The sequence below is a fragment of the Lemur catta genome, chromosome 5, assembly GCF_020740605.2.
Source record: "Lemur catta isolate mLemCat1 chromosome 5, mLemCat1.pri, whole genome shotgun sequence".
NCBI classification, from domain to species: domain Eukaryota; kingdom Metazoa; phylum Chordata; class Mammalia; order Primates; family Lemuridae; genus Lemur; species Lemur catta.
The window spans coordinates 108,443,152-108,509,179 of record NC_059132.1 but is presented as its reverse complement, the minus strand read 5'-3'; the positions used below and the strand labels follow the sequence as shown (position 1 = coordinate 108,509,179).

Below are 66,028 nucleotides of genomic sequence, written 5' to 3'. Positions count from 1 at the left end.
CCTGTGTACATGAAATGGCCGTAATTAATTGAGAGGCAGACCGATCCCTCTCACGTACTTGCCATATGTTATTTCCATTCTACTTCATCCATGTGTCCCAGTAGCCCCTTTATACAACTTCCTATGTGACCACAGGATTTTGACAAGGATATAATGTTTCCCAGGTGATTTCTCTCTATTGTTCAGAAACCCTATTGCCTTAGGTGCAATTATTTCAATCCCTTTTCCTGATTTTTTTTTTTTTTTTTTAAATCTGATTGCCATTCACTGATGCAGGAACACTGTGTGGTGAAGAGAAGGAACCTCAGGGTTTGGACCCTGTTTGATGGCCTCTTGCACTAAAATATAGCCCTCTCCTCTTTTCATATTTAATTCATTAATATGGACATTACAAAAGAGGCAACTTTATCCAGGTGTAAAAATATATTAGTTTAGAAAACATGGGAGCTGATGTTTGCAGACTTGAGGTAGCTTTGCTGTTACTATTGACTTACTACAGATGTCTTCATGTTCCCAGAGCTTGATGTTAAACTATTTAGTAAATAACTACATCACAGAACCAAATTTAATTCATTCTCTTAAAAGCTTAATGCAATTTCAACTGGTAATTGTACATTTACAGAGAGAATCACGTGCCTTGTTTCAGGGAAATGAAATTAAAGAGTTAAGTCAAAACAGATGATTTTAATTACCAATAAAGCAAGTTAGAACTTCTTTAAATATCTAGTGAAACAAGAACAAATAATTTTTAAATGACTTTTAATTTCATCATTGAGTATTCAATATTCCTTGATTCCATCCACAGATTTATTTTATGATATATAGAAAACCACTTCTGCAAAATCCAGAAGCCGAGTGACTTCTTAATGTGATTTTCATTGTCATCAAAAGGGACAGATTTTTGACAAACTCAGTGTTAGCTTTAAACAGTTATAGCAGTTTATTTTCCAACAGCAAGTAATTCCAACTCAACACAATGGTTGACAGGAACATCTAGTTCATGAGCTAAATCTAAACCCCTAACTGTTACATTTGCTTCATGTAGGGAAGTCTCAGGGTCAACCTGTAGCCGTTTCTTACAGCAAAGAAACAGAACTCTTGCCGTACTTTGAACTCCCAGATAAATAAGAGACATAAAATTGATGTGTTTCTGATGTTCCACTTCAAGACAGTAACAATGGAGCTATTCTTAAAGAAGTACATAAAGCTTAAGCTACAAAGTTTCTACGAAGAGGATACATTTGGAGACCAGTTGTTTGAGGTGCTGATGTGCTGTCCATATGTCTCAATCTGCTGTCACGGGCCACCGAGGCCACATAATACAACACTTTTTCCTCTTCGGACTTTCTGTAATCCTTTTCCTTTCTGTGTCGAAGGCAGATGAGACATCATCCTACAACAAGGCTTTGCACTTGAACATGTTAGCCTCAATGGCCAGAGTTGTTAATCAGCTGCCATAAATTTGCCTTCTCTTATAATCATTCCAAGGCAGGAGAATAATCAGCCTCATTCTGTATCTTAGAACATACAGGTCGGGATTAGGCCGATTGTAAAACTGCCTGTGTGGGAAGGAAAGAGTATAGCAACTTGCTTCCTGCCAGAGAAGCCCTCAGAAGGACAATTTATCCTGGTATCATGCTTGTCTTTTCCTGCGTTGAAAAGAGGTATTCAAATACAATGATAAACAAAATCAACAACGGAATCCTACTCCGGATTGTTTTTTCCTACTTGTCTTCAGAGAGGGCTGCTCTCCCTGAGCACCCTGGAGAACGCTGGCTGTGCCTTGGGGACAGGCAGCGATGTGCGGAGGGTGTGCTTTGTCCCCTGTGCTGTGGGCCGTGTAGGAGTGTTCTAGTGGACAGCCTGTTTTCATCACCTACCCTGCAACTCTTGTAATTTAGCCCAGGACACCAGGTGGAGGATAAGAAACCTGCTTGTCATCTCGTTGGCCCTGACTGCCGCCATGCACCTGAGTGGCCAAGGTGCCGTCAGGTGCTCTGCACAGTGACGGAGATTACACAGAGCCCCTCTGAGGGAACTCAATAGCCACATCTCTCCACCGTGGACACCTGTTGGCGAGTGTTCACTGATAAGAAGCCTGGAGTTAAAATTAAGAAATCTAGCTGCCATTAAAAATTATAAATCAGGCCAGGTGCAGTGGCTCACGCCTGTAATCCTAGCACTCTGGGAGGCCGAGGCGGGTGGATCATTTGAGCTCAGGAGTTCGAGACCAGCCTGAGCAAGAGCGAGACCCCATCTCTACTAAAAATAGAAAGAAATTATATGGACAGCTAAAAACATACATAGAAAAATTAGCCGGGCATGGTGGTGCATGCATGTAGTCCCAGCTACTCGGGAGGCTGAGGCAGGAGGATCGCTTAAGCCCAGGAGTTTGAGGTTGCTGTGAGCTAGGCTGATGCCACGCCACTCACTCTAGCCCGGGCAACAGAGTGAGACTCTGTCTCAAAAAAAAAAAAAAAAAAAACCTTCATTTCTTTAACCAATTATTAATACAAATCAAAGACTCTTTAAACCCACCTATACCTGTAATTCCCGCTTGAGATGTCCCATCTTTTGGGGCCAAACCAATGTATGCCGTTCATGTGTTAATTTATCACTTTACGTGTCATTCCTGTCTCCTTGAAATGTATAAAACCAACCACAGGGAGACCACTTGCTCATGGCTTTTTGGGCATGGCTGCAGACCACGGTCACTCGTATTCAGCTCAGAATAAACCTCTTTAAATTATTTTACAGAGTTTGGGTTCTTTTCCGTTAACATTGTCAGGGTGGGAGTCTGCCCTCGGTTCTTGGTGTGCTCTTGGCCAAAGAATGACCAGACACACCAAAGTGTCAAGTCCAGACCGTTATCCTGGTCCTGGCTTAGAAAAATCACCAGCAGGGCCAATCCCATGGAGTAAACTCAGGCAGGAAGTAGTTTAACACGAGCTGCTCTTTATTGTAGAATAAAACAGGTCTGTCTCCTCGAGTGGAGAGAGACAGACCGACTGACCAACTAATCGACTGACTCACTCACTCACCCACTCTCTCTGAATACTTAGATAGTTTCCTTTTATTGGCTCAGTCTGGGGAAGGGCTCTCCTCTGGGAGGTGTGGGATGTTAGCAAATGATCAACAGGTGTCCTCAAACTCCCATCTGCATATACAAGCTCCCTCTCAGAAAGCCCACCTAGGGGCGTGTGAACCACAATGCAGATTCAACCTACTGGCATAATAATTACCCTTAGGTTACTCTAGGTCACTTTCTAAATCCTTTCATGCCTGGGCTGGGGAATTCCGGGGTTGATAAAGGGTTTCTTCCTTCCCCAGGTGTAGCAGTTGCTCGGGATAGGATTAAGGGTGGGGCAACACTAAAAGGGAGCACCAGCCCTTATCCTTCTTCCCAGGTGGAGCAAATGCTCGAGACAGCACCAACGCAGGCACCGTTGTCCCTAGGAGAGCGGGAGATCCTAACTATCTACCCAACAACAAGAGCATTATTTTGATAATCACTGTGCGATGGTTGTGGGAGAGAAAGGAAAACGTCCCCTTTGCCCTCTAAAGTTTCACTGGAAGATCAACGCACAATAAGGCAGATTAACAAGAGGAAGAGATTACAAATTTATTTACCATGTGCATGGGGAGAATCACCGAGTGATCACCTAATATCCCACTGGGGTCTAGAAATTTATATACCCTCATTCTAGAGGGGAAAGGGAGATGGGGAATATAGGTAATTCTGTTGAGGGGCAATAAATGGTTAGAAGGTAGGATGAATAGATACTTGGGAGAATGAAAGGATGGGGGAAGCAGACTGATTTGTAAATGAGTCTCTTTGGAAATTAAATTAACCTGAGAGACGGGATCATCTTTAACATGGGTTGGGCCAGGACTGGGTGCTTTCTTGATCTTCTCTCCTGTAATCTATTGAGATAACAGGGAAAGGAAGGAAAGGCAATTGTTCTTTTTGATGGGTTCATCTGGTCTTTATGCAGATAGAGGGAGAGCTCCTTCCAACTCCTGTTGATCTCTAAGGGCCTTTCATTGAAGGTACTCTTTATACCAAGGAGTCAGATTTCAGGGTGAAATTTCCTGAGCTTCTTCATAGTTTAAGCATCTCACTTTATTTCTCTGGGTTACATGTCAAGGAAACAATTGTTAAAATAAGTTATTCTAGTCTAACCAACACAGATAGCTTTTGTGGCTGTGGGAACATACGCAAGAATATCAGAGAAAAGCTATTACTGGTTGAGTATCCCTAATCAGAAAATCCAAAATCCAAAATGCTCCAAAATATCTGAAACTTTTTGAATGACAATACAATTATTAAAAATAGTGTATAAAATTACCTTCAGGCTATGTGTATAAGGTGTATGTATACAAAACATAAAAAAATTAGTGTTTAAATGTGGGTCTCATCCCCAAGATAGTGTAAGACTATAAAACATTTAGGAAAAAAGCAACAAGAGGATATCTTCAGAATTTAGAGCTAGGCAAAGAGTTAGAGATGACATCAAAAGCATGATACATATTAATGAAATTTTTTTTTTTTATAAATTGGACCTCATAATAAAAAGCTTTTGCTTTGTGAGAAATCCTATTAAAAGAATGAAAAGACAAGTTACACGGTGGTGGACAATATTTGCCTCTCTGACAAAGAAATTGTATCTAGAATATATGAAGAACTCTTTTAAGTCAACAGTTAAAACACGAAAAAGCAAATAGGCAAAAGACAGACATTTCCCAAAGAGAAGATGGGGGTGGGAACAAGCACATGAAAAGGGGTTCAGAGTCATTAGCCATTAGGGGATGAACGGCACATTAAAACCACAATGAGATATCACTACACACCTGTCAGAATGGTTAAAATTAAAAATAGTAACACAAAATGCTGGCAAAATTATTGAGAAACGAAATCTCTCATACACTGCTGGTGGGAATCTGAAATGATACAACCACTTGGAAAGTAGTTTGCCAGTTTCTTCATAAAAATTTATGTACTATTTTTGAAACTTCCTGTGAATCTCTAATTATTTCAGATGAAAAGTTAAAGCAATCCCATGTCAAGCATAGTAAGATGGAAAAAGGTTGTTATTGTATTCATTTTGTTGCACTAGTAAAAATAACATTATTGATAATCTACTAATACATATAATAGACATATATAGTTTATTTTTAAGGCTTTTGTCTGAAGTTGGTTCATATTAAAATATCCAAAACACTGTAGCAATTTAAGAAAGAAAAATCCCCTTTAAAATGTCAGTCATGGCTTGCCGTAGCCAAAAAAAAATGTTTTAGTTGAAAAATTCATAGGAACCACTGGGTGGCAGCAGAGGTTCAGGTTTTTGTTCACTTCGGCGTTTTCCAGAAAGCTGAGAAAATAAGGTACTAATTTGGTTCTTAGCAAATAAAAAATCTGTAATGATAGACATTATTGGTGATTGGCAAGGTTTAAACTGCAAATACAATCATTAAAAAAATTAGTATTGTTGTAAGTTAAAACTCACAATAAAAACACATGCTGCCAGGGACCACATGCAGAGAATAACTTTGTAAAAATAAACCTTGGGCTAACAGTCTGAGGTGAAAATGGACAATTTTAGAGAAATAACAGTTTGGCATTGAGCTATGTAATGGCATTTGGGATTTTCTGATTTGATTTTTTTTTTTTTTTTTTTGAAGAGACAGGGTCTTGCTCTTGTGCAGGGGCAAGATCGTACCTCCCTACAGCCTCCAATTCATGGGCTTAAGTGATCCTCCCGCCTCAGCCTCCCGAGTAGCTGCAAAATTTTAATGGCTTTCAGAAATTCCAAGCAACCTTTTTATTTCTCTGCCTCCTGCCACTAATAATTATACAAAATTCAGCTGCTCCTTTTCTTGTTTGGGAAAAAGGTTTCCTCTTTTATATTATAAAGTAACCCAGTATATGGGGCAGAGGAACAAAATCCTGTTGTTTTTGTGATATCACATTTCAAAAATACTTAATGTCTTTTCATCTTCATAAAACTGAGAGAAAATCTTTATACAATTTGCTGGGTTTTTCATAAAATTTACTTGTTAGGGGCAAATTGAGACATTGACTTTAACATCAAAGTGGAAGAACTCCCAGGCTTTTCTTCACAGCTTAATCTCATTAATGCATCTCGTTCTAAATATATATATGGCCAAGGATATTTCGGAGGCATTTATTTGCATATGTTACTGTTCTTTTGTGTCATCCTACTGTCAGATGGAATAAAAAAAAATGGATATTAGGTCTGGCACTGCCTATATAGGAGACACATATTCAAAATCTCTGCTGAATATTCCCAGTGGTATTGTCAAACCAGATTTCCACATGGCCAGGCATCAAAACAAGTTTTACAACCAAATAGTCCAATTTTTAGCCTGCCTTCTCTGGTGTCGTCTAAAACTCATGGATGCTGGACAATGAGCAGAATGTCTATAATGAGACACCATGGAGCGGTTGAGATGGTAATTAATGCATTATGTCATTGTTGTGTGTTTGAGTGTGATGGCGCCACGAAAAAGCTTGGCCCTGTGCCTGCCTGCGAGCAGATGCCAGATAAATCCTGTCTGCCGTGAGAACAGGGGTGGCATCAGAAGATATTAATGCACAGTAGAGTCCTAAACAGCAGACAGTTTAAAACTAAAGAGCTAATACTAATGCCTTAGTATTAATAGAATATCATATTTCCTTGTTTTTATTCTCATTCACTTTATTCACATCAGCAACCCTTAAAGGAAAATGATTTTCATAACGTACTTGTACTTACGTAAATCTACTTTTTATGTAAATAGCAAAACAAGCTTTCTGAGGACGATGGATGTCTGTAAGGTCTGTTTTACACTAGAAGAATAAGATTGTCTATTTTCTCTTTGGTTCTCTGAGCCAATAGTAAAATAGTTAATTCATGAATAATTGGAGTAAGTTTGCTGTAATTGGTAATCAGATGAAAAAATTAAAATGTCCTCACCCCTTTCAATATTTATCAACTTTCTACTTTTCCCTTAGCTTTGAAAACAAACATTCTCTTGGAGTTCAAGATTTAAGTTTCCTGAAAAAAATTCTCTGGGGATACCAAGACTAATGGAAGAGATATCGATGTGTAATAGTGTTTCTTAAAAGTCCTATGGGATATGCTCTTTATCATGTCTCCCATTAGGCTTTTTTCCTCCCTCAAAAACCTGTTAAGGCACTTGAAAACCTTGTATAAAATGCATTTTTTTGTTCCTCTTCACTCTACTGCCTTCTATCCTTACCTTTTCAACCACTGCATTTTTCTGTTTGTCTTCTGCTTGTGAATTTTCCACTTAAAAATCTATCCTTGATTGTGAGTCTTTTAGAGTGTGCATGTGGCACAGACAGCCACAAACAGGCTTCAGAGAATTTGGCCCTGGAACTCAAAATATAGTGTAACTTTTCTGAAGAGGAATATATACGACTATCATATTTATCTTATTTTTTTTTAATTATTTATTTTTTAGAAGTAGTTTTAGTTTACAGCAAAATTGAGGGAAAAGTACCAATTCTTCCCACATACAGAGTATGCCCCCCATAGCCTTTTCCATTATCAACATCTGCCATATTTAAATAAAGCTTTGACATTGCCCAGATGATTAGAAGCTGCATTTTTTTTCTTGAAGTTGGTTTCTACAATCTCCTAGCAACCATTCTCAAGTGAATTTTTTTAAATACATTTTGGAAAAGTGCCAGGGGAATAGATTAATATTTTACTGAAGAAGTTAATTTGATTCACGTGTACAGCATCTGACCCCAAAGCAGCACATTCCTGAGAAACTGCCGGAATCTTTGCATGAAAGAAATTGCCCACGACATCATAAAGAAGAGCCCCTTTGAAACTAACCTTGCAGCAAATTTCAATACTTTATTCCTTAAAATAATAGTGTAGTAGATAAGTCAGAGCATTCTCCTCCAAGACTCCCACACCAGTGACCTGATTACCATGACTTGTCACTTACATGCAACCTGCCCTTCAGCGCTCAGACTGTTTCCTGAGCAGCACTTGCGATCATCCTCATCTTGGCCCCACAGCAAAGTAGCCAGAGGTGTCACTCCATTTTTATTAATGACAACATTAAAGCAGAGAGTCAGAATATGCTGGAAGAAATTGTCCCCAAACCTTTTTAGAGGTCTTTCACCACATATACCAAATAAACACCATGTACTTTTGTGAGCAGATGAGTAATCAATCTATGCTACTGAATTCACAACTGAGTGGAAATCCGGCAAGGTAGAAGAACAAGAAAAGATCCTAAATCATTTTAATAACTAGTACATAACTGACATTGAGCTAGCCACCATAAAACGGTTTCATCAGCAAATCTTTACAACCCTATGATGTAAACTTCTTTTTACACATGAGGGAGGGAGCCTTAATTCAGCAAGGTGAGAGGATTTAGATCACGCAGCCTGGAGCAAATGGAGCAAGATTTCAGGCCCTGATTTGCTTGCCTCACCGCCTGGCCATTTCCACCGTGAATAAGGAAAAGAGCTCAAGTGAAAAATCTCCTTCCCACCCAGAGGTGACCACACTAATGAACGCCCCAAAGCCATTCCCTGTTTGTTCTATTCCCTTTGGGGGGCATAGAGACCTTGGCATTTTAGGATCCAATGTCTGTGTTGGAGGCAATACAGCCTTAGAATCAGGCAGCTCTGCTAGTGTACGTAAAAGCCGTGTCGCTTATTTACACCTCAATGTCCTCATTTTTATTAAATCTATGTAATAATATTTATTAGGTTGTGGAGAGGATTAAACGAGAAAATGTACCTAAAATACTTGGCATAGTGCTTGTCATGAAGTAACTTACCATCTCTTACATACTGCTTTGTTTTTGAGATCGTTGTTGCTAAATTACTCATTTATGGCTTGCATCTGGGTCTAGATTACCATCACTACTTTGCCAAAGTGTGATCAGAAGGCATTATTATTATGTTACCATATATTATTAATATGTAATATAACAACATTATTAATAATTGTTCATTATTCACTAGGTGCTAGTGAATGATTATTCATCAGATAATTAATAATTAATATGTCAGTTATAATTAGTAATTATATATTATAATATTTTCTATTACATATTTCATGCATCATAATCATAGACTTAGGGATGGTTTTGGTTTTCTATTTCAAGATATAATAAAGCTTAAAGTTTTGGCTTTCCTTGCAGATACAATTGCCGGGTTGACAGTTCATCTGTTCTACAGCCTAATTTCTCATCCCGGAAGTACAGATTTTGCTATTTACCAAGAGGTCAGTACATAAATGCATTCCATGAAGTCTTCCAAAATGAGTAGGGCTGTGTCTCATATTGCATTGAAGCATGAAGTTTCCGGGTGTTTTAAAACCTCTAACATCCGAGAGGTAAGGAAGCCAATTTGCTATCCTGAGAAAAGTGACCTTTTGATGGGCTGAGGAACTTAGGGAGGCTGTCTTTGACCATGCATTGGTTAAGGTTTAGTGACTGCTTTACAGTTTGCATGTACTTTTGAATTGTGTGGATATTAAATTTTCCTTTCTCTTTAGAGCTATATTTTATTCATGGCAAAGCACAGGGCTATTTTGAGGAGCGTACTGACTGGTGAGCTCTGCTTTCTAGTGTCCAGGAATCCCACCTGGACACGGTACCACCACATGGGAGAAGTCCTTCCAAAAGCAGATGGTAGAGGTTTATTATTCCTATTTTTTAGATGAGGAAACTACAGCTCTGTAGTATTTATCACTTGAGCTTGTGATTAAATGGTTTACTCAAAAGAGGCTTCATAGACCAAACATTTAAATAGATCCAAGAAAGATTCACATAGATTGATTAATTACTCTTAGTCTGAAAATGTTGACGGGATGGCCTAGTTTTCTTTGGAAATATTTTATTCTACCACATTTTATTCTGCCGTACATGTTCTTAGACAGCATGGATGGGACAATTGTCTGCATCAGCACAGCACTGGAAATTTTTTTTTCATTTTTTTTACAGCAGATTTATCATACTATAACTTCCATACCACACAATTCACTCATTTAGAGAATGAAAGTCAATGTTATCCTAAATGTATCACTTTTATTTTTTCTTATTAATTTTAAATTTATAATTAACATATAATAATTGTACATATTTATGGGATACAGTCTAATGTTTCAATGCATGTATACATTGTATAATGCCCAAATCAGGGCAACTACCATGTCCATCACGTTAAACATTTACCACTTCCTCGTGACTATAACATTCAAAATCTCTTCTATCTTGAAATATCCACTAAGTTGTTATTTGCTATAGTCACCCTACTACATGACAGAACACCAGAACTTACTCTTCTTGTCCAACTATAACACTTATTTAGCTGTAACTGGCATTGAAAAATTTTAAGGGCTCCTGTTCTGATTTCATTTAGCCCTTGAACATGGAAGATGTTTTGTTTTCCTTTTAATTTTGATATAGTTTATTTTACTTTGACCTTTTATTACTTTACTAAAAGATAATCCACTTGTTATCTATGCAAACTGAGGCAGGTTACTTACTCACTTTGGGCCTCAATTTCCACATCTACAAAATGGGGGAAATAATAATAATACATACTTCATGGGGTTGTTAGAATGCATAATGGCTTGATTTTTTTTAAAAATGATTATAGCAATGCTTGGCACATAGTACGGGCTATGTGTTTGCCAAGAAAAAATTAAAGAAGGATAATATGTCCAGAGAAATAATTTTGTTCTAGTTAATTTCTAATCGACTTTCTTATGAGAAATTGAAATATAAAACATCAGTCCCTTAGTAGAAAAATCAGCATTTTGTTTTTAGAAGCGTTCCCATGGGTTTATTTGGAGTGTGCTAGAGGGCTTAGAGCTCTTCTTCTCTAGCCTGTAATTCTCCTACAAGATTGTCACTTATTCAAGGGCCAGCAACATATTTTACTCGATTTTACCCTTGGAGCAAAACAGAGAATCGGCCAGAAAGTTGGTATCTGATAAATGTTGGTTGAATTAATGAGGTTTTAATTCATTCTTAGTTATTTTCCTGGAATGTTCAGCTTAGTCAAACGCCTCCTCTTCCAGACAGTCCTAGTTAGTCTAGACTCCCGTGACTGTGGCAGTCGACCACAATGTTACTGCGGCAGGAGAATTCTCACAGCACCAGGAGTGCCTGGGAAAGCCGGAGGCTGATGGCACAGTAACTTCAAGAAACCGTGCCACCCACAGTTCTTCACCCTCCAGTTAAATAGTTTGAAATAAGTTTTGAATACATGACAATAGCATCCTTCTGTCCGTATCACCATGAAGGAGCACATCGAAGTAGCTCATGCAAAAAAAAAAAATTATTCATGATCATTGCCTGGAATTTTAAGCCATTTTGTCCAATGAGTGGAATAGCTTTTTAAGCTCTCTCTAGGGAAATTCCATACTTCAAAAATTGTTTAGCAAATGTTTATTGAACGATCTGGAAAGCAAAATAATCTCTTGACCTCATTCAAACCATATTTTGGAAGTTGTAGAAATGTATTTTTAAAATATTGTCGTTGTTTTTCAAAATATTTATTAATGTCCTGGGTTCTTAACCACATGGGTGTTTAATGAGTTTTAGTATCACTATTATTATTATTGTTGTTGGTATTAGCATCTTTAATACCTTCCACCCCTCACTCCTCCAATTCTCACCACCGTCCACTGCCCTTTTGGTCTACTCCTAACCTTCCTCAGGCTTGATTCCAGCCTGGCTTATGAACTCATTCTGCTTCCTATTCCCCTAAGTCCAGCAAGAGCTGTGGGTTGGGGTTTGCTACCAGAAACCAAGCCTACATCATCTTCCTCACCTCCTCCCACCCGTGGCCAGATGGGCGCAGCGAAACTAGCCTGACAGCCACTTGTGCAGATACTGTCCCCCCACTGCAGCCGGGACAGCTGTCCTCCAGCGGTGGGTAGCAGGGGGGACGGAAGAGAGCGGGAAGGACAGAGGAGGTGGAAAGTCGCCGGAGTCAGACGCGGAAGCAGAGTCCAGGCGGGCGGACGAGCAGGTAGAAGGAGGGCTCTGTTCGGACGAAGGTGTCAGTGATGGAGAAAAATACGTGGGTGAGTGAAAGTACCCGGTGAAGTTCCCATGGACACAGACTTTTCCGCGAGACTCTTTCAGTTCTCCTTTCCTTAAGTGTTTTTCTGTTTGATGATGTCATCTCCGAAAACTGTCTTTTTTCTTCACGACCTCCTCCTCGGGTCTCCAGGCCGGCAGCTGGCAGAGGGGCATAGTGAAGCAAGAGGAAAGAAACCCGGTGAGGCGCTTCCCGGTGACTGTCACCGCGCGGCTGCGCTCCGTGACGCAGGTAGACCGTCCCGCGGGCAGCGCGGGTTCGCAGCAGCAGAGCGCGCATTTGCCCGGTGCCGCGTCGGTTTGCGGGGCTGCCTTAGCAAAACACCGCGGACTGGGTGGCTCAGACCGCAGAAATTCGTTGTCCCAGGGCTCTGGAGGCTGCAAGGCCAAGTGCTGGCGAGTCTGTCCCGCTCCTCCCTCCTGGCTGCCGGTGGCTGCGGACAGGCATGGCCTTCCCGGGCGCGCAGAAGCAGGACCCCGGCCGCTGCCTTCGCCTTCACGTGGCGGCGTTCTCCCTGCGGGCGAGTCCGGGCCAGATGCCCGGCGCGTAAACACCAGGCATCCCGGGCAGGGCCGTCTCTTCCCCATCACGACTCCTTCTTAACCAGCTACATCTGCCACGGCCCTGCCTTCCAGCGGGTCACATCCCGAGGGAGTTCGGACTTCCACACGTGCATCTGGCCGTAGGGGACACAGTTCAACCCGTAACAGTGCCAGTGTGGGAGCATTTAGCTTAATTCTCTGTTATTGGAAAAGCATCATTTGGGAGGGTGTTCTTTTCTTGGCTAGGTCTTTTTAATGAATAAAACCCATGAACTTTAAGACCTCTAATTAACAAAGTGCGACTTCAAAGCTACCCAAATATAATAGAAACACATGTATCTCGCATGGAAAAACCTCTCTGTATGGAGTGAAAGGCGGGCATCCGGGTAAACTGGCAATGGGTAACGGGTGCAGTTGAACACGTTGGTCCAAGTTTTCTCTCCTGTAGGTCACAGAATCCCCCTCTTTCAAACTGAGTCCACGTTACCTGAAGGGATTTTTTTTTTAATAAACTGTTTCTATGCTGACCGGAATGAACTCTATCCAAGTCCATCTTCACCCCTTCTCCTGTAGGTTAAAGCAAACCCTTCATTAGGCTGTCTCCAATCTCTAGACGTGGGGGTCTAATAACGGAGAATCTACTCGTCCTTTCTGTATCACTCAGCCTTTAAGCAGCAGAGGAGGTAATTCCATTTCCGTTTTGTCTCTAGAATATTTTCACAAACGCTGTGCAAACATTTAGTTCAAACCAAATTTACTCCACACATATCACACCCTCCCTGCCCCTACATGTACGTGCACACTCTCTCGCTCTCTCTCTCTCTCTCCCTCTCCCCCTGTGCTGGGGGAAACTTTTAGGGGCAATTGCACATGGAGTCTTCATTAAAACACCCTGAGCAGTGGTAAGCTATTGGATTGAACTCGAAAATGAAGAGTGTCTTATTTTTAACAGTGAACTACTAGTACCTACAGGGAATTGGGAAGAAATGTGAGTCTGATTAAAAGGTGAAGATGAGAGAAAAGCTATAGGATTAATTAGCACAACGACAGTAAGAGAATCACAAAAATAATTTTATTTGGAGTTTCTGAATAATTGGAAGCTCAAATTTATTTTTTAGATATTTCCCCAACAGGGAAAATACTTTATGCAGGCTGCTTCCCCCCCTAAAAAAAGCTGATATCAGAAAGAAGTAAACATTGCATACATATCTTTTTCCGTTTATTGTAATTCTTATTGGAAAAGGACTTTCATTGTCCAAATAGAGATTTTGAATAACAACACATGTGCTTGCATGCTTGAGAGAAAATTCTTGAGTTTATTTTTTGTAAAAATACAAAATATGTGTATTTATAAAAGGGAAAGTTTAAGGAAGAAGATAAAGGAAAGTGTGATTATTGATTTTGAGCATAGTCTAGATTTTTTTCTTTCAAAAACAAGATTTAAAAAAATAGCATTTGTCCAAATATTTCAAGATTCCTTCCAATAGGTACCATCAAAGCACTTTTTTTTTTAAATTGGAGCTTGTCCCTCAGTTCCGTGGCACCAGGAGAGTGATTCCGGAGGGGCAAATGAACATTTACACACACACACACCACACACACAATTACTTGCTGGCATCCCTCTTTTCAAGTTTTATATCCTTAAAGTGTTGAGGATTGTGCTAGAAATAGTGGTGCTCACTCAACATTTCATCGCTGCTCATACTGTTTGGCTTCCTTGCAATTTTATAGGACCTTGTGACTAGTTTTGGTTAATGGTTGTGGTTGGAAATGATGTGTAATGTTTGTTACTTTAGCATAACAGTCTCTCCCAGATAGTACAAAGGTTTTGCACAATATACATCACAACACACTTTAATTTTTCAGAAATCAGCAATTTTATCTTCCTAGTGTAAAAAAGATGGAAAAGTTATATTCTGACAGTCATGGACTCTCAGTGCTGGGTCATCTCGCTAGCTGGGTATAAGGAGGAGCTGACACACCTTTCTAGCTGAGAGGTCTGGAATGTGTCTGAAGACACATCAGATTGTCCCATTTTAAAAGGACAAAGCAACCACTTGAGTAGAATTTTAGGGTGCTGATGCCTTTTTCACTTAGAGGACATCCAGGGCTACACAGAACATTAATCGACTTTGCATAATTTAAACACACTTTTAACTTCCATTTCAAATGTTCAAATGTTTGAATCTTTCTGCTACATTTTTTTTTTTTTTTTTTTTTTGAGACAGAGTCTCACTTTGTTACCCGGGCTAGAGTGAGTGCCGTGGCATCAGCCTAGCTCACAGCAACCTCAAACTCCTGGGCTTAAGCGATCCTACTGCCTCAGCCTCCCGAGTAGCTGGGACTACAGGCATGAGCCACCATGCCCGGCTAATTTTTTTGTATATATATTTTTAGTTGGCCAGATAATTTCTTTCTATTTTTAGTAGAGACGAGGTCTCACTCTTGCTCAGGCTGGTCTCGAACTCCTGACCTCGAGCGATCCACTCGCCTCGGCCTCCCAGAGCTAGGATTACAGGCGTGAGCCACCGCGCCCGGCCCTTTCTGCTACATTTTAAGTAGCAAATTCAACTCTGGCAGCCATTGCCTTATCTCAAAAGATAATACACCTTAAAAACATTTCAGCTCATTCCATTTGAATATTCAATTCATGATAAGAAAATTTAAATATTCTCTTCAAAATCAATTTTTAGCAATAATCAGGCCTACTAAAGTTATCTTTCAAGAAAGCAGTTGCCTAAAGAAGCAGTGCAAAAGGGAGCAACTGGCCCTCCAGGGACATTGTTCTAGGACAATCTACCTTCCTCTCTGTGCAGTGATATTTCTGCACAGATTATATAGAGATTGCAGCCTCTGTAACCCTCAATAATTGGGGATATAGTCAGTCCCATTTCCATTGCTGTAAACGGTGCATTGCAGAGTCCCCACCAGCTTTCTACTCCACCATCGGAGGTCCCAGTTAAAAATCACAGATGCAAGAGAGGACCTACCATTTGTAAGTTATCACATCGATGTTGCAAAAAAAATTTAATAGTTTTGTTCAAGTAAAACCAGCTGGAAGTAATTTTATAAAAGCTATTAAATAGAACTTTTTCCTTTAGCATTCTATAACACTTTCATGTCTCCTGCTCTGTTAACCATAGCAAATGTATCTAATATTTCAGAAAACTCCCAGTGCACATCATTAATATGGGAACACAGAGGGCATTTAATACCACCAATCCTTCTCCACAATTTTAAATATAGGATTAAAGATTAAATTTAAATTAAATTTTAAATATAGGATTAAATAGGATTAGAGATTAGGGCTATCTGCTTCAGAACCAGACATGTAATTCTATGTATCTCTTGGGTATTACAGTTAAAGAAAAGCAAAAACTTTGTGTTCTTAACAAAAGGAGGTGTTAAGAAGGAAAACCTACTGGCTCTCTGCATTTAAAAGGCTGACTACATATATTTCCTTTTATTAATAAATACTGATGTTCCTAGTTTGAAGTATCAAGATTTATATATTTGAACTGGCAAATTTGGAACTGTCTGCAATTTTGGATTTACAAATACTATGCTAGGCACTAGACAATATGAACAAAACTAAATATGACTCGTGTCACCATAGTGCTTGGGATAATAATGGAGATAGGGATTACACAAATCATGTAAAATTATATTTGTGATAAAGAAATTAAATGGATGGTATTTGGAGCTGTAAGATCATGTAGACAAGGGATATGGTGTAGGTTGTATGTCAGGCAAAGCTTCCTTGAGGAAATTATAATAGAGATGAAATCTGAAGATTAGCTTTTGGCAAATGAAGTGGGAGAGGAACAGTGTTCCAGATAGAGACAACAGTATGTGTTAAGGATCTGTAGTCAGAGAATACTCAGACATTGCATTTTTCATCCCTAGAGGTTTGATTTATTTTTCATGTCTCTGCAGCCTCAGTGCTTCTTGAACATTTGGCATATAGTTATGCTAGCTGCTTTGATGTTCTTGTCTACTAAATTTGTGTTATTTCTGGGTCTGTTTCTATTGACTGATTTTTCTCTTCATTATTGGCTCTACTTTCCTGCATATTGGTACATTTGGTAATTTGGATTGCATGCTAGAAAATGGGAATTTTACCCTTTTGGGAGCCGGGTATTTTTGCATTTTGAAACACATCCTTGAATTTGTTCTATGATGTGTTAAATTACTTAGAAACACTTTGACTCTGTCTTTTGCATTTAAGACTTGTTAGTTGGGACCAGGGCAGCCTTTAGTCTAAGGCTAATCTTGCCCTATTAGTAACACAGTAATCTTTTGTATATTCTATCCAATACCCCTTGAATTATGAGGTTTTCCATTCTGACTGGTGGATGCATGAACTATTCCCAGCTCTGGGTGGGCCTCCGGGGTTATTTCCACTGCTCCTTTGGGTGTTTCTTTTTCCAGCCTTGGGTAATTTCCTCACATACATATGCTGATCAATACTCAGCTAAAGATTCAAGGGAGACCCTCTGGAGCTCTTTCTCTCTTTCTGTGGTAGTTTTCTCCTATCTAGGACTTTGTCCTGTGAAACTAAACAACAAACAGAGGGGGGAAATTTCTAAATGAACCTGGTATTTATTTGGGAATAGCATTTCAATGAGAATACACATGTTGTGGTAAATTATGTGCATATTTAAAAAGGTTGACGCAAGGGGAAGTTTTTAAAGGGAAAATGAGGAGAATTACACAAGTTGTTTTGAATCAATTACCTTTGGCTACAAGAATTGATAACAAGGGTGGCGTCAGTCAGAGGTTGGACAAGAAGTTGCTGGATAGACGTCCTGTCAGAAGTGTTTTCCACGTAAGGTTGTCATGGGCTTTGTGCAAGATTGTGGTTTGTGCAGAGTCTTTTGTAATAAATCTATTTTGTAATAGTTATCAACCATACGTGCACAAGAACCCTCCCTTCACAGCCTTCCCCAGCTCCATTTTGTCAGGGCTTGACTCAAGTGATTCCATTTTGATCCTGATGATTTTCACAGCCCTGTGAACTATAGCTGCCTTGGCCTCCTTGAACTCTCAGATCCATTTCCTCACTGGGGAAATCAATGGACTTCTGGGTTATTCCACTATCTCAGCCTGTTTTGCACGGCTATACCAAATACATGAGACTGGGTAATTTATAAAGAAGAAGAATTTATTATCTCACAGTTCTGGAGGCTGAGAAGTCCAAGATCAAGGCAATGGCAGGTTCAGGTTTTCTGGTGAGGGCTGCTCTCTGCTTCTAAGGTGGTGCCTTGCTGCTGCATCTCCGCAAGGGAGGAAGGCTGTGTCCTCACCTGCACGGTAGAAGGTGGAAGGGTAAACGTGAAGCCTCTTTTATAAGGGTCTTAATCCTACTCATGAGAGAGGAGCCCTCATGAGCTAATCATCTCTTAAAAGCCCCGCCTCTTAATACTATCACATCAGCTATTAAGTTTTCACACCTGAATTTTAGAGGGGCTACATCCAGACTACAGCACCCTCTCTGCACTGCAGCCTGGAAACCCCTCAGGTAGCAAGCTGATCCAATTGTAGGGCTCATCCTGTATGTTTCCCTTTTCTCAGGAATCGTAGTCCTGTGTCACCAGTGTCCATAAACCATTGTTTTATGTCTTGTCCATGGAAGGGTAAATCTAGTCCTTGTTATCCCATCATCCCAGGAAGGAAAAGTTTGAAAGACACTAATAAAATGCCTGTGTGGCTAGAATTACACGCTGCCAAACGAGTAACTGAGAACAGGTCATGTAGTAATCCAACTTGAAAAATATTAACGTGCCTTTTTCTTTTTGCCCTTTCACGTGCAAAGTTTGTATATGTCAGCTGAAGGCATCCATCTACTTGGAGGTGGGACACAGAAGTGTCCTATATGCTATCTTGAGAGTGCAAGGTGGTGCTTCGTGAGCTGCGGGACCTAGAGAGCCCAGCATGGAGAGAGAGGGCACAGCGCATGGGGACTGAGTGGTCAAGGACAGCAGAAGAGGAGGAGGATGGGAACAGCAGCGCTTCATTACCAGTGCAGGGAGGGTGCAGAGTGGCCACTTCGTGGCACAGATCTGCCGGGGCCCAAAGATCCCAGGCGTGGCAGACGTGGGAGTTTCAAACAACCTTATATCTCCTCCCTCCCTAGCATGTGTTATCCCCACTTTCCCTACAAACTGGACTGTTGCCTAGAAGGAAGGTTAAGCGAGGGCTAGAGCTGTGACTCAGCATTTACCAGCTCATCTAAACAGTCTGCCGGGCCTGGAGCCTGCTGAGAGGGGCACGCACCAAACTTTCCCCATGATTTGAGTGTTCAGGTTCTTTTTCCTTTGCTATCTCTCAGGGTGAAGTCTTTTAAGTAAGTTTAGATCAGTTAATAGAAAATAAAGCAGTTTTTCTTTTTTTTTTTCACACATCTGAATGCCATGTGAGTAAAATCTGCAACCTCACTCTAAAATTAAGGATTTCTGTTTTAACAATGGGAAGCCAATTAAGCTTTTAAGCACGGGTGGTTGGTGAGAGGGGCAGGATCATATTGTTCTTTTGTATTTCAAGAGTTCACTTCAGCCAAAGTGAGTGAATAATGGAAGCTTAGAACCTTTCAGAGACTATTATAGCACTTACGGCAAAAACCGATTGAAAAAAAATCCGACTTTAATAAAATATGTTTATTATAATCCTTAGTGTATTGTATCTAGAGACCAGTGCTCTAAGGCACCTACATGACTGTGCTATTAATAAAGTAATGTTAGAAGGAAAGCAAACCTCATTTTTTATAAATGCTGAGCCACTTTGAATTCAAACCACTGTTTTTAAAAATTTCTCATGCCTTCTCAGTGGGAGCGCCACCTAATCCAAGACATAGACAAAAAATTATTATAATGAATGTTTTTACCACATGCATCCAAGTGCATTGCCTAAGGCCATGCACTCTTCAAGGAAGTGAAAATCCATCTAAATAATTCTATAGCAAGAGCTACATCAGCATCCTTTCTCAGCCTGAGGCTCTGTCCTTATCTCAGGCATTCCCAAGTGTCCAATACCATAGCTAACAACTGTCACAATTTATGGAGCAGTTTAGATGGACTTTATCTAGATGGTTTTGCTCAGCCCGAAGGATAAGACGGTTTGGTTCTTGAATTAATTAGTAGCTGCTTGATTTGACTAATCTCTCCTAGCCCCTCCTTTAGCTGGCTCTATCTCGTAAATCTTACTTTTGCAAAAGGCTGATATGAATTTGTTTTTGTAATTTTGGAAAGTAATCCTTTTTCTTCGTGTGTCCAATGCAGGAAGAAAATTAAGGTTTCACATTCTGAAGTGCTATCCTGCCTTTAAAAAACAAAAGTTGATGTCTGCTTGAATCTGTCATTCTGTATTTTAATTTAAGTGGATTTAAATCCAGTAGATTTCTTTTCTTTTTTAAAATTATGTGGGTAATATGTGAATATATGATTTTTATGAGATAATTGAAAGATATAGATAAGTAAAATGTAAAAAAGAAAAAAAAATCATTTGTACCGACAACAGCCCAGAGGTAATTGCTGTTATCTTTGTCTTGGTGTATATCTTTCCAGACTTCCTATTATGGTTATTTTTAAACAAAGAGACATGCTATATATACTGCTTTGAATTTTCATCTTTTATTTAGCAATACATTATCAACATGTTTCCTTGCCAGTAAATATTATTTTAAAACATTATCTTAAAGGGGCGTCTAGTAGTTTATTATATGAAAGCGCCATACTTTACTTCATCAAGCTCTTATTTTTGGATATTCAAGTTCTTTTAATTTTGTTCAAATATTGCAAACATAGCTACACAATTTTACAAACAGTTGCACAAACAGCTAAATGTTTGTGCACATCTTGATCTACTTCCTTCAGCCCAATTGGGAAACTTGTAATAAATTTGGGTATCTTAAAATTGGCCCCTGTTGCCATTTTCCTCATCATGGAAAGGAGTAAAATACATGTTACCTTCCTACCAGCATAGAAAAATGTGACATACTAATGCTACAGCCAGGCATCCAGAGAGTCGATTACGCATCCTCACACTCCCAGTGGTACTAATTAGGTTTGCGTGGCCTGTTTCACGGTGCAGTTTAGGTCAGAAGGTATGGGCTGCTAATGACCAAATGACTCACCGAAACACAGTATACTGGAACAGTTAAAACAAATAAGAAGAAAGCTGAACTTGTATAACTATAGTAAGAAAAGAGACTATCGATTGTAGGACATCTAATAGGAAAAATAACAGCTTTCCTTCCTGTATATTAACAGTGAATTATGATTCCATTTTTGGCCAGATCCTGACTTGAGCATTCAGGAGGCATCCAGTAATCCGCTCGCTCCTAGAGACCTGACAGTAAAATATAATATTAATACAATGCAGATGAGCCAATGACTGAATTGTGGAGAAGGACCCCACGGAGACCAGGACTGTATAGTTCCTATTTCTTCATTCCCTTTTCTATTAAAGAAAAGGAGAGCTAGAGAAAATGAGAGGGAGGTAGAGAGGAGAGACAGAAACAGGGTGAGAAAGAGAGAGAGAGAGGAAAGGAGGAAGAGAGACAGGCACTGGTTGGCTTGGCCCTGGAAGTGCTCAAGCAGAGAATTTCTGATTGTTTCATTTTTTAGATCCCTGTGTTCTTGACTTTTAAAGGATCAGTTGGAGCAAGCTGTTTAGAAAGAAAACCCACTGAGCAATAAGCTTTAGGCAATACATTTGGAGCCCATCAGAGAATATAACTATTTTTGTGGCAATTATAAGAGCATGGTATGGTGGAAAATGATAACTCATGTGTCAAGATCTGTCTCTGATTACAAGTCTAAAAGATAGACAAAATGAGCAGTATAATTTAAAGGCAACTGGCAAATGCAGCTTTATTTCCAGATCACATTGCCCAGAAAACTTCTTGTTTAAAATATATTAAAATAGTAATGACTCTTAAGGCCGGTCGCCTGTAATCCTAGCACTCTGGGAGGCCGAGGCGAGTGGATCGCTCAAGGTCAGGAGTTCGAGACCAGCCTCAGCAAGAGTGAGACCCCGTGTCTACTAAAAAAAATAGAAAGAAATTATCTGGCCAACTAAAATATATATAGAAAAAATTAGCCGGGCATGGTGGTGCATGCCTGTAGTCCCAGCTACTCGGGAGGCTGAGGCAGTAGGATCGCTTAAGCCCAAGAGTTTGAGGTTGCTGTGAGCTAGGCTGATGCCACGGCACTCACTCTAGCCAGGGCAACAAAGCGACACTCTGTCTCAAAAAAAAAAAAAAAAAAAAAAGTAATGATTCTTAAAACACATCAAAATGTTAACATTTTTTACTTCCATTTATTTAAAAGATATATTATGAAAATAATATATAACACATATATATTTCAGGTTATACCAACATATAGAGAAAAAACATACATAGACAACATACCGAACAATGTAGAAAACAATACAATGAATACGTACGTCCAGATCATTTGCCTTAGGAAATAATACGTTATCAACACTTCCAAGGCTGTTTGTGTTTCCTCCCAAATTGCATTATGACATATATAAGTATTGCTAAATATTATGGAACAATTTTGTATATTTTTAAATTCTGTATAAGTGAAATTGTACTGAATGTATTTTTCTGTAACTTGATGTTCTGTTTATTAAGAATCAGCCATATTGGCCAGGTGCAGTGGCTCACGCCTGTAATCCTAGCACTCTGGGAGGCAGAGGTGGGAGGATCACTCAAGGTCAGGAGTTTGAGACCAGCCTGAGCAAGAGCGAGACCCCATCTCTACTAAAAATAGAAAGAAATTATCTGGACAACTAAAAATATACATAGAAAAAATTAGCCAGGCTTGGTGGCACACACCTATAGTCCCAGCTACTCGGGAGGCTGAGGCAGGAGGACTGATTAAGTCCAGGAGTTTGAGGTTGCTGTGAGCTAGGCTGACGCCATGGCACTCTAGCCTGGGCAACAGAGCGAGACTCTGTCTCAATAACAACAAAAAAAGAATCAGCCATATTAATACTTGCAGCACTAGGTCATTTCTTGTAATGTCTATTTTGTTTGACATTTATATAACTATTTTGGCTTTTTTTTAGTTAGTATGTTTTTCTATGTATATCTCCATATCTATGTCTATACTTTCACTTTTTTCTGTGTATGCTTGTTGCTATGGTCTGAATGTTTGTGTCCCCCCCAGATTTATATGTTGAAACCTAATCTCCAATGCAGTAGTATTAAGAGGTAGGGATTTCGGGAGGTGATTAGGTCATAAGGCCTCCACCCTTACAAACGGGATTAATGTCCTTATTAAAGAAGCCGGAGGGATTTCATTTGCCCCATTCTCATATGAGGACACATGCAAGGCACCATCTATGAGGAATGAGCTCTAACCAGACACCAGATCTGCTGGAGCCTTGGTCTTTGACTTCCCGGCCTCCAGAACTGTGAGCAATAAATTACTATTATTTCTTTTTTATTTCCAGAATAGGTTAAGTACAATATTACCAGAGAAAAAGTTGATTTGATTTTCAATTCTATATAATCCATCCATGACCATCCTCCTTAGAAGGGCTGGCAGCTCTTTGGGGGGTGGGAGAAGATCATGAGCGCTAAATGCTTCAGAGGAACAGGGTTGCCAAAGTGGACGAGAGACACCCAGAGAGGGGGCTAGGGCTGTAGCTTTGTAATATATTTTGAAATCCAGTAGTATGATATGCCAGCTTTGTTCTTTTTGGTTAAGATTGCTTCCGCTATTCGGGGTCTTCTGTGGTTCCATACTAGTTTCAGGATTGTTTTTTCCATCTCTGTGAAGAATGACATTAGAATTTTGATAGAGATTGCATTGAATCTGTAGATTGCCTCTGTAGATTGTTCAGATTTCCAATTTCTTCACTATTCAGTCTTGGTAGGTTATATATTTCTAGGAATTTATCCATTTCTTCTAGATTGTCCAATTTTTTTTTTTTTCCCAGACAGGGTCTTACTCTGTTGCCCAGGTTGGAGTGCAGTGGTGCCATCATAGCTCACAGAAACCTCAGACTCCTGGGCTCAAGCGATCCTCCTGCCTCAGCCTCCTGAGTAGCTGGGACTACAGGTGCGTACCACCACACCCAGCTGATTTTTAAATTTTTGTAGAGTCAGGGTCTCTATCTTTCTCAGGCTGGTCTTGAACTCCTGACCTCAAGCAATTCTAACACTTCAGCCTCCCAGAGTGCAAGGATTACAGGCATGAGCCACTGTGCCTGGCCTGATTCCTTGAATTTTTTGTGTTATAAGTTCTAATGTCTCCTTTTTTATTTATTATTATTATTTTTCATTTGAATCTTTTTTCTTTGTCCAGTTCAGGGCTTGTCAATTTTATTTAGCTTTCCAAAAAACTAATTCTTAGTTTTGTTGATCTTTTCTATTGTTTTTCTACTCCATTTTATTTATTTCTGTTCTGATCTTTGTTATTTCCTTCCTTTCTGCTAACCTTGGGCTTGGTTGTTCTTCTTTTTCTAGTTCTAGGGTTAATATTGGGTTGTTTATTTGAGATCTTTCTCCTTTTTTGATGTAGGTGTTTATGGACATGAATTTCCCTCTTAGAACTGCTTTTACTGTATCCCACAAGTGTTGGTATGTTGTGTTTTTATTTTTGCTTGTTTCAATATATTTTTAAATTTCCCCTTTAATTTCTTCTTTGACTCAATAGTTGTTCAGGAGCATATTTCCACTTTTGTTAATTTTCCATGATTTCTCTTGTTACTGATTTCTTGATACTTGATATGGAATATTAGTTTTTAAAATTATAAATCAATGTAGTTTTGCCAGATCTTGATGGTCATTTAAATTTAAACATCATGCTCTTATTTTAGCTTATTGAGGATTTCCCTCTTGTCCATTGAATTGACTCAGAACACTCTGGTTTTCATTAAGTTATATATTTGAGGTCCATCTAAAATTGGATGGAATTTGTTTTATTTTTAATGCATTTAAACTATTGCAATGATAGATGAAATGAAAATATTGTAAGGAAATGTTTTCCACTATATTTAAAGGAAAGTCATCAGTACTATTAGGTGGCAGTTAATAATTATGTAAAAGTATAAGACAATAATAATAAAATAAGGTAATATAAGATAACTAGTGCTATATACATTAACTAAGAGCATTCTGGTGGTGAAGATGTGCGTAAGTTCTAAAAAACGTTTCTAGGCATTTTATTAAAAACAAAAACAATCTTCCTCCACCCATCTAAACAAAAACAACAGCTTCTCAAACTTCTATTTTCTTCCATGTCATCAGGTTTCTGCATCAATTTTTTTTTCATATTTGTTGACTATTAAAGTCATAACATTTTTCAGTCCAACTCTCCTAAGACTTTGTCAGAAATAAAAAAGGGAGAAGAGTGGGAAGAGGTAGAAGCAGACAACAGAGAAGAGAAAGATCTAAGAAAATGAGAAAGAGAGGAGAAAAATACATAGAAATGTCAAGTTGATGATAACATTTTAAAACCAGCTGAACATTTATTTTATTTTCTAGAAAAGAATCTTTGACCTCATGAAACACATTATAAATGTGTTTTGTTCTTCCTGACCCAACCTAAGAATAGAACATTGAATTCAAGATTAACTATAAATACCCAATATAAGAAAATTCTATTTGATGTTTACTATCACAGGACACACTTCATCTTCAAGGCATTTTCTGATGGTCAATTCAGACAGACCGTTGTCTTTTCAAACAGTTCACTGGTGAGCAGCCAGACATTTGAAAATAATTTCTCTTTTTCCACAGCTTGAAGATTGAATCAGAAAAAGTAGCAAAATAGTTTTGAAAATAAATATTTTTAGACCAAACCACTTGGAGGATGATTTGTTATATATAAACAAATTATATAAAATATCTTTTTATTCCTTCTCTATATAAAAAATACTTGCTCCAGGCAATTGGCGCTTTGCTATATCATAGGAATAAGATGTCTTCCCCTCCTCCTATGAGGCTGTTCCTCTTACATGAAAGGGTTGTGCTTTTATTAATACTTTTTAGGTCACTTTGTTAGTTTGCTATCAGGACATGAAGCATTATTAGTGTTCTCGCACCTGCCAATGATGACAATTTTGAATGTGTAGAGTCAGCATTTTGTTTTGGAAAGAGGGTTGGTTCAGGATCTAATGCTTGATGAGATGGATGGGAAAAATTCACTATTCGGTGCTTCATCTAGAATGAGAGCAGGGCACACAATTTCACATTGTCCATCTCTAAAATTTTATGATTAGAGTAAAAGCCAGAGAGAAATGAGGTAATGCTTGAGGTAAATTATTACACTAAAATTCCCAAAGTGCACTAAGGATGAAGCTGTCCATGATTGCCAACTGACTGACTGCACATTATAGCCATGTGATTTAAGCAAAAAACTACTGAATTTGTTTATTTAACTTCCATGAACCAGGATATGCATTAGTTGTTAAGGATACGAAACCGAATAAGTCATGGCCCCGTCCCTGAACAAGTGTGGCAATGTTTGTAGATGAATATGTAAAGTGAGTTAAACTGTTATGTAATGGTAAGAAGAAAGCGTGCGTTCCAACGAAGTGATTCAGGGATTGAAAATATTTACTGATTGTATTAGTTTCTTAATTGCTGCTGTAACAAAGTACCCCAAACTTAGTGGTTTAGAAATCACAAATCTATTATTTTATAGTTCTGAAGGTCAGAAGTCAAAATGGGTCTCAACCAGACTAAAATCAAGGTGTTGGCTGGGCTGTGTCTCTTTCTAGGGGCTTCAGGAAATTCAGTTTCTTGCCTTTCGTAGCTTCTAGAGACCACCTGCATTTCTAGGTGCACACCTGCCCTCTTCCATCTTCAAAGCCTGCAGAGACCAGGCCAGCTTTCTCACATCATATCCCGCTGACACTCAGTATTTGGACTTCTCTTTCATTTATAAGGACTCTTGTGATTACCTAGGGCCCACCCAGATAATCCAGGATAGTCTCCCCTTCTCAAGGTCAGTTTATTAGCAATTTTAATTCTGTCTGCAGCCTTAATTCCCCCTTACCATGTAACATAGCACGTTCACAGTTCCCAGGGATTAGGCTGTGTGGCCATCTTTGGAAGGCCTTTATTTTGCCTACCGTCTTTATGGAATTGTACATCTTGACTTTTTACTTAGCTTTCATGAGCAATTCCAGTTACTCTTACTCATACTATGGTCATTTAAAAACATGCAATTAGTTCCATAAATTTGAAGTCCTCCCATAAGTCTGATGTGAGTCTTCGAAAACTCATTCAGGACACAAAAGTGAACTGGGTTAGAACATCTCTGGCATTGCTTTTATGGGAACTGTAGACCTACAGTCCTCATCCTCAGTTTTAATTCTAGTTCATTCTGACCATGTGTTGCTTCCGTGTGTACAATTCCAAGGAACTGTTTTATTAGTACCATCTGTTTATTACAGACCATGAGTCATCAGCTGGCTCCCAGAGCCCTAAGGCCTTAGATACTTTAATTCTAATTCATAGGTCTTTGATGGTGTCATTATAAAAAATACTGCAAAATCCTTCTCACCAAGACAGCACTACAGTTAAAACTCATTAAACACTTCAATATTAAATATAATTCTTGCTTCCAAATAAGATGAAGCTAAGAAATGATGATAACTAATTATTCCAAATGGCTCCTTGAAGATGACCCCTGATCACAGAATTCCTAGAGTATTTTCCCAGGTTCCTACTTTCAAAATTAAATCCAATGTTTTAGAACTAGCAGGAACTGAGGGTAAAGAATGCAATCATACTAGGCATCACAGGGCTTACCACCTCATCCTAAAGAAGGAAAATGAAACTGGATTTTTAAGGTTCTAGATATGAGATTGCTCAGTTCTTTTCAAATAAGAAAAAATTATGGCATCAAGATGCTGACTTTTCCTGGTTACCTAGTCAGTTGGAGTAATGCTGGGACTAGAAGCCAAGAATACTGATTTCTTAACTCTTTTATAGTTTTAAAGTACATCTACAAAGTAGCTTCCACTCTAGAGCCTGTTTTTATAGAAGGCACATGGTGGAAACCCATTTAAATGCTTCTCTCTTCTGGAAATAATATTTGATTTCTTTTTTTTTTACTATAAAGGAAATACTTGTTAATTGTAGAGACTTTGAAACAATTCTAAAATTTAAAGTATTGAAATCATCCATAACTCTCTTATCTATTTGTAGTTAAGTTTTTATTACATTCCTCTCCAATTGGTAATGATCTCTTCTTGAGTAATGCGAAAGGAATCAGCGATTCTTAGCATCTTGCTATTGTTTTCATTAATCATGATTCAACCAGCCTTATTTTACCAACTTGCTTAAAAATCTCATATGTAGTTGTGCAGAGCCTGAAAAAATAATCAACCCAATTTGCCTGGCTTGTAGAAGTTCAGAAATGGAGTTTATGTAAGGATCACCTTTCCACTATTCCTAACCTCCAGGGCCACTGCATGACATGGTTTTAAAGAAAGAAAGGTGTGAATAATTACTTTGTGCACACATTCTGTTAGCTCTGGGAAAACAAAGAGGTATAAAACATACGTTTGTCTTTAAAAAGTTCATAGTGTGGTTGCATAGGAAGGCATATCTTTAAAGATAATTTCAATGCAAGGAAACAAACCATTAAGGACCTAGTAAGGGCTTCGCACAAAACTTCCAAAGGAATTTAGGAGAGTTTATTTTGGTTTACAGTAAAAAGGCAGTTGGGAAAGGTTTTATGAAGGAGGTAAAATTTGCGTTGTTCCTTCAAAGAAGATGAGGGTTTCATTCATTCACTGGCCCTCTTTTTTTTTTTTTTTTTTAACAAATATTTATTGGTTCCTTACTGGAGATAATGCAGTCCAGGTTTGAAGACAGGTGAGAATGACTACTGAGATTGGTTTAGGTTACCTTGTTACCTTCACTAGGTAGCAGCTCAAACTACTACCATATCAGCAAACAGAGAAGGGTTAGGCAGGGGAGGAAGAACAGAAATGAGGGGCTGAGGTTTCCCCACGTCTCCGTGGTTCCTCCCCCCACTGGGGGGCCTTCCCAGTGGAATGACCTTCCAGAAGAGGTAGCAGAGGCAGTTCCCTCTGGTATAGGTAGAGAGCCTGATTTGAGCAAGGAGAAAGGCAGCTCTTTCCCTGAAAAGCGGCTAACGAAGGAGTAGGCACCTGAAAATACAGAGAAATTTAGGAGTCCGTAGACACAGCTAGTTTGAGGGGGAGGGAAAGGTGCATGAGGGGTTCGTGACAAAGGATTTGTCTTAGTCGTTGCGGAGGCAGGACCCAGACCGAGTGTTTAGACTGCCTGGCTGGGGACTGAGGAAGATCCACGCAGGTGCCGGAGAGAGTCCACCGAGTCAACCAAAGGGTGAGCCGCTGCGACCTGGGGTAGGAAATGTTTCATGGCGCCTCACGGGCACAGTTTCATGACTGTCCTGTTAATGTTGGGGGCCCAGAGTAGAGCTGCAGACAGTAGGTTGTCCAGGGCCGGGGCTGGGCAGAGGTGAATAGTGAAGGACAGAAGCTGTCTGGGACCCTGACCAAGGCAGTTTGAGGTTGCTGCCGTGGGTTCCGGGCCGGCTGGGGAGGAGCCAGGCGGAGACGGGGCGTGGGAAGCTCGGTCGGAAGGCCGTGGTCAGATGGGAAACGGCGGAGCGGGAAGAGGTTGCAGGGAGAAGGGTTTCCGCAGACCCAGATGCCTGCCCTGGTAGAACTTGCATGTTAGCGGGGGAGACCGCCGATAAATAATAAATGCGATGAAGGCGTAAACTACTCAGCGGCACGGAAGCCACTGAGAAGAGGACAGCAGAGCGGGTTGGGGCGCGGCGGGCGGCTGAGCTGGCCCAGTGTGCCGGGACAGGCCTCTCCGGATGGAGGGAAGAAGGTTGTACGAGGAGGGGCGGCACGGAGCGTGAGAGGAATAGCAGGGGGCTGTCCCTGCTCTTGGCGTCGCTGGACACGTGCCTTTTCTGGGACGCAGGGCTGCGCAGTTGAGTTTTTGTGTCACGGCCGGAGATGAGGACGGCAGGTGCGCTGCTCCGGATCCCCCCCTCATGCAGTGGCAGCGCCCAGCGTGTCCCTCGTGTGCCACGTCCAGAGTACCGGTGTCCGTGGTGCAGGCATTAGCGGTGCCAGTTCCTGGCCATGAAAAAAAGTAAGTTTTACCTATTCCAATCCTGAACTAGAGGAATAAACTCAGAAATGGAGCAAATGAAACTTGACTTCATCCCTTTGTGATTTGGGTATTCAGGCAGTTAGATTTGTATCTATGTAAAATGTTTCACCAGGATTTTAAGTATTTATTGGATAATAGGGACTTACAACTGATAGAGTCATCCAAAAGATCTGTTAGAAAGTATATTCTTAAGAAATCCAGCTTTCTTGTTAAAATGCCTGGCTGAAAAAGCCCTTGGGAATTCAGAAATGTCAAGAAAGGCATTGAAGCTATGAAATTGGGGGGTCGAGTCGAGATTGTTTATTTCTTCAAGAGTCAGGTGGCCTGAGCTTGGATCTGGATTATATAGGAGTTATGAGTGGCTGTGAAATTGGTTAAAGGCAGAAAGGAAATTATTAACAGTGGCTATTTGTTAGTTAAAAGATCGAACACATTCTATTAAGCATTGTTGACATATTCAAAGTCAACTACCTGACATGGAATTATCCCTAAAATGCAAGAATTCCTTGGTAAATGTTTCCTAAGTTATCTACAATAATGAAACAAAAAGAGCATTTACAAAGATCACAAAAAGCTTTTTAATCAACAATTAATCTCAGGAAGAATTTGTAAAATTTCATTCATTACAGGAAAGCCTTGTTTATTTTATCATTCTAACAAATAAATAATTTGAAATCCAGCTTGAGGAAATGTATAATCAAAGACATGAACAAAGCCCAGAAGCCAGAGTGTGACAGTATTAGTTGAGTAATACAGTATTATTTGATAAAGCTCCCTGGTATTGCTCCCTGTTGCCCAGGCTGGAGTGCAGTGGTGTGATCAGAGCTCACTGCAGCCTCAAACACCTGGGCTCAAGCGATCCTCCGGCTTTGGCCTCCTGAGTAGCTGGGACTACAGGCGCAAGCCACTGCACCCAGCTATAGTCTTTTATGTATTTGTTTATAGGAGCTCAGCTAAGAAAGTTTAATTTCTCAAAACAAAGTTATCTTTCCAAGATGTTCTTATAAACAACATTAAGACCACATTGTTTAAGATGAACTCCTGCCCAAACATAATTAGGAATTGACACTGTAATTTTCCAAGCCCTATTGCTAGTGAAGTTAGAATCTTAATGATTTCTACTAAGTGGTGACTGTGCCAGAAGATTCACAAGAATCGGTACCATCCCGGATAATGTAGGTGCCCACAGCTTCTGCAGGGAGGTCTGTAATTCTCACTCATTTACTGCATCATGATCTATGCTGGAAAGTTTTCTCCCCTGAGTATCCAGTACTCAATGTGGCATTTGATTTGGATTTTGCCCCCTCCCTTTAACGAAGTTGCTCAGCCTGAAGCATTTGTCCCCTTTTCTTTTCTCTCCTCTCCTCTTCTTTTCTTCTCTTCTCATTCCCCAGGAGGCAGCAGACACATTAAACTTCTAAGATGTCATTCAGTTATGAATTAATACAGTTTAAAGCCTACAAACTTTAACGTGCCACTGTGATCTTCTGAAGCCCTGTTTATAACACGTCGATGGATTTTTGATTCTCATAAGAGCTCAGGATGGCTCACAGGAGCCTTGGTCTGTCCAGCCTCGTCTTCTGCCAGTCTAGCCTCACAGGTGTATGCTCTGAGGGAAAGCAGAGGTGAGCAAGTGTTGAGCTTAGAATGCCCAGAAGCCACCAAAGTAGCTGTGTGCAGGCGTGCACACAGTCTGGGGCTCTACAGAAATCTAGCTTACAGATTTGAGATTTATAACCACGGACATTGTTGAAATCACGGGCGGGGCATGTGAAGAGCAAGAGAGACGGTAGCATAGGACTAAACCTGGAGAATTATTTCCTATTTCGATGGCAACATAAGAGAACCTTTAAAAAATATGTGAAAGGAAATGAGGTTAGAATTATGGAAATCAATGGAAGAAAGCGTTTCAAGGATGGAGTGCTCAACAAGCAGTGAAAATTCCCCAGCAGATCTATTAAAAAAGAATTCACCAGTGACCCCGACAGCAGCAGTTTCAGTGGCATGGCAGGGAGACAGCTGGGTTGCAGTGGGGTGAAGGAGGAATGGGGTGGAAGGGATCAGGAATCAAAATTGGTAATTTTTTCAAGAAGCTTAGTTGAAAAGAAAGAGAAGTAGAAGGATAGCTGGATAGTGTGTGTGCAGTAGGCAATTTATTTTTTAATGTAGGAGACGCACATGATACATACTTATGAAAAATAATCAGTAGAAAGTGAGTGATTGATGACTTTAAAACAATTAAAGAAAATGTTCCAGTCTTTTTTGTTCTAGAAACACATATGATTTTCTAATATGTGGTAAAATTAAATATTGGGAAAGTATACTGAGTATTACAACAGTATCCTATTTTCATGCCATTTCCATTGTTTGTCAAACACTGTAAAAGATTTAAGTTAGGCATAAAATTTATTTTGACTCATAATTTCCTTAATATAAACCTGGTTTGGATTTTATTATTTACAAGATGTTTGAAATCAGACTTTTTGGAGCATATTCATCCAGTTGTTACACATTTTGTGGAAAAAGTCTCTTCAACTTTCTGAGTAATATATTGAGCATTATGTTAAACAGTTAAAGGGTGCAAAGCTATGAAAATGTCCCATTGTGGGTAAGAGTCAAAAAAATTTGTGGTAAAAATTAATCAAATATGTTACACTAATGAGAACAAAATTAGCCTTGACATATTTCTGGCAGTTCTAGAGAAATGTGAGATATATTCTCTACCACACACAAAGAGTTACATCAGGGTAACAAAAGATATCATTGCTGAGCCTACCAAGGGCCAAGAATATGCTGTATTTGGGCAGACCCTCCCTCCCAGTGGGACCAGAGTGGGAACCTCAGTGACTCTCCAGGTTGAACCAATTCAGAGATTTTGGAACTATCTTGAAGATCAGACTGGAAAGTTAGGGACCACCACTGAAGAGCTCAATTGGTGACAGATTCCACAGGGATGTGCCTCTGGTGAAGACTGGACACTTTAGTAAACACTAGTCAGTTCCTCTATACAAAGCAAATAGAAACTTCAATGGGATTATTGGAAAAATTAAAAGAGATTCGAATGTTGCTTTAATTCCTTTTTTTTTTTAATTTCAGAACATTATGGGGCTATAAACATTTTGGTTACATAAATTCCTTTTGTACCGTTTGAGACAAAGTGTGCCCATCCCCCAGATAGTGTGGATGTCACTTTGACTTCATCCACACTTTCTTTTTGTTTCTATAGGTAGAGATGTGGAAATCATTCTAGAAAATAAAATGGAAAATCCAAATGTTGGTTTTTAGTCCACTTACAGAAACTTCTGTGATTAAGTTTTTGTAAAGTTTGAGATGGAAAGGGAGTTCAATGCAGAGAGGGTAAATTACAGCACACAGGCCAAATCTACCCCCAGCCTGTTTTTGTTAACAAAGCTTTGTTAGGACACAGCCTCATTCGTTTACAGTCTATGGCTGCTTTCAAACTACTAGGGCAGAGAAGTCTGCCAGCCCCCACTTCAGTGAACCAGTTTAATTTTTACAAATTTTCTTTCCACAGGTTCCTCTTTTTCATCCCATCTGTGAAGACATGAGAAAGCAAATAGTGAATGCGAAAGGTTTAAGTTATGAATTGTATATGTGTGATTACCCCTCAGTCGGCCTTCTCTGTGATTTGAGTGGAAACCGATGGGACGCCATGGGAGAAAGGTGAGTGTGTGGAGGTAAAAAGAGACAGTTAGGTAGCTATGAAAACATCTTTTCATAAAGTCCAATGCACTTGCAAGGGAGATATTCCCAAAGAAATCTGTCAATATTATTTCAGTCCTTGGCTAGACAACTCACAGACTAGAGATTTAAAGGGTTTTTAAACAAAATGAAATCAAATCAAATGGGTTTTATTCTTTGTTTCCTGCCCTCATCAAGTGTTTTTGTTTTTGAGACAGAGTCTCACTCTGTTTCTTAGGCTAGAGTGCTGTGGCATCAGCCTAGCTCACAGCAACCTCAAACTCCTGGGCTGAAGCGATCCTCCTCTCTCAGCCTCCCCAGTAGCTGGGACCACAGGCATGCGCCACCATGCCCGGCTAATTTTTCTATTTTTATTGGAAGTGGGGTGGGGGTGTGTCTCACTCTTGCTCAGGCTGGTCTTGAACTCCTGACCTCAAGCTATCCTCCCACCTTGTCCTCCGAGAGTGCTAAAATTACACGCGTGAGACACAATGCTCGGCCATCAAGTGTTAATTAATTCTTTATAAAGAGGGACACATAAGTTAGAAGAAGAAAATATGGTATATATTGAAATGGCTTTTGTCTACTTGGTAGTTAAGTGGAATTAAGTCAAAACCTTCCAAATAAAAACTAGAATGTTATTTCTTATGATTTGTTCTGTCAAACCAGGGCTATCTTATCTCCACTTTTCTCAGAATTTTTTTCTATGGTAGATTATGGTAGAATTTGACAAGTGAAATTTGAATAATCTATATTACCTATTCCTGGGCAAAAATAGATAGCAAATTCTTTAAAAATGCATATCCCTTAATCCAGCTATTCCTTTACTTCAAAATCATCTTTAAAAAATTAAGTATAGGGCCAATTGTTTAGATGTAGAATATACAACACAGAATTCTTTATAATATATAAACATGAAAAATCTCTAAATGATCACTAATAGAAGACTTGGTTAAATGAATTATAGTATATGCATTAAATGGTATACTTACTGCTATTGAAATGATGTTGTAGGTAAATATATCTTAACATGGAAAGTATTCATAGTCTAATCTGAGTGAAGATAGCAGGACACAACATGATAGGTACATTTTGGTCCAATTTTTATTTAAAGTTTTGCCTTTATACCTATATACCTGTTTTTAATCCTAAAGTTTATATATCTTATTATATAAAAATTTTTATTAAAGCAGATGAGTTCTCACATCATCCCACAATCGGGATCCTGGGTCATCAATCTAGGGCTTGCCTTTTTGTTTTTATTGCAAAATATTAAAAGGTTACAATTTTTAAAAAAATGAATACACTGTTTAATGCTGAAGTCAGGCTTTCGGTGTGCCCATCACCAGAATGAAGTTCTTTGTACCCAACAGGTAAGTTTTTAATCCCTCACACTCACCTCCCTCCACCCTTATTAGTTTCTAATGTCCTTTACGTCTCTTTGTGCCCATGTGTACCCGTTGTTTAGCTCCCACTTATTAGTGAGAACATGTAGTATTTGTTTTTCCATTCCTGAGATACTTCCCTCAGCATAATGGTCTCCGGTTCCATCCAAGTTGCTGTGAAAGACAGTATTTCATTCCTTTTAGAGCTGAGTAGTACTCCATGGTGTGTGTGTGTGTGTGTGTGTGTGTGTGTGTGTGTGTGTATCACATTTTCTTTATCAACTCATAAATTGATGGGCACTTAAGTTGATTCCACATCTTTACAACTGTGAATTGTGCCATGAAAAACATTTGAGTGCAGGTGTATTTTTGATAAAATGATTTCCTTTCCTTTGGGAAGATACCCAGTAGTGGGATTGTTGGATTGAATAGTAGGTCTACTTTTAGCTCTTTGAGGAATCTCCATACTGTTTTCTATAGGGGTTGTACTAGTTTGCAATCCCACCAACAATGTACTTTCCCCTAAGCACTGCTTTCACTGTATCCTATAGATTTTAAAAGCTTGTGTCCCCTTTGTTGTTCAGTTTGAATAATTTTTTGATTTCCATCTTAATTTCATCATTGACCCAAGGATGGTTCAGCAGCACATTGTTTATTTTCCTTGTATATGTGTCGTTTTGAGAGTTCATCTTGGAAATGATTTCTAGTTTTATTCCACTGTGGTCTGAAAAAATATGTGGTATGATTATAATTGTTCTGTATTTGCTGAGACTTGTTTTGTGGCCTAAGATGTGATCAATTTTGGAAAATGTCCCATGTGCTAATACAAAGAATGTATATTCTGTATGTTTTGGGTAGAGTGTTCTGTAAATATCTGTTAGGTCTATTTGTTCTAGAGTCCCATTTAATTCCAGTGTTTCTTTGTTAATTTTCTATTTCAATGATCTGTCCAGTTTTGTCAGTGGGGTGTTGAAGTCCCTGGCAATTATGATGCCACTGTTATTTCTTTGCTTCGTTCTAGTGGAATATGTTTTTTGTATGTGGGAGCTCCTGTGTTAGGTCCCTTAGAACTGGGACCAAAGCACAGATGTTCGCTATCACATCTCCTATTTATCACTGTCCTAGTCAGTTCAATAGGGAAAGAAAATGAAATAAAAAGCATTCGAACTGAAAATGAAGCTATCTTCGTAAGTTACATGATTGTCTCTAGAAAATTTCAAAGAATCTACAAAAAAAGTGACTAAAACTAATAAGTGAGTTTAGGAAGTTTATAGACTACAAGGTTAATTTATAAATTTATAAGTTGCATTTCTATATACTAGAAATGAACAATTGGAAATTGAAATAGTAATAGTTCCATTATGCCAGTGATCTGTATGTAGAAAACTAAAAAAAATCACTAATGAAATATATCAGAGAAGACCTAAATGGTGATATATACTGTGTTCTTACCAGAATATTCAATATTAAAATATCATTTCTCCCCAAATTGATTTATAGATTATATGCAATTCCAATAAAAATTCTAGCAGAATTTTTTATAGAAATTTACAAACTGATACTAAAATTTATATGGAAAGGCAAAGGAACTAGAAGAGCCAAAATAATTTTGAGAAAGGACACAGTTAGAGAACTCACATTACCTGATTTAAAGATTTATTATAAAGCTGTGATCATCGAGTCACTGTCATTTTGGCAAATGAAATGAAACAGAATAGAGAATCTAGAGATATATGCAGCTCTATATGGTCAATTAATTTTCTTATGGTCAGTTAATTTTTTGACAAAGTTGCAAATCTAATTAAATAAAGAAAGGCTACCCTTTTTATTAAATGGTATTGGAAAAATTGGACAACCTCATGAAAAAAAGGGCCTTGGTCTATGCCTCACACCATACAGAAAAAGTAACTAAAAATCCTTTACTAACCTCAATTTATAAAATAAAAAACTATATTGCTTCTAGAAGAAAACTTAGGAGAAAATCTTTGTAATCTTGAGTTAGACAAAGATTTATTAGCTATGGCAGCAAAACTATAAAAGAAACATAATATAAATTATGTTCAAATGAAACACATATGCAGAGAAGAAACAAATATAAATTGAACTTTACCAAAATCACAAACTTCTACTTTTCAAAATAAATCATCTATAAAATTAAAAGACAACTATTTGCAAAACATAGATCTCATAAAGGACTTTTCTTCAGAATATCTTAAGTACCCCCAAAACTCAATAATGAGAAAGCAATCAATCCAATTGAAATTTGGGCAAAATATTTGAATAGCTACTTCACTAAAGATACACAAATGGCAAATAAACATATGAAAAGACATTCTGCTGGATGTGGTGGCTCATGCCTATAATCCCAGCACTTTGGGAGGCCAAGGCAGAAGGATTGTTTGAGGCCAGGAGTTCAAGATCAACTTTGGCAATATAGTGAGACCTGGTCTCTGCAAAAAATAAAAAAATTTAGCTGAGCCTGGTGGTCTCTGTCTGTGGTCCCAGCTACTCAGGAGGCTGAGGTAGAAAAATGGCTTGAGTCCAGGAGTTCAAAGCTGCAGTGAGCTGTGATCACGCCACTGAACTCCAGCCTAGCTGACAGAGTGAGACCCCGTTTCTAAAACGAATGTATGCATGAATGAATGAATTAAGGCTATACTGAAATACCATTATGTATCTGTTCGAATGACTAAATTATAAAAAACAAAACAAAAACTCAACCCTACCAAGTGCTGGTGAGGATGTAGAACAACTGAAACTCTCATTCATTGCTGATGAAATGCAAAGTTGTTGGGACACTTTGGAGAATAGTTTGGCAGTTTCTTAAAAAATTAAAATTATACTTCACCTATGACCTAGAAGTCCCATTCCTAGGGATTTACCCAATTGAAATGAAAATTTACACTTACACAAACACCTTTATGCAAATGCTTATAGTGCTTGTGTTTATAATAGATAAAAACTAGAAATAACAGCAACTGATGAATACATAGAAACTGTGGTAAATCTATGGCATGGAATACTATTAATAGTAACAAAAAGGAACAAACTACTGATATATACACAACAGCATGGATAAAACTAAAATTTATCATGCTAAGTGAAAGAAGCCAATCTCAAAAGGCTACTTATATGTGATTCCATTCTATGACATTCTGAACAGGCAAAACTATAGAGACAGAAAACAGGTCATGTGTTGCCAGGTTTGGGGATGTTAATAGTGGTTGATTACACAGTGGCATGAGGGAATGTTTTGTAGGGATGGAACTGTTTTGTACCTTATTGTGGTGGTGGTTATGCAACTGTGTTTGTCAAAACTCATACAACTGTGTACTAAAAAGTCTGAATATTATTGTATAGAAATTCTATCTCAATTAAAAAATAGAGCAATTAATAGAGGACAAAAAATTTTAGAAAAAATGAAAAAATTTTCTTCAGAATAAAAGATATGTTAAATAAGACCCTTAGATCAAAAAAGTTCATGGTTTGCAGTACAAGCTAGGTAAGAAGGAAAAACGGAATGACAAAATCCCTTACACACGGACACATGCATTGTGAAATTTGGGACCAGCAAAGAAAGAGAGAAAATTCTAAAATCTTAGAGGTGCCGGGCGCGGTGGCTCACGCCTGTAATCCTAGCACTCTGGGAGGCTGAGGCGGGTGGATCGCTCGAGGTCAGGAGTTCGAGACCAGCCTGAGCAAGAGTGAGACCTCGTCTCTACTAAAAATAGAAAGAAATTATCTGGCCAACTAAAAATATATATACAAAAAAATTAGCCGGGCATGGTGGCTCATGCCTGTAGTCCCAGCTACTCGGGAGGCTGAGGCAGTAGGATCGCTTAAGCCCAGGAGTTTGAGGTTGCTGTGAGCTAGGCTGATGCCACGGCACTCACTCTAGCCCGGGTAACAAAGTGAGACTCTGTCTCAAAAAAAAAAAAAAAAAAAAAAAAAAAAAATCTTAGAGGAGAAAGAAGTGATAATGTACAATGGAACAGGAACGAGACTGGTATCACAGTGGCAATACTGGATAAAAGAAAAGACAGTAACATTTTCCGTGTTTGAAGTAAAAGAGCTTCAGCTTCAGTCTCCGACAGCAAAATAAACAAGAAGTTAAATATGAGATTGACACAAAGGTTATTTTCCAATGTAATGCTGGACTTAAAAATCTTTTCAAAAATGTTTTTTGAAGAATTTCACAAGCAAGAATAGAAACATATCTACTAGTAAGCTCACGGACACACACACACACACACACACACACACACAAGGGTGAATGAATAAATTAGTACATTGATTATTTTTAACCTAAAACACCAGATTACATCCATAGGGCAAATGAGGCAGGGCTGAGATGTCTGCACAGTGTAACCAGAAAGAGGAGACAGCCTGCTGATGTTTTCTCATTTTGGGTGTACACATAGATATAGAGAAATTTAAAATGTTTATGTGGGAAAATGCACAAAAATATGGGTCTTATTAAGTCAGAAGCAATAACCAGAGAATATAAATAGAATGTTTTACTTTCAAAATTGCAGGAAAGAGTTTAATTTGTTCAATGAAAAACATGAAAGGGGCAAAACAAGTAGGAAATGGAAGTATGGTATGTAAAATAGGAGAGAATACATAAAGTCTAGTCCCTAAACAGGGTAAACTAATCAATAATGACAGACGATGTGGAATGTGAGATAAAATACACCTCAGGGGCAAAGCTGGATGCTACGTATTAGTAATAAGAATAAATCTAGAAGATGAAATAACCATAAACATATACAAACTCAATTGCAGAGACTCCAAAGGCACACATAAAGCAGCAGCAGATGAAATTATTAGAAAGGGCATTTATTAGTAATTATAATTGGATATTTTTATAATACCCACATAGCAAAATGAATAGCAAATACCATTCTGAATGGAAGTTTCCTTGTGAGATCAGGGAAGGACAATGATACCTGCTGTCACTACCGCTTTTTGACCTGGTACTGACTGTCCTGACCAATGCAAAGACTGGGAAAAGAAAGAAATCTTGGAAATATAAAAACTAGGAGAGGATGTGAAGGTCTGCATAGTAAATCTAACAAAATCAACTGGAAGAAATTAAAACTACAATTTTGAAGTTACATGTTCTGTATGTAGGTTGCTGACAGAAAATGTATCTATTATTGCTTTTTGATTTTCCTTTAGGAGAAAATCCTGAAGATTGGGATTCTGTTGACAGTAAAGTAAATCTGGTTTGCCTGGGACAGGCCCTGTTTATACTGTTTAAAAAATATTTTTTATATTTTATTTTTTTGTAGAAACAAATATGTTCTATGTTGCCCAGGCTGGTCTCGAACTCCTGGCCTCAAGCGATCTTCTTGCTTTGGCCACCTCCCAAAGTGCTGGGATTATAAGTGTGAGCCACAACACCTGGCTAGGCCCTGTCTATACTGTTGCCCCATTGTCTGATTATTGACTCCTCTCTCAGAAGTATGCCATTTGGGCAATAATCACATGACTACCCAAATTCTGATCGATGAATTTTATGTAATGAAAATATCATTAGAATAGCAAATTAAGCTCACAATCTAATTTATGTTATTAAATTTTTGTAAACATAGCAAAAATTAAAAACTAAATGTCTATTTATTTATTTATTTGAATATTCTAATTTATTTTTCCTATTGATGTTGTTGGTTTGCCCATCCACTTGAAAGAGGCATGAATCATCACTGTAGTTTTCAAGCCATTATCATTATAGTGGTTTATAAGAATTAGGAATGGAAAGAAAACGAAATATCTCCAAAACAAAGAGAAAATGAGAGAAGATATCCACTTGGATGGCCACTTACTTAATATTTGAAACATTATAACCCTACAATTCTTTTTTTTCCATATTTTCCATAGGCTTCATGTAAGCTTGAAAATAAGAAAAGTATATATGCGGTTTTTAATTTCTGTGACTAGAAAAAGTTATTTAAGTAAAAATAAGAATGAAAACAAACCCTTAATAATATGAAGTGAAGAAATTTGGTAAAAATTTAGAATACACAAAAATTAGGAAAACATTTGACTTAAAGCCATTAGATTACTTTTTTTATAGATTTTTTTTTTAATTTCAGCATATTATGAGGGTACAAAAGTTTAGGTTAGTATATTGCCCCCCCATCAGAGCTCCAAGCATGTCCATCCCCTAGACAGTGCGCATCGCACTCATTATGTCTGTATACACCTATCCCCTCCCCCCCATAGATTATTTTTAATTAATTACTTTTCAAGATAATATTATTTTAAATTATTGTATTTCTGACTACCAAGATTTGGTTAATTTATTTCTTATTTTCATGCCATTTTCAAAGGCATGAAAATAATCCACAAGTTTTAACCATTAGTATTATTTTGTTTCTACATAAGAGATGCTAACTGATAAAGTCTGATTGGCATATTTCTGCATTTTTAAGTCATAGTTGAGTAAATGTAATAACGAATGATGAAATATCATAAAAGAAGTTACCAAGATTGACAAAAAGCTAAATTATTCCATAAACACAAACTATGGTAAATGAGTTGTCAACTCTATAAGCTACTGAGTAGAAATATCCTGATCTGGAAAAGCAATAAGCTAAAGATTTGGGGTAAGAAAAATTTACCATATTATCATTGACCTAAAGAGAATCACTGACTCACTAAAAATATGTAAAAATCTCTACTACCCAGTGTTTTATCACCCATGACCTTTACCTAAATTTGTGAATGGATTCAATTCATTATGTTGTTTTTGGCTAGAGAAGACAAAATGGGCAAATTCTGACATGTCATGCTTAAAAAGAGATTTTTCTTCTTTTTGTTTTCTTTTTCTTTTTGACCACATCCTGTAAACATAAGAATGTCCAGATATGTACTTCTAAATCTCACTCCTTCAAGAAACCTCACTGTTTACATATTGCAAACATCTGTCCTTTCTTTACAAAGTGTCGTTCTCTGCCATCTCTTTCTCATCCTTTTCTTTCTTACCACGAACAGTATTTCTCCTGGCACAGTGTGTAGATTAGATACTGTGTTTTGGGGGGGCAGTTTACTTATGTGAGAGAGAGAAACATGTTGATGAATATATGCTAGACTTAGATTTGACACATAAAATTCATGAAGAAGAGTTACTTTAGGATTTAGATTTGAGGGAACGAGACATCTGAAAGACTACCAAATTTTAAAATTTATGATTCAGCTCTTCCTCTTAAATTCAAAACCCACATTTCCCTGTATCTATTCAGTTCTACAATTGTATGTCTCACGTATATTTTCACCCTCCATGCATGGCTTTATTTATTACCTTTCTTCCTATACTGGCTCTGTGTCTCCATTTTCTCAGTTTGGTTAACGGAATCATCACCAAGATGCTGCAGTTAGAGAAGCAGGCAAGATTTCAGAAGCTCTCGTAGTACAGCTTGGTGTGGGGAAGGGTCGAAGCCTGGGGTGTTGAACAGGAATGGGTAGAATCCTTAGGATGCAGCTTTCTAAATGTGAACTTTCACCTATTTTACAACTATGGAAAATGAGAATAATAACATTTATCTCCTAAATTTGTTGTGAGAATTATATGAACTAATATGTGCACAGTGCTTAGTAGTAGCAGTCATTTTCAAAATTGCTTTTATCATGCCCTTAGCAACAACATGTTCTTGGTTACAATATTTGTACTATCTTCTCTTAATCTCTCAATTTCTTTTTCTTCTCTCTTCTTCTTCCTGCCACTTCCTTGGTTATGTTTTTGCATCGAGATCATTTCACTAACTGCCTACCTTGTCTTTTTGACTGCAAGCTACATCACACCCCGGCATGTTCAATCTGTCCTCCACAGTGTATGTAGGAAGGGTGATAACAAGAAAGTGCCATCCTGATTTTATCACCCCGAGTCTTTAAAACGCCTTAGCTGTTTGCAAAGATAAAAGATAACACCCAGTGTTAATAAGCCATGCTAGAAAAATAGCATCTCATATGTTACTAATGGGTATGAAAATTGGCATTTTGCAGAAAGCAATTTGCCCTAAACCCCTCTCAATAGTGCTGCTTTTTAGAGCCAGCAGTGCCACTTACATGTCCCATTCTGAACTGAGAAAAGAAGATATGCTCTGGCTTTCTGACAAAGCTTCTTTTAACAGCCAACTTCTAAACTCTTTCTCAAAAACTGATCAATATGTTAGCAGAAAAACAAGAATAGGAAATAATAATAATGAAAAAGAAAACTACCTTTATTTGTGCCAAGAGTAGAAAATGGCAACCACATACCACAAAATCAAAGAATTGTGTGCCAAAGCGAGGGAAAATTTAATCACCCTGAAGGAACCAAGACTAAGAAAAGAATGCACTGGAAAATACGTGGAGAAAGTTCTGGTTAGAGTTGGGGGAAGTGTGGTTGGTCCCAGGAGGGTTGGGGACAGTCTGGTTTGCTGCCCATGGCCTCAGGTCTGTTAACCCTGCAATGTTAGAGACAGGGCTATGGAACAAAGTACGTGGTCAAGCCACACGATTCTTTGCTGATAGAATTTAAAGTAGGTTTAATTTTCTTCTTTATGTTTTCCCTGTTTTCAAATTTTCATTGATGAAAAAAAATGAATTTAACAGACAGTAAAAAAAAAAAAATCCCCAAACCAATAAAAATCTTTTGGCAGCTCCTCAATATCCTTATTATTCTGGGCAACTGTTACTGTCTCCCGTGTTTATACTCCAGATACTCCAGCTGTGCTGAGACATTTAGAAATCTTCCAAAATATAATATGCTCTTTCCCCTTCCACAACTTTGCAACTGCTTTTCCCTGCAACTGTCTAGGGAGTTCCTTGTCATTATTTCTTACTCAGCTCAAAATTTACCTTCGTCAGGACATATTCTGTGGTATCTATAGGCATGATTATATATTTCCACTTTTATGACCCCTTTGTTCTCTGCCAGTACCTCAGGAGTGATGCTTACCACACTGGTGTTTTGTTTGTGTACATTTCTCTCGTATATCACGAGAGCTCTAGGACTGCAGGGATTGTGTTATTTTAAACTTTGTGTGGTATTTAATAAATGTTTGTTGAATCAACACAGAAGAAATGGGGCATTAATATTTTACTTTCTTAAGTTCTTCACTGGGTTTAGTGGGGAAATTTCTCACATTTTTGCCTGGAGGACAACTTTGAGAAAAGAAGTATTTTTCTTACATATTGCTTTCTTTTTATATTTGTCATTATATAGTCATTTCAAATGAGTAAGTGTTTAATTACATCTTATTCATTCCACATTTATATTCCATTTATTGTTCCAGAACATGGAGATCGTAGTTCTTGTGTTTGATTTGCTTCACACACGTGATAAATTGCATGCACATGAATTCACTTAAATTATTTCACAATGCGATGACTGCATTTTCATTCCATCAATAATAAAAGTCATTAGAGTAACTAATTGTGTTATTTATCAGATGTGGAAATAAAGAGATTTACAATGCACTGTGCAGAGGTGGTACCTTTATAGAGGCTCAGGAAAACAAACCGATTGCTTTAATTTTTCTCTGTGCTTGCTCTGCCAAGAAAATTTCTGAGCCAGCTTTCAGATTTTAGTAGATTAAATTTATGGAAATTAGAAATATGTTCCTATGCAGAATGTTTTGTTTAAATATTTTATGCTGATATTTAGTGAATTTCAAGCTTATTTAGTCTAAAGTAACCACTACGTTCTTTCCAGAACCTTAGCTAAACCCAAATCTTAGGAGGAGAAAAGGAAGCAGAAACAAATGTTCAATTATACAAGAGAAGTTAATTTCAAAAATGGATGATTAAAGATTTTGACTTTATTATAACATAATTGTTTTCATTTCTTTTTAAGCAAACCACTGAATTGGTCCTTTCCATGGTTTACTACAAACTGTTTTCATCGTCCTCCATCTCTTTGAGCAGTTGGAAGGGTCTAGATTTTCATAAAGTGGTGAGCCCTGTCCAAACTTTTAGGTTTGTATTTTTTCCAGATAAATGTAACAGTACCCATAAATCATAGTTATTTGGATTCTTATCTAAAATTGCCTTGAAATAACTGGAAGTAAGGCAAAAGCTTTTCTGAAGGTATGCAGTACTTTACTCTTAAGGCTCATATGAAATCCAAAACTAGTGTGAGCCTGGACCCAGAAGGGGTGGAGGAGAAGGAGGAGGGAAGAAAGGAAACATTAAGTAGAGGCCAAATACCATTCTGCTAAAAACACAATTTTACATTTTGTTTGAATCCTATTTTATCAAAAACTGCATTGTTAGTTTTAATTGTGATTCGTGGTACTATTTATGAATCCTGAAATTACCACATGCTTAAGATTACAATACAAACAACACAAATCACATTTCCAGTTTTCAGAATTTCCGATTTGGCAGTTTACCAGCTTTTTCAGGGTAGAAGATCGGAGGAGTCAGAATTTCTACAGAGGTGGTATTTCTTTCAAAAACATGATCCATGCATGCATGGAACCCTTGAATTTTCTATTCAGGCCACTTGAGAAATAGAACCTTTTTTTGTTGTTGTAAAATTCAGCACTGGGGCTGGTGGAGTACGATTAAATAATACTGCATGAACTGCCTGTTTTTCTGTTGAGTCTAACGCCTGCAGATGTAAATTGAACAGAAATTATACATCTTCCTATATTAGTTGATGCTAAATAAACATTTTATCTATAGTTCTCTACAGACATAAACATAGCTTGCTAAATCATGCATGCATCCTGGAATGTGTATAATGCAAATCTTGCTTAAGTGATTGATTTGTAGATAATGTATTTTTTGCCATGTGTTTCCTGAAACAATGAGTTAAATAATATGATATGCTATGGGCATGTCACAGTCTGACTCAGTGACTCATGTGTTGGCAGTGGCCATGTAAATACAGCTACCGTCTGAAGGTAATAGGTGGCCACATACCTTCTTGACAGCTTAATGTGAAAATTAACTTTAAAGAATTTCAAAACAAAGAATATTTGCAAGGATTTAGTTTCTGGATCTTTGCATTTTGTTATGAAATTTTTCATTAAAATAGAATAAAAACCTGAGCTTCAAAATTAATATCTGCTATATTTGGGGATTTATTCTGCTCCCCAAGTCCATTTTTTTATTTTCCAAAATGAATTACTATTACATGTCTCTGGATCTCCTATACTGTTGTTTCTTCCAGAATAATAAAAGTATATTTAAAAATTATTTTTCAGCAGAGGGCTGTCCTATTGCTAAGATATAGTCCAACATGATGAGATAATGTTAAGCAGACTGTCACCTTTATTTCAAGAACTCAGTCTATAAAGATTTATTTAACAATTGATGATTCTGAATAATGTATCCTGAGAGATTTGACAATATCTCAAAATAAAAGTCATTAGAGTTACTAATAGTATCAGAAACCCCATGTCCTACATGAGGTACTGGGAAACATATTGGCTTTCCTGTCTGGTTGACCACGGTTAGAACTTTATGTCTGCCAGTTACAAACTGTGTGAAGTTAGGCAAGTTCTTTATCTTCTGTGAGCCTCAGTTTCTTATTTATAAATGGATAAAGAACTAGTCAAATGTACAGGATTTTTGAAGATCAAAACATGGGATGATATATGTAATTTTCCTAACACTGTACCTGGCATAAGTACATGCTCAATTTATGGTAGTTTTTGCTATGTTTTTAATCTAATAAACTAAAAAAACATGATGGAAGGTGCACTTACTAAGACCAGATGGATCAATAAAAGCAGGTGTTTTATTAAATATAAAACTTTAATAATGAAAATCATACAATGGATCAAAAGTATATGTTTATAATTTTGCTATATTATTGTTCTAGACATTTTGGCAAAATCAAGGCAACTTAATTTATCAAAAATCCACAAAATATTTGAAAATATATATATATTATCTTTTGGCTCAATTAATTTGGCTTAAAAGCAAAATATTGACTTACCCAGATATAGTTTGATTCTATCATAAACTTATTTTCTTAGGGATCTGTGGGAAATTTTTGTAAATTTCTGTTTCCTGTTATTTAACTTCAGAGATTAATATTTTTAAAAGGAAATATCAGAATTTACTATTCTTAATATAGTAGGGTGATTTCATTTTGATATAATTTCAAGTTTATGGAGAAATTGCCAGAGTAGAACAAAGAATTCCCACATATTCTTTACCCAGATTCACCAACTGTTAACATTTTGCTCCAGTTACTTTATCATTTACCCTATTCATAAACATATTTTTTACTTTTTGAAGAGTGTATTTCCTAAAAACAAAGACATTCTCTTGCATAACTAGTTCAATGACCAAAATATAAAAAATACTGGTACAACAGTATTAGTTCATCCAGAGCCAATATTCAAATTTAATCCATTATTCTAATAATGTCCAATATTGCTAACTGTTTTTTTCTGGTCTAAATTTAACTCAGGCTTAAGACTTTATGCTTAGCTGTCATGTCCCTTGAGTATACTTTAATCTGGAATAACGCCTCCTTCTTCTCTCTTAGCCTTGGCAGCTAAGGAGAATACCTGTTATTTTGTAGAATGTCCCTCAGTTTCAGATGACCTAATGTCTACTCTGACGCATGCCAGATAGGAAAACAGACATGAGATTGTATTCTTCTCAGCACATCACTCCAGGAGGCACAGTCGTTAGTTTGTCCCATTATTGGTGACAGCTGTAATCACCTGAGTAAGGTGGCTCTGTGAGGTTTCTCCACTGTAAAGTTACTATTTTCCCCTTAGTAATTAATGAGTAATTTGTGGAGAGATACTTTGAAGACACGCAAATATTCTTTACTCCTCCAACTTTCACCTACTCATTTAAGCATTTATTAATAAATTTTGCTTAATTCAATTTTTATCATAATGGTTGCAAAGTGATGATTTTCTAACTCTACCATTCTTTCCACATTTATTAGTTGAATTCTACTTAAAGCAATAACATCCGCCCTCCATTTATTAGTTTTTGTTTATTTATTTAGATTTGTGTGGATTTGTGGATTCTTACTGTATCCAATGATTAATAATGTGTTGCCATCATTATTATCAGGCCTCTTTGAACTTTCTCTTCCTGGAGGTGATTTTAGCTCAATTCTCCCTTATCTGTTTTCAGTTGCATTTTTTGCAGAATCCCTTTGCCCTCTAGGAATGACTGGAGAGGGACTTTGAAAATTAGCTATGCTGGAATTTGGTGCTTATTTTTCTACTTATGGGTAATTTGCACTTGTAATGATTTCTGTCTTCTAGTTGTGCCAAAGGTGAGAGTTTTGTATGATTTTATTTGTTCTTTTTTGCTTGGAGGTTGTGTCAAGAGATTTGGATTTAGGCAGCTGTCATTCATTACCTCAACTGCTTAAGATTCTTAGATGGAAAGACTTACTATCCGGCTTCAGAGTTCCTTTAATGGGGAGGAATTGTCTTTTAAAATACCTTGAGAAGCTATATTTCAATGAAAACTTAATGGCATGGATTATAAGAAAATAAAAATAAGAAAGAGCTAATATTCTCTATAGTGAAAGGAGTAAGAGAGGAGAGGAGGAAGGAACAGAAATGGCCAAGGCACATGGCAGACGTCCATGGAGGAAAACGGACAGTAAGGAATTACTGAAGACAAGTCAAAGAAATGTAAAGAGTGAAATGACTAATAGTAAATTTTAAATTTTTAGAGGCCACAAAAATAAATTTCTCTGTCATTCCAAATCATAAGTTAAACATGTTACATACACAAATGCCATAGGTAAGTGGTTAGCAGGGGTATTCAAAGGAAAGATGTTGCTTTTCATGTCCTGGTTTGTCACAGAGCAGAGGGCAGGAGAATTATAAGGGATCAGATGCCAATGACATCGATAGCCAGTGGAGGCAGGCAGAGCCAGAGTTGCTGTGATGATGTTAACCCCAGGGGATGCTCAGAAATCTTGGTGAGGGCCCCAGATTTCTCATAGAACGTGGGATGCAGTTATTTGTCCTTGGGTTTAGCATAAGCAGGCATGAGTTCATGGAGCCACCTGTGACAGAGAGGTGGTCCCTGTGGCATGCAGGGACAGTCCGTGTGGGTTGTGGGAGTCAGCAGGGCAAGTCAAGTAGGCTGTACCTGGCTGTTCTATAGGGAGGTGTTCGCCAGGAGGTGGTTGTATAATAAGGTACAGATCTGGATCAACCAGGCTGGGCGCGGTGGCTCACGCCTGTAATCCCAGCACTCTGGGAGGCCGAGGCGGGGATCACTTGAGGTCAGGAGTTCGAGATCGGGATCAACCACAATGAGGTACCAGGAAAGGAGGAGAACTGAAAATTGTGTCAAGGGTGACTGAGCTCTGCTTCTGGTATGAGAAAGTCCAATTGATATTCAAACTAGACACTGAGGCAACATAAAATTGTTAAGACTTCACGACAGTACTAGTTAGGGTTCAGTTTGTAAGCACAGTTTTGATCTTATCATTCATCAAAGAGGTTTGTAATCATCCGTGTGAATATTTTGGTTTATTAAACTTATCTCCCTAAGTAAGAGAGTCCAACTGTGCAGTAAGTACTTGAATCTTAACGATTTCTCCTTCTTAGGTCAGCATTCTCAGAATCAACTTCTTTACCTATTCCCAAGATTCCCGCATATATATTACAGACAACCAAAGTCCTGTGGTGTTTTTGGTGTGTGATCCTTCCCTTCCTGGGTTGGTCCTGTAATTGGCATTCTGGAGCATATATCTGTATATTCAACACATTACAGAAATACTGCATGGAAGGAACATGGGAGGGGTTTATGTGTGGTATTTTACATGCGGTGGTCAGGAAAGCTCGTAAGGTTTGAGTGAAAATAAAAGGAGCAAGGTAATTGGCTACGCATACATCTGAGATAAGAGCATCCCATGTAAAGAAGATCAAGTGCAAAAGCCTTGAGTAATTCAGGGAAACATTAAATCGACCAACATACCTTAAACAGAAAGAATGAGAGGGAACTAGTAGGACAGGAAGTCAGGAAGGTTATGGGGACCAGATTGCGTGGGGCCGTGTAGGTGCCTGTAAGCCTTTAGCTTATGTTCTGCTGGAGATGGGAAGCCACAGAAAGGTGTTGAGGAGAGGAGTGTTGTGATCTCACCTACAGCTGTCAGGATGCTTCTGGCTGCTTGTATGAGACTACTGTGTGTTTGCAGGTGGGGGAGCTGATGGGGAAGGTGGTAAGGTGGGTCAAGCTCAGGACTGTGGAGATTATTATTACAACAGAGATTATTGCAATAATTTAGTAAAGATATTATGGTGTCCTGGACCAGTGTGATGGCAATAAAGGTGGTTAGGAGTGTCAGATTCTGGACATACATTGAAGACAGAGCTGACAAGGATGCACGTGTGGGATGTAATAGAAAGAGAGGAGTCAAAGATGACTCCAAGAATTTTGACTCTGCAACTGAAAAAAATTTCGAATTTATTAACTGAGTAGGGGAAGACTATACAAGGAGATAGTTTAGAAGGATTTCAGGAGCTCAGATTTGGACATGTTAGGCTTGAGATGCCTGCTAGATATTTTAAATGAAATGTCAGGTAGGAAATTATAGGTTTGGGTATATGGGTTTGCAGTTCAGCTGTAGATGGTATTTAAAGTTAGGGGACCAGATAGGCTCCCTTAGGAAATGAGTGTAGATAAGAAAGCCACGAGAACTAAAGACAGAGCTATGAGACACTCCTATCATTAAAGGGTGAGGAGATGAGAAGGAATCACAGTGGTATCATGATAGCCTGAAAGTCAAGAGAAGTTTACTTTGGCTGACTCTAGTTACACAGTCGAGTGGGAGCAGAGTGGTTGGTATTCATTATGATAACTGGCTTTTTCTTGCAAGGTGATTTCGTCCGATCGGGATGCAGAGCCATTTTCAAACAAGAGACAAACATCCTTATAATGCAAAGGTCTAGACTATAATTCCATGGACAAGGGAGGCTTGAGGGGGTGGCGGGTGGAGTTTCAGGGTACACGTAGCACTCCAAATTCTCTCATGTATCTCCATTTCAATTCTCCAGTGTTTATTCAGTCCTGGCCAGTGTGCCACATGATGTACAATCAAGAGTATGGGCTGTGGAATCAGTCTGGCTGTTTTAATCCTAGCTCCACTACTACCAACTGTTTGACTTATGGAAATTTACTTAACTTTTCTATGCCTTAGTTTCCTAATCTGTGAAATAGGGAAGACAATTGTACTTACTTAGTAGGCTTCTTCTGAATATTAAATATGGCACTTAGAATAGTGCCTTGAACATAGCATTTTCTAAATGTTAGCTGTGACTATCATTGTGAGACGTGGTGAAGCTGGGAATTTAACAGATGCTGCAGTTTGACAATTCACAGAATAAATCTTTGGCCACTTCGCCCTGTAGCTGCCCAAGCCAAGGAATCATTTTGAATGATTTTAGAAAGTCCCTGGGTTTCTAAATGTATTTGACTTGTGTCAACAGTTTAGATTTTTGAACTTTTTAATAAGTTAATTTTTTTCGGTTTATATTACATTTTACAATGGAATAAGTTTATGATTTTTTTCATTACAGGGGAAATACAGGTTTATTGTAAAAAAAAAATGGCCACTACAGATACATGTAAATGAGAAAGTTAAAATAGAATACAAGCTCTTTACCCTGAGTAACATTAACATTTTGGAGAATATTCTCTTCTGCATCTTCTATATCTCTGAAGCCCTGTGGGCATGCCTCTCTCCAAGAGCCCCAAGAAGTCCAGGCTCTAAGACTCTCAACTTCAGGTCTCAGAATTCTCTTCTGGTACAAAATCAACCAAGTCTTACATTCATTTTCTCCATCAAGATATTGGAAGAACAGAGGCCATGTTTGTGCCCTGCCAGCTCCTGACTCTGCCTTGCTTAGAAAAAGAAGATGGTCCATCCGTTTGTCTTCCTTCCTTCCTTCCTTCCTTCCTTCCTTCCTTCCTTCCTTCCTTCCCTCCTTCCTCCCTTCTGTTGGATACATAGCAAGGGATTCCAGGTCTGCTAGGGATGAACGTGGGTGCTGTTGCCTCCATCTTGGTCCTGCCCACCCTAATTCTCCATACCTGGGGGAGCAGGGAACACCCTACAAATTTGCCAATCAGAACTTGGTGCACCAGCTGCAAAAGAATGCAGAGGGCTCTCTGGCCCATGGGACAAGCCGCAAGGGTACCATAAAATCTGGAAAATGACATAGAACCCACATGTGTAGTTAAGGCTCAGGTCGACTCCTAACTGTCCAATCAAAGTGGTTCCATGGTGACCTCCGAACTACAAGGGAGGTCCCTATCCGAGCACTATAAAATAAGACACAGATGATAGTCAATCTTTCTCTCTTTGCCCTTCCTTTTGCTTGCCCTGCTGTAGCAATGGGTCCAGTCGTCATCTGTGGTGTAAACCTATATCTTGCTTTTGCCCTATAATCCTACCTTTCTCTCCTCAATACACCTCATTTTCAGGCTTGGCTAACTTTAGCGTGTCTGGTCATTCTTCAGCCGTGAGCACGCCAAGAACCAACAGTTTCAGACTAAAACCTGACATTTTCTTCCTTCCTTCCCTACCTCTTTCTTTAAAAGTGCATCCCTCTACACATGCTTTTGTCTCTTCTGTTTTCTTCTTAAATATTCATATAGCTCTTTTAATGATGAATTTAGACCTGTAAAATATTATAACAGTTTTGGTCATTTTCACTGTCTGTTCACCAAGTTTTAGTAACAAAATTTCTGAATTACTTTACCAGACAAAAATCTTCTTTATCATTTGCGCTTACTATCCACACATATACCCGAGGCAATTTCCTGTGGCTGCTGGGTATGCAAAAAGAGACTCCAAAGCCTTTAAACACATGAATTCACAGCACGATCCTTCATTAGGAGACACATTAGAATCTATATGCTTCGAACTCTAACGGGAGCACGCTGTGTCAGCCACCACCATCCTATTGAACATACAAGCTCATGGCTTAGGTTGCACAGTAGAATAACCTGAGAGTTTTAAAAAATACAAATACCTGAGCCTCATCCTTAGAGATTCTGATTTGTTTGTGGTGGGACCTAAGCATCTATCTTTGTAATACTCCTCACGTATTTTTAAAGTTCAGTGTTGAAGACCTCTGCTTTAGATCACTTCAGGCTCAGATCGTTATCAATTTCCCTCTACGTTGTGATTAGGCATCTGTGAACAGATATCCTATCAGATAGCCACTGGCTACATCACCAGACTGCCGTTGGTAAATGATTAGCACTCATTTCCCCTCCGACATACCCCACAATGCAGCTCGCCAATGAACAGAAGCTACATGTAAACTAGTAAAGCAATTGTGATTTTCCTAAAGCAATACCTCAATGACTGCTGAGAAAAGAAAATAGAGTCATGGAACAGGGATGTGACACAGAAGACGCCTGTGTTGGGATGGTGAGGTAGGAGGGAGGCCTTGGATGGTTAGAATTTCTTCCATTCTCTGATTCTGTGATTCTCGGAATCTGAGGCCTAAAAGACAGAGCGGCAATGGGGTTAGGGAAAAGACTTGAACAACAGAGAAAGAAAGTTTTGAATACAGAAGCACGAGTTTTTATTTCCCTCTTGTCTCTCATTAGGGGCCTTCAGCAAACACCACAGTCGGTCTCCAAACCTCCCACTGGCAAGAAACCACTTTGCTCAGAGGTTTAGTTCTCTCTTCCCTCTCCTGGCAGACCCATCCCGTGTGAAAACATCTAAATGGATTTTCCCTTTCTCCTTACCTTATTAATATTCCCACTAAGACTTCGCTGTGCTGAGAGACTCAAGTGGGTTCAGCTTTTCCGAAACACTTTTCGCCGCGGGGAAGGTGCAGCCGGCCCCACGTTTGCCTGAACCGCCTCCTTCTCCGCCTGACAGCTCTCGGACACGTGCTTGAGCTCCCGCTCCTGCTCCCGCGTGCGGCTTCTCACGGCCTGTCCCCACCGGAGTCCGCAGTGGGCGCCTTGCTCTCCGCCCGCGGCTCTTCCTGCTTCGCGGCCTGATGCGGTGACGGCTGCGCCACCCCCCAGGGCCGGATGCCGCGAACCTCCTGGTCTCCATCCCCTGGTTTTCCTTTCCGGTCCTTCACCGCTGCTCCTCCTGAGAGTCCCGGAGTCTGTCGGCTTCCCTGCACCTCCGCGCGGGACCCTTTCCCACGCCGCCCGCAGGTCACCGAGCCGCGGTGACAGCCCTGCCCGGTGGCCTGGCCCTCGGCTTAGCTCTCCGGACTCTGCACACAGACGTCCTTCAGGCCGCAGCCGGAATACTTTCAAATGCAAATCTGATCGTGTCACTGTTCTGTCACCAACCTTTATATTTCCTCAGTTTTCTGGGTAAAATGAAACTTCTTTAACAGGGACCTTAAGAACCTTCTTATTCTCCAGCTTCATCTCTAGTTAGCGTCCCTCCTCACGTCCTGCATTTCAGCCAAACCGACCGGATTTACCTCTTCAAACGTCGCCTTCACCCTCCATTCTGAGTCGTGGCACACACGCTACTCTCTCTCTTCTAAATACCCTCTTCCTTCGCCAAACGCCTGCCACCTTTCAGCCTTGGCCGGCACTTCCTCCTAGGAGTTTAGGGCACCTGTCCCAGCATGTGTCACCGGGTAACACCTCTGTGTTTATCTGCATGTCCCATGTTACTATAAAATGCCTGAAAGTGGGATTTGCACCTCGTTTGTGCGTCTCCGTGACCTCCTATACGGTACCGCCAATGTCTAGCACATGGTGTAAAGTAAATATAAACACAGAGTGCTTACATTTGTCACATAAATGAGGAAAACTTGTAGGTAGACCCGAGAAATACATTGAAGTAGTAATAACTTCTGGTTCTTTTTTTTTTAAAATGTTTGCCTTAATTATGAAACTCATAAGGAAAGGAAACTCTAAATGTGATTATTCCCTCTAAATCCCATTACAAATGATTTTTCTCTTGTATTTTTTAAGCTCATACATTGAAATATTCACATTTGAAATCTCCACTGTATTTTTCAGTTAAATGGCCTTTGGTCCAAATGATGCACAGTTCCCAGAGTAAAATATCTATAACCTTATTTATGAGCATGAAGTCAAGTTTACAATTTAAATGAATATATGTATTCAACAAACTTTCTCAATTAGTTTTATCAGGAATTGTAATTTACGAGATGAAAAAATATTTTTATAAACTGACACATTTATTATTTTATATAAACCTATCTTGGATTCTGTTCATGATATTCTTGTATTTATTGCACCAGTATGACTGAGACTCTATGTGTTTACCAGAACCTAGTCAAGAATCTATACTGACACATTGAAACAATAATTTTGCAAATTCAGCGTTCTTCATTGTGCATTTCCACTACAATTTACTTGGTACTGAGTGTGCACCAATCACAAGAAATACAAAAATCTCTGTAGGACATTCAGAATGCTAAGTAGCATTGATTTGGGACAAATATAACAGAGTGTGGTCAGCTCTTTGAGAGGCTAAATCCAGAGTGTGGGGGGGCGGTAATGTGACTCTGTCTCTGCTCTGTTGCATATTGGTACAAACTGCGTGTAACACCCCTGCAGACAGCTACCCCAGTGCAGGACTTGAGGGGGGCCATGTTGGTGGGGAGCTGGTGCACGGGGTAGTTGGAACCCGCAGCGACAGCAGGGAGGAAGCCGCTCGTCAGGCTTCCGAGGGCTCCCATGGGGACTGGAGCCAAAGCAGCAAGGATCACTTGAAGTCAGGAGTTTGAGACTAGACTGGGCAACAGAGTAAGATCCTATCTCATAGATAGATAGATAGATAGATAGATAGATAGATAGATAGAAAGAAAGAAAGACAGAAGTTCCCAGCAGGCAATGGAAACATGCAGATCCATGAATTAGCAAGAGGGTTTGCTTTCCACTGGTGGCTCTGCTACTTATTTGTTGTGTGACCTTTCAGCAAGTCACTTCATTGTCTCTCCGGGTTTCATCTTCCTTTGCAGATGAGGTAGAGAGTTGGACCAAATCTGAGATGATTGACCATGGAACCCCCACCCCGCTTACCAGGCCCATCATGTGTGAGTGGATTTCAGGGAGTTGACAGATCTCCTAAACTTCTGCACAACATGTGGAACACATGCAGTTTTCTAACCAGGGGGTTCAGAGATAATATCAGATTTTCAAAGAAGTCTATGATCAAAAATCACTGACAACAAACAAATGAACAAAATTAGAATATATAATTTCAAAGGCCGTAATTGACTTAAATACTTATGATTCCAAGTATTTTAGGATTAAATATGATATGTAAGAAGAAAAGCTCTTTCCCCAGTGTAATTTCCAAGTATTAATGGTTATAGGATTTCAAAACAAATAGCCTCAAAATCAGTCTCAGAGGGATGTGGATAAATATGAGAGGGCAATCCATTATATCAATGTATCTGAATGCGCTTGCAATCCTGCTGCTTTGAAGTCTTCATTTGTCTTTGTGTCAGGTTATTTGCCTCCGTTTCCTTTGTGGGAACTCCTGAGGAATTGTTGAATCATTCATTTTGCAAACAAGTTTAAGTGCTCTGACTTCTCACAATATGTTAATGTTTTAAATAAAAATGTTCCTAAGAGGGCAAACTTAGCTGTGATTCTAATATGTACAGCTCATATGTTTGTTGCAAATGCAGTTAAATGCATCATGTGGAATTCATGAAATCATTTCAGAAGCTGTATATGGTTTTTGGAAAAAAAAGAAGAAGAAGATTTGGCAGCAGATGGGGGAGTTTCCTTGAAGTTTCTGAATGCTTGCATTATTCTCAGGGGAACTTTGCCATCAGGGCACTTGGAACTTGTCTGTTTTGGGAAAGCTGGGAAATTCTTATCATCATATGCATGGGAAAATATAGCAATTTTTTATTTGGAGGATACACTGAAATGAATGGTGATCCATCTGGTGGTCAGGGAAATGTTTAATGATTCCCAAGTTAATTTTTTTCTGTTCAGCTCTAGAATGTCTGACATGCACATTCCAATGCAAATGCCCTTAGACCTCTCTTTCCAGGCAACAACAACTGTGCCAGTGATTGCATCTGTGCAAAGACTGAAGCCACTACTCTAAGGTCATGAAATTCTAGACTGTCAGCAGCAACCCTGTCTCTGTTACTGTTCTTACCTCCTCCTCCATCACCATATCTAACGCATTCTTCACACACATATTTTTTAGATTTCTCCTTGCAGTAAGAATTATCTTACTCATGCATCCCTGTTCCTATATATATGAAGTCTTTTATTTTTTCTCTCCCTATGTATATTCTCTGTCTTAGCAAATTTATTCAACACATATGTTTGGCAAGCTGCTTAATATTAAAAATAGAAAGATGAATTTTAAAAAGGGTTTTTAGCATTGAAGGGAATCACAGTTGTATAGATGAAATAGACATGTAGACATTATACTTTTTTTCTTAGCATTTGTCAAAATAGTAATCAATCAACCTATTGTTTAATTTTGTTTCTCTCACCAGGGACTATGGTTGGCATTCAATGTTATTCCCAGCACCTAACTCAGTGACTGACACATAGTAGGGGCAAACCATGTGTTTGTTGAATTAATTAATGAATTATAGCTAGGACAATAATATTCTAATAGAGGCTTCCATGCAGGCATCTAGGATCTTTTTACTTCTGCATAAAGAGATCAGAAGCTTTACAAAAAAGAAAATGTCTCAGCTGAGACTTATAAAAATCAGTAGGAGTTGAGGAAAACAGGTAAATTAAATACTTAACCTGTTATATGCAGCAAAGGATAAGTATAGGAGCTGTTAGGAGACAGAGCTGAAAAGAACTTTTTTTTTTTTTCTGTAGGTTAGCATGTCCTAAAGTGTATTCTGAGGACACTGGTCCTGTTTGTTGTTCAGAGAAAATAGTTTTCCATGGGCAATAGTGTACTGGTAAATGTTTAGCAACTGGCTTCCTTGAAAAAATTAAAAGTCCTGATTTGTAGCAGTTGTTGGGAAGAGTCACAAAATAGCACACCATTTTATAGTATTTCCACCAGGGAGATACAATAGACACACATAACCTCAAGAACATAGATGGCAGTAATATGTAGTAACATGATTAGGAAGTGATGAATTTGAGTACTTATTACTTTAGTTTTTAATATGCTTCATTTAATTATAGGTTTATGTTATTTAATTTTTACCATGCCTTTTAACAACTGGCTTTCAAAATTCTTGAAACTTTAACATTTGGCTTTTATAAGCTGACACAAGCTGGATGCAGCATGCTATGCCTCAAGTACATTCAGGGAATATTCCTTAATATAGTTTCCTTTTAGAGATCCACCATGCATATTTGTAATGTATTAAAGAGCCTGAGAAGTCTTGAAGCAAAAACACATGTCTATCTTAGTTTGCTGATTGGACAAGAAACCGATTTTCAGCAATACCAGGGATTAACAAGTCCCAGAACCAGAGCAACATGGCATCATATATTTTGAGGGCATGAGGACTCATTGATCAATGTGCTTATGTCCTTAATATTACCAGAAATAGTAATAGAATTTACTATTTTCCATTAATTTTTTCCTTTTTCTTTTTCCCAATTCCTGAAAAAAGTAATTTGCTTTCATTAGAATACCTACTCTGAATCATATTTTACCTTTTAAAATTTCTGCTTAAGCCACATCTCTTCTAAGTAGTTTATTTGTTTACAGGCAATTGTCTACTGGTTGTGGTTACACTCATTACTCCAATTTTCTATTTCAGTCTAAATCTTACTCTGAAAATTTCTACTTTCCCAACAACTATTTTATTTTTTCCCATATCATACAATTTCTCTCAGATATACGTAGTTATAAACATAATTATAACATAGATTTGTGTTCATGTTTGTCTCACCTCTGCTAGTAGAGCCATATCTCATAGAATAGACTCTGTGCCTTCTATATTTTTATAATTCTAACACTGCCTAATACACAGTTCCATAAAGCATTTTGTCTATAAAAATAATATATTCCCAACCTAACAAACATAAAGAAGAGGTAACACACAGCTTCAAGATGTTCAAGTCTGTTTCTAGTTTATGCAAGCTTGTTAACCAGAGCTAGAAGCCAATATAATGGAAGATTTTGGCAGCACTTGGAAAATAATTCTGAATCTACATAATGATTAGCTAAAGCAGAGGGCTGGCTGTTACCCTTTTATTTGTCATTTGAATCTAAGACTCTCCTGGGAGTGTGCCAAAAGAATACATAAAAGAACCTTTATTCTCCTATTTACTCATTAATCTCTTCCCCTTCCTCCTCCCCCTTCTCCTTTTCTTCCCCTTCCTGCTGTCCTCCTCTCCCTCCCACTCTACTCCCATTACCCTCTCTCGCCTTTCTCTTCGTTAATTTCAATGCTATATAGAATAATCTTTCCATTCCCAGCATACTCTACAGACTATAGAAATAGAGCTGCCAACTTTAGAAGTGAGAGGTGGAAAGGATTAAGAAATAAAAACTAGTTATTATCACATTGTTTGCTGTGGCCACTGTACTCCTTACCAACAGACTTCCTGATTTATTTCCCTAGAAATCTGAGAAACTTGGCGGGTGGCTCTGTAGTGCCCACTCTTACCTTAAACTCTTAGAAGTGCGGACAATCCTCTATAATAATGCTATTATGTTGGATAATGGTGTAGGGAAACAACCCAGCTTGTTTATGTTAGTATTGCTTCATGTTGAACTATGTCTATTATATGTAGAGTACATTTAAGAACTTTTCTCCCCAATATTGTAGTGTAAAACTAGAATATTTATTTTACTATTGAATAAATTTATATATCATGTTAATAATAGGAGAAATCATAGAAACCATGTTTTTGAACTGCATCTACAGTGTTCCAAAGAAGAAAAAGCCTAAATGCACAAAACTTGCTTGCTGAAGGTATACAGTAGGAAGTAGTTACTCAGGTTCTCTCCTTAGAATTGTGATATAATTTAGTGTTTTTAAGGAATATTTATTCCTTATTTCCTAAAGGATGTCTATTGTTTCGTCACCTGGCTTTTGGAGCCCTATTCCTTTACTTTTCCCTCTTTTATTTTTTTTAAAAATGTTTCCCCCAAGTTGGGGAAAAGAGGAACTCCCTGGACCTGCATGGCTTACTGGATGATGAAAGGTTGAGTTGACCTTAGGGGACTTGGGGACGGACAGAATGCTGCTTGTTCCACAGAGAGGAAAAACCCTTGAGGCACTAGCTTTAGAGTGAGATGTCTGTTCCTCCAGGTCTAAAGACCTTACGTGCCCCTCCTGTGGGAGGGAAGCAATTTGGCCACCTTTTTCATAATCAATGATTATGGTCTGTATTACTATTTGCGAAGAATTTGCCATTTAAAAGATGGCAACTTAACATTCCATCCTACCACTTAAGCAAGAGTAGAAGACTGGTCAAAACTAAGCACTTAAATTGCCATCGCTCTTTCAAAATCCAGGCTATGTCATTGAATGCATGACTGTTAGGAAAGTATGTTGACCGAGTTCCATGCAGGATGTACACTCACTGCCAGATTCTGACATCAAGGGAAATGCATGGCAGCAATGCTGGGCAAGGTGGCCACAGACAAGAGAAGGAGGTTTGAGTTCAAGGAAGTGTGTTTCTATCATGATTGAGTAATTGGTCCTGATCTTGCCACCCTGCTAGCAAAATATATTAAACAATATTGGATGACAGGCAACACAGGGCAGAGATTCTTGAGAGAAAGAGAACAGATAAGGTATACAGTCCTCTTAGCTTTCCACCTTGCTTCATGGGAAGGGGAATTCAAGCAGGGGTGAGGCTTTCAGAGAGTGCTCTGAGGAGAGAGATTCTGCATTCAGGGAGTACGAGGGGCTTCGATTTATGTGGCAAAGCACCAGCGAGGAAGTAAGCTATGCAGACAAAAAAAGAGCTACAGGAATTTGCATAATGCTCTCCTTAAGTCTGTTGCCGAATTCTAAGCTGCGGACTGGTAGGGTGAAACTACGTGGCCAGGGTAAGAACTACCAGGGGGCTGATGAATTTCCAGAACTCACACAAGGCTGAGAGGCTTTCAAGTTCCAAATGCTCAGAGTAGAAAGACCTCATTAAAAAGATCAATAAAAAAGAGAAAAGACACAAATTGCCAATATCTGAAATAAAAGAGTTATCACTCTAGATCCTGTCAGTGTTTAAAGAATAGTAAAGGAATAAGAACAACGTGATGCTAATACGTTGCTACCGCTTTGATTAATGGACAAAGTCCTTGCATGACACAAACTACTAAAACTGACACAAGATGAATTAGAAAATCTGAGTAGTAGTCTATGAAGTTACCTCATCTTGAGGCGGTACTTTAGGCTCCACCATCCTTCCTGGTTTGGCTAAGATAGCAGAGTTGCTTTCCCCAACAAAGCTCAATGTAAAGGCCACAGCAGCTTATGCAGAGGAAGGGCATGGAACAGAGAGGGTGTTTAGATGTGAAGGCACCAAAGTAGAGAAGGTAAAAAGATAATAATGCAAGCAAACATCCCTGAGAAATTCCTCATTGAAGAGGCAAAATGATAAAGTGAGACTTGTGAGAGAGATTGAGGAATACCACTCAGAGAGAACAAAGCTTGGAGTCAAGCCATTAGGGAGGGATTCACTTGAGCATCAGGAGATAACTCACAAAATAAGGATGCAGAGGAGACAGGTAAAATTAAGATTCTTAGGATAGGTGAAAGGGTTGGTTTTGAAAATGGGAGCAGGATATTCCCTTTTTGTTGTGACAGAATTGGAGAAGTGGATAGGAGGAAATAAGATAAACTTTTTGGATTAGAAAAGAAGGAAATCAATAAAGCTTACAGTTAATGGTTTAAATCTTTTCAACAACATTGCCTCTGAGTTTTAATGTAGGAAACAATTAGGGATTTGAGGACTGTGGAAAGTATATGAACTAGTGTCTAGGGGACGTGATGGAAAAGATTGCCAGCCGGTTCAAAGCTGGTTGATTTCCCCGCACACACCTCGAATAGGTGCAGTCAGCAGCGGTGGGTGTGGGAATGGTGGAGATAGTAGGATTTAACCACAGTTGAGGCTCGTCGTTGCCCATATGACAAAATGTTAGGGGAACAAGAAACTCTAAGTTGGTTGTTTTTGGACATCACTGAAATGATTTACCATGAAGTCTAGTCTGGGACAATAAAATTGTGGCTGAGATACCAAAAATCACAACAAGAGTCAAGAGGAAGTTCTCTGAGATGTAGACCCTCTCCCACGGAGCGAGATGTTCTCCTTTGTCTTCTTGTGCTACCATTTAATGTAGACTCCAAATATGTAACCTTATTTATTAATTAAAAATTCACATTCTTTTCTTTAAAATATTCTTTTGGTACATATTCAGTTATGCTAAAACTTCCAAGAATGGTAGCCAATTGCAGTGAATAACATCTCCCATGCTCAGAGACAGATTCTTCATTGTAAACGTGCATATTTTCTCTTCAAGGCTAAGCCCAGTTTTTTACTGTATATCCGCAAGAGAGAGGCCTGCCAGTTGTTCAATCACTAATCAGCTTTCCCTTCACCAAGATTAATTATATGGCTATAGTCACATTTTGTTTTTTAATACTCAACAATCCATTAGGTTGAACCATATGAAACTCATTTTTGTTTTTTCATGTTAGGTAAAAATGCTACTTTGAGTTAAGATGTATTTCATTGATAATCTTGCAAGATTAGCTTAGCTAACATATACGTCCCTTTGAAAAATGAAGATGTAAGTTAAAAACACCAATTATAAAATTAATAGGGCTTACTAGTTTAACAAAAATTTTACCTTCCTTGCTTTTGCATTGATTGATAAAAAAGACATTATGTTAATTGTCCAATTTTCCATTTTTGTAGGTCATAATGGTCATATATTCACAGTTTCATGTGGTTCAACCTAATACCTCAAATTTTATTTCTCTAAGTTTGAAGACATTAGAACTAGACCTAGAGTTCGGTTGTTATTGAATGAAGAATTACAGCTTACATATGCCGCAAATTATTTTAAATATCAAACTTTTTTTTTTTTTTGTAAGACAGAGTTGTTCTGTTGCCAGGCTAGAGTGCAGTGGCATCATCGTAGCTCACTGAAACCTTAAACTCCTGGGCTCAAGTGATTCTCCTGGCTCAGCCTCCCGAGTAGCTGGGACTACAGGTGTGCGCCACCACACCCAGCTAATTTTTCTAATATTGTAGAGACAGGATCTCGCTCTTGTGCAGGCTGGTCTCAAACTCCTGGCCTAAAGTGATCCTCCCAGCTTGCTCCCAAAGTGCTAGGATTACAGGCATGAGCCACCAGGCCTGGCCTAATTATCAAACTTTAATAACAGTATAATGGTAGCAATACTGCCTTTGAAAGAATGTAGCTCCATTGATCTTTCATGACTGTCAAAATGTAGTTCACTCTCAGATCCTTCCAAGTCATGTTCACTCATAGCCTATTTCCTGTCTTTTATTTGTATTGTGTTTCTTCTTCTTAGCTCTGTTATGTAGTTCTTACTCCATTTTATTTCTTCCCCACCAACTTCAGTTTAATACTTGAAACACCAATTCAGTTTGCAAACTTCATGAAAACATGTCAGTATTTTATTATCTGTATAGATAAAACATTGTAAAGCCTCAGAGGCAGACGTTGACATACAAGGAGCCTCTATAGCCCATGTTTGTGGATTGATGAGATTTTTTAATGAACAGTTAACTTCCCTGGGAATTAATGGAATAAAATGAACTAGAACCCCATTTAGCACAGTTGTATAGGTCAACGGTCTGGTGTGGTGTAGGGAAGAAAAACTTTTCCTTTACTCTCTTAGGTTTTCTGGCTGGGCCTGAGAATTAAGCTGACATAAAATAGATTAACAGGAGAATACATGCTCACCTTCACAGGAAAAAAATGAAGAACCAAAGAGGTGGTTAGGATTGAGAACTTATTATGTACCTTTTTCAAACAAAGACTGATAAATTTGTGGAGAAGAGACAAGACAAAGAAAAAAGGGTTTAAACTTGGAGGGGTGCTAAATTGTGGGAAAGTGACTATGAAGTATATGGGGGAAACTGAGGGAAGATAAGGGTTATTTTAGTAGTTTTTTTTGCACAGTTCGATTTTAGGGTCAACTCCCAATCTCCAGTGATAAGAATGTTTTTCCTTTCCTGTGTGGACGTCTTTCTCATGGGAAATTTTATGACATATTTTTAGGTAGAAACAGGGAGGTCAGAGACCCCTTCTTGTATCGGCTGTGTCTCAAGGACCCTCAGCTCAAAATGATCAATATGCCAAAGTGACATATTTTGGGTGGCATGTTCTGAACCCATTCAATGGCATGACTGTGTTCTCTGTTGAGGGTATCACACAGCTAAAATCAAAATGTAGGCTGGGCTGATTTGTTGTCTGGTGATTCTGGGGGAAAATACACTTACAAATTCATTTTTTTTTTTTTTTTGGCAGAATTCAGTTCCTTGTGGTTGTAGGACTGAGGTCTCTGATTCCTGGCTGTCCACCAGTCAAAGACCATTGTCAGCAACTCAAGGCTGCTCACATTCTTTGACATATGACCCTTATATTGTCAAGCCAGAAACAGAACATCAAATTCTCATGCTTCTAATCTACAACTACTGCTGCCTGCAACCTTCTTTTTTAATATATGCAAAGTTAAATATGTTAATATTAACATATTAATATATAAATATAAACGTATATATTAATACATGGGGCTGAAAGTCCTATAATATATTTCAAAGTCCAAAGCAAGTCATTTGAGATTATGTGTGCCCCTGCTTGCCCTGTTAATGTGTAAATTTGTAGCACCTATTCCAATGTGATGTTGTGGAAAGATTTAAGAAAAAAATCCTCTAGATTGGTGTCTTCTAAAGAAATAGATGATGTACATTCTCTATTCCCTAGAGTAACCTTTGGACAACTAAGATCAAATTTTTTGAAAAATTTGAACAACCATTTTCTTCCTTTTATTATGATACATGTTTCTCTAACATCTATCACAGTAAGTCCTAGGTACATTATAGAATAAATATTGGTCTTTTTTATACTAACAATCACATGTGTTTTGACTTTGTACTTATGACTCATACTTTCAGGCAGCATTTATGCCAACTATGTCAAGGAGCATTTGGATTTCTGTTTGCTTATTTGCTATCTACTGTTGACTTCTGAGTATGCAATTGTATGTCCCCATTTCTGTTGACTTTTCAAAATGTGTTTCTTCAGAACAAAATTATTTCACATTGGGTAAATGGCCAGTTTGAGTTAAGTTGGATTTCATTTATAATCTTGTGAGTGATTAGCTAATATATACTATCCCTTTCTAAAATATAGATGTAAGTTAAAAGCACCAATTATAAAATTAATAAGACTTACTAACTTAATAACATTTTACCTTCCTCACTTTTGCATTGATTGATAAAAAAGTTGTGTTAATTTTCTGATTTTCCATTCTAATTTTAAAAAAAAGATGAATTTCTAATTTTTAACTTAGAATGTCCCATAATTATATACTTTTCAGAATTTAATTTGTATAACTAATATTTTTCACTTTGACTTGCCATTGATTTGATCTGGTTCAATTATCTAGATATTGTGCAAATAACTCCAAAACTTGGTGATAAAGCATTATTTTCCATATCCAGTACGTTAGCCAAGTCCTTGAATTAGTCTTGTTTAGAAATGTCTGTCCTCCTGAAACGACTCTGACTAACATGAAATGTTTTCTGGTGAACAACTCTGCAAGCTTGAAGGCATCTCTGCACTCTGTTTAGTTCCTCACCGTAATTCAAAGGATTTGGAATGAGGGAAATAATTGTAAAACCTCAAAATCATGTACTAAAACTTTTTTCAAGCAGCCACATTAATGGTAGTAGCTCTGCAAGTGAACATTTAGTTTATCCTGCCTGCCAAATATATGAATGTTTATTTCTTTGAAAATGTAAGAGTGTGTAGGATAAATAAATTAAAAAATGTTATTTATCTTGTTGTAATATCACTGACCCAGCATTGGGAAGGGGTTTCTCTTCCAGGTAAAAGATGTTCTTGTGCTGTCTCTCATTACTTCATTGCTTAGCTGAGTATCAATTTCTGCTCTTTCCTGGGCTTCCATTTTTCTGCACCACGACCTGGGTCATCTCACATCTCAGCATCTTAGGGAGGTGGGATGTGTGTGGGTGTGGGGATATAGAGGAGTGGGAGGTAGGT

General features: G+C 38.4%; 1 long non-coding RNA gene across 2 annotated transcripts; it reads left to right on the top strand.

Moving 5' to 3' along the window:
• The first annotated feature begins 29,679 nt into the window (after positions 1 to 29,679).
• LOC123638680 lies at positions 29,680 to 53,555 on the top strand. 2 transcript variants are annotated; one of them, XR_006735432.1, is made up of 3 exons: positions 29,680 to 29,785; positions 33,342 to 33,490; positions 53,452 to 53,555. It is a non-coding gene; the product is annotated as an uncharacterized LOC123638680 (long non-coding RNA). The 2 variants fall into 2 exon arrangements; XR_006735433.1 differs by lacking the exon at positions 29,680 to 29,785 and adding an exon at positions 31,356 to 31,431.
• The last annotated feature ends 12,473 nt before the right edge of the window (positions 53,556 to 66,028 follow it).